Source organism: Theropithecus gelada, chromosome 4, assembly GCF_003255815.1.
Source record: "Theropithecus gelada isolate Dixy chromosome 4, Tgel_1.0, whole genome shotgun sequence".
In the NCBI taxonomy this organism is placed as follows: Eukaryota; Metazoa; Chordata; class Mammalia; order Primates; family Cercopithecidae; genus Theropithecus; species Theropithecus gelada.
In genome coordinates, this window is record NC_037671.1 from 20,129,285 (window position 1) to 20,201,373 (window position 72,089).

Below are 72,089 nucleotides of genomic sequence, written 5' to 3' on the forward strand. Positions count from 1 at the left end.
ATAGAAATGTTGCAAGAGGTACTGTGCAGGAGGTGTCCACAGACGACAATTTCACTGGAGTACCAGCAAAGGTAAGGAAGCCACCTTGACTATCTAGAGACCCCAACAGTGATTCCAGAGCCTACTGTGGAGGCCATGGCTGGAGAGAGTTGAACAACAGAAGAAGGGATAATGATGGTGTGAGGAGAGATGAGGAAGTGGAGCAGCAATGATGGATGCAAAGTGGGGTAACAATCTAGGAAACGTTGCAATGCAAGGCAGTACCTTAGAGATTCTGGACTCATTTCGTTTCATTGAAATAAAATTTCCTGGCAACAAATTATCCCAGTTTCTAAGGTCTTTTGTCTATGCTGAAATGCAATGAACCAAATCTTTTGCTTACTTAAATTTTCATGATGAGGTTGACCAGGGTGTGTTTGTAAATCCTTGGCACATTCATGAAGGCATATCCTGAGTCTTCCTCTTCCAGACACTGTTTACTCCATTGGCAGATAATAATATTGAAACATGTTTGGGAGGAGGCTCTGGGAAAACAGATGAAGAACAGCCCCTGCCCTCAAGGGGCTCACAGTCTAGGGAACAGTCAGACACTTACATGATCAATGGCAATACAGTGATCCTGAAAATAAGACAAAAGGTGACCAAAGAAAAAAAAAAAAAAAACACTGACAGAAAAGCCTGACTATTCAAGAAAGTTTTGGGGAAAGTGTCATGACTGACTTTTCCAAGACGAATAGGAGTCGGCCAGGTGGAGAAGGATAAAGGATGGACGTTCATGGCAGAGGAGACGGCTGGACAAAGATAGGGACGCATGAAAGAGCATGCTGGATTCAAGCACTTATAAAGTGAAGATCTGATCCTATGCTGAAGATCCTGTTTATTGCTCATTTTCTTTTATTCCCACTTAGGGATAGTTAGTAACAGATCAGTGGTAGATGATGGGGAGAAGAGTAGATTGGTAACATTTTACACATATTCCCTGCATTATAAAATACTCCCCTTCAGTTGAAAAACACAATGTAAAACTCTGGATCTATCTATAACTGTCTTCCAAATTGCTTTTTGTCTTCTGAGTCACTGCAGGGGTTTCGTGCACCTCCTTTGTACCCATGAAACCCAACCCCTTCCTAGGATGGCAATAGCGCCAGCTCCAAGTCTCTTATTTCCTGTCAGTGGCAAATTTCTCCCTAATCTGATTACTACTTTGTTATGAGACTCTATTTTCGTATTACCCTTTTTAGCATATAGAATTTTTAGTTTATTCTAAATGCTTCAGATAATCTTTATCCCTTTAAACACCCTTTAAATGCATTTTCAATGAATGTTACTCATTACCGTGAGATTCATTCCCCTCTGGTTCTTTTCAAAGGGCAGAGCACTGAGGAGATAACAGATTTTCACAAGTTATTAAAGACGGGTTAAGTCCACAGATTTCATTGTATTTTCTCGCAGAGTCTGGAGTAATATTTTATATTTATTTTGTTACATGTGACCTTATCATATAATCCCCCCACCTGCCACCACCACCAAAGGAACCTACTATGTGGGAGTTCCTGTGACAATATGTGGCTTGTGAGTTGCCTGAAAGAGATCAGAGAGTATCTTAGAAACAAAGTAGAATTTCTCTCTCTCTGATCACGATAACCAGAAATGGAAAAGAACACTGAACCAAAAATAGTAGCACCATTTACTCTGACAGAATAGGAAACTAGCAGCTTCTGCTTGTGAGTTTTAGGATCTCGAGCAAGCAACACCTCTGTGACTCCTTTTACTCATCTGTCAAACAGAAAGGATAATATAGATGCAAATGTATTTCCCTAAACAGAATCCAGAATTAGTACAATTTTCAGTCCAATTTGTGCAGCTCTGCATTTTACCAAAAGAAAGGATTAAAATAGTGAAGTAGTCCACCAGCCAAATGGTGAGCAGAGATTGCCACGGGCTTTAATAAAATTCTATTTATAGTCAGAATTCTGGAGCCATATTCACCACTGTTAGATAAAATAAATACCTGATTATCGTATACACTATTTACAGTACAGTTTTAATAGAACATTTTAACACAGAAATGAGCAATCTTTAAGAGTTAGATGTTATGTGGGAAGGTAGAAAAATCACATGCTTTGGAATCCAAAAATGTGGTTCCTATTCTCTGCTTGGTTTCTTTGTGAGTCTCACACCCACCATAGCCTAAGTCATTAGTTCCCAAACTGTCACATGCACATCCCTCTCTGCAAAAAGGAGCAAACAGGTCGCTTGCCCAGGAATTTGGGGGAGATCCTGGAACCACCTCTTGTCATCAGAATATCCCCCATTGAAAACATTCTGATTTACTGTAAAAATCTATTTGACCTTCGTGGTCTAATCCCTTTTATATGTATTCTTGGTTTTTAAGTAAAAATGTTGAAAATTCATCAGTCATCTAAAAATTTTAAATGTTGTTCAGAGCTGTCCCTCATGTAGCCTCCATTTCCTCACCTCCCTTCACTTTTAAAATTATTTCTGGCCAAGCACAATGGTTCACACCTGTAATCCCAGCACTTTGGAAGGCTGAAGAGGAGGATCACTTGAGGCTGAGTTCTAGGCTAGCCTGGGCAACATAGCAAGACTCCATCTCTACAAAAACATTAACAATTAGCCAAGTGTGGTGGTACACACCTATAATCCCAGCTACAAGAGAGTCTGAGCCCAGGAGTTTGAGTCTGCAGTGAGCTGTGATAGTACCACTGCACTCTAGTCTGGGCAACAGTGAGACCCTGCCTCAAAAAAAAAAAATATATATATATATATATATATATTTAAATTCATACTATATATACACATTTGTATTTTAAAAATCCATGCATATATTTTTAAAAATTCAAATATTACTACAAAGTATTTATTGAAAATATAGTCCCCTTTCTTACTCTCTAAGTCCAAGTCTGCTGACCAAGGGCAAATACTTTCCAGTTTTTTAGCTTTTTCTTTGGATACTTATGGTCATATTTTAAAATAATATTCTTGGACCTTATGGAACTGAACACACCTGATGGAACTGACCTTATGTAATCTTCTGCACATCGAATTTTTTGTTCAATGTTGTATGTGTAAGAGGCAGCCATGTGGTTCATTTACTTTAATTACATGTTGTGTTGTAGTGTACCATTTGGTTCAATAATTATACCACAACTGACATATCAATTCTCTTGAGATTGGTCACTTGAACTCTTTCTACGTTTTTACTATTATAAGCAATTTACTATGAACATTCTTATACATGTCTCCAAGAAATATAGGCAAGATTTTCTTTCCATCCTGAGATGTGAAATAGCAGGATCACCGATATACACATTATCAACTTGTGTGTTTCACTTTCTTAATAAAACAGAAACTCTTTCTTTAAAATTGTATTTTTAAATGTTTAATTACTATGGGTACATAATCATTGTATATAATTATGGGGTACACATGATATTTTGACTCAGGCATACAACATGTAAGGATCAAATCAGAGTAACTGGTATCTATCTCCTCAAACATTTTTCACTTCTTTGTGTTAGGAGCATTCCAATTTTACTCTTTTAGTTATTTTAAAATACACAGAAGTTATTATTATTATTATTTTGAGACAGGGTCTCACTCTGTCACCCAGGTTGGAATGCAGTAGCATCATCTTGGCTCACTGCAACCTCCATCTCCTGGGCTCAAGTGATCCTCCTGCCTCAGCTTCTCAAGTAGCTGGGACTACAGGCGCATGCCACCATGCCCAACTAATTCTTGCACTTTTTGTAGAGATGATGTTTCCCCATGTTGGCCAGGCTGGTCTTGAACTCCTGACCTCAAGGGATCCACCCACCTCAGCCTCCCAAAGTGCTGGGATTACAGGCATAAGTCATCGCACCCAGTCAAATTATTGTTAACTATAGTCACCCTATTGTGTTACTGAATAGAAACTAAAATTATTAATATAAAGCTAGGCAAATGTATGAGTCTTAGCTTTATAATTTGTCCTTTTCTTATGTATTCAGAAGTTTTTTCTTACTCTAAAATCATGAAAACATTCTTCCATTTATTTGTAAATAAGTCCTGAATCCACCTGTTATTTGTTTTTGAGTACTGTGCCTATATCCTCTTCAAACCCTCTCATCTGGCTCCCACTTCCACCACATAACTGAAAGTGCTCTTGGGAAGGTAACCAATGGCTTCCACGTTGCTTTATCCAATTCTCCTTTCCAGGCCTTATCCTAGATAATCACTTAGCAGCTTTTGACACAGACGACCCCTCCTCCTTTGTGAAAGATCTTCTGTTCTTGGTTTCCATGAAGCCACATTCTCCTAGTTTTTCTTTTACACATCGGGCAGCTCCTTCACCTTTGCATGTCTCCATTCCCTTCATGACTTCCCAGGTTTAAGCAGTTCTCCTGCCTCAGCCTCCCGAGTAGCTGGCCCTCTCTTCTCTTTCTATGCTATTTTTCCAGGCAATCTCATCTGAGGGCTTTATGCTGATGATCCTTAACATTGAATCTCTAGCTTATACGTTCCTCCTGAGCTCCAGCCTTATAACCCCTTATGGATGTCTCTTGGCATCCAAAATTATTATGCCCAAAACTGAACCCTTGATCTGCCTTTCCCAATTCCATAAATGTCACCCACATCCACCCTGACATACCAAATATCTGGTGAGGTCTTCCTTGACATCTCCCTCAACATCCAACACAACAGCAGGTCTTACTGAGTCTCACTAAAAGGCATCTGAAATCTGCACACCTCTCTCTCCTATGCTCGCTACCAAGCATTCATTATCACCCAATGACTCCTAATAATTCTCCCAGCTTTTTTTTTTTTTTAAGACGGAGTCTTCCTCTGTCACCCAGGCTGGAGTGCAGTGGCGCAATCTCAGCTCACTGCAAGATCTGCCTCCCGGGTTCACCCCATTCTCCTGCCTCAGCCTTCCGAGTAGCTGGGACTACAGGTGCCAGCCAATACACCAGGCTAATTTTTGTATTTTTTGTAGAGACGGGGTTTCACCGTGTTAGCCAGGATGGTCTCGATCTCCTGACCTTGTGATCCACCCGCCTCGGCCTCCCAAAGTGCTGGGATTACAGGCATGAGCCACCGCACCCGGCCAATTCTCCCTGCTTTAACTCTTGTTCCCTTCAATTTTTTTCCCAGATGAAAGCCAGAATGATCTCACAAAAATATAATTGGATCCATGTCAATCATCTATATAAAACCCTTCAAAACTTATTATTGCAGTTAGGATAAAAATCACAAATCCTTTATGTGGCCTAGAGGATACCTTGCATCAAATGACACCAGCCTCTTTATATATAATCCAGTATACCTTAAGGTCAACCTACAATACTCTTTCCCCATTTTTTTTGTTTGTGTCTCTCTTCCCTCAAGCTTCAGGTTAAGTGTCCTCCCCTTTGTTATATGATCTCATAGTTACTTGACTTTCCTTTATATCACCTAATATGATTTGTGATTAGATGTTTGTCTGATAGTTATTTTCTGTATCCCCACTAGATCCTGACTTCCTGGGGGCAAGAACCATGTCTGCATTATTATTATTTCTCCCATACACCCCGGGCCTAGCACAGTGCCTACCCACATTAGGAACCCAATAAGCCCTGTTAAACGCCAAAGGCACATAGAGAAGGCAACGCCCCTCTTCTCACTGAGAAGACTCACAATCTCGCAGAGTTCCTAGCACCTGAGACTCAGAGTCTTGGGGCTGCATTCCTGTTTCCAGGAAGATGATGTTGGGGAATTCACTCCTCATGACTTCATCTTCTTTTTCTTTTTTTTTTTTCTTTTGAGACAGAGTCTTGCTCTGTCACCCAGGCTGAAGTGCAGTGGTGAGATCTTGGTTCACTGCAGCCTCTGCCTCCTGGGTTCAAGCAATTCTCCTGCCTCAGCCTCCCAAGTAGCTGGGATTACAGGCACGCACCACCACGCCCTGCTAATTTTTGTATTTTTGTAGAGACGGAGTTTCACCCTGTTGACCAGGCTAGTCTTGAACTCCTGACCTCAGGTGATCCGCCCACCTCAGCCTCCCAAAGTGCTGGGATTGCAGGAGTGAGCCACCACCCCCTGCCTGGGCTTAATCTTCCTTATCCAGAACCTTCCCCTTTCCCTGCTCCTGTTGACACCCCCTGTCCCATAATTCCCACTACACTCCCTTTTGGGGCTAGGATTTCTTTCTAAGGGAGAAGACAGCAGAAGGGGATAAATTTTCCCCACAGAAGCCTGCCTAACTGTACAGGCTGTGTACACTGACTATTACTGTTACTTTAGATCGGAAATGTAATTAGTGTATTAGTACTTAATTGTATAGTAGTCTATTAGTAGTACAAAATCTATTCACCTAAGATTATTCTTGTAGGTGATTTGGACACAATAAAGTCAAGCTTATTACTATTTCAGCATCGCTGTGGTATTATTGCCCCCTGGTGGCTATGCTAATTACTTAGCCCTGACTGGGAGCTATTGCTCTTCAAATAACAGCCAGGATGTTCCCAGAGGACTGTGGTACTTGCTTCTCTCCAAACAAACCTAGAGACAATCCGGGCGCGGTGGCTCACACCTGTAATCCCATCACTTTGAGAGGCCAAGGCGGGGCGGATCACTTGAGGTCAGGGGTTCAAGACCAACCTTGCCAACATAATGAAACCCTGTCTCTACTCAAAATGCAACAATTAGCCGGGGCACACACCTGTAATCCCGGTTACTCAGGAGGCTGAGGCAAGGGAATCGCTTGAACCGGGAGGGGAAGGTTGTAGTGAGCCAAGATCGTGTCACTGTACTCCAACATGGGTGACAGAGTGAGGTTCTGTTTCAAGAAGAAGAAAACAAAAACTAGAGACAAAAGGGGCATGAGAACATTTTTTAAAATGAAATTCTCTATGTCAACCCCACCCACACCTTTGTCTTTAGGGTGACCCACTCCACTCCTTTACTCCCCTTCCCCTAGACTTTTCTGTCTCTTCTTAGGCATCATTCAGTCGGACAACATCTGGAATCATGAAACCATGTGGTCTCCAAGAACAACACCTGTAGTTCAACCCAATAGGCAGCAATTCCATGGCCTTAGACTTTCAGACAGCAAAAAAGTTTCAAATGTATAAAACATAGAAGCATTGCCAGCCATCAGCCAGAAGTTACCTATAATTACCGTGCACTCAGGAAGAGTCACTTGTGCACTTTGGTTTCATGTTTCCAAATGCACACTCACTCGAAATCAAACTTATCCACAAGACACAATTCAACCACTCACAATTGTACAGTCTGGTTCTAGCCTTTAAGATGAAATAGGAGAAAGGTGGATATGGGAAATTTTGTGTCTAATTGATAGAAAACACTTTGGACGAGTTGAAAAAATATGTATAGCAGTTTTTGCTGTATGTTCTTTCCAACAGAGAGAAGCATTTCCAAAAAGCCAGAGGTAGTTGCTTTTATCCATAATGGAAGCAATTCAGTTAAATGGTTGTTCACAAAGCATAACTTGCTATGGAACTCAGGCTTCCTTGCTTTCTGCATTCCCATTTTTTTCTCTCTAGCACTGATTTAAGAGTCCTACAGTAACTGGCTGTTATTCTTGATCCCTTCGTTACTAGCTGAGTAAGGCAAGTTACTCAACGATTTCTAAGCCTTGGGATCCTCCCTTTATATCCATAAAATGGGTGTAATACCACCTACCTCCTCTGTTGTAACGAACTTATGCCAGGCACATATTAAGCATTCAATAAGCAGTAGCTGTCATCATCACCATAATCATTCTTATAGTTAATTCAAGACTTTACGATTGATCTCAAGGAAGAAAATAAGCCAGTCAAAGCTCATTGTTTGCACCAGAGAACAGTATTTAGTCACTTCAAAGCGATTGTGAGCAACAATTGACAAATGATATCCTTCCCCTGCCCTTTTCTCTGTGGCAGGCAGAATTCCCAAGCGGCCCCTCAAACTCCAAGCCCTTTCACTTGGATAGGTGTAAACCCTGTGATTACTATGAAATGTCAGTCATGAACAAGTTACACTGCATGGCAAAAGGAAAACATTCTGCAGATATAATTAGGGTTCCACATCAGCTTTTTAGTTCATGAAAGGAGAGATGATCCTGGGTGGACCTGATCAAATTAGCTGAGTCCTTAATTTTTATTTTGAGAGTCCAGCTCTGTTGCCCAAGCTAGAATGCAGTGATATAATCTCAGCTCACTGCAACCTCCACCTCCCAGGTTAAAGGGTGCAAGCAATTCTCGTGCCTCAGCCTCCCACATAGTTGGTGTGTCCGGAATTGGCAGGTTCTCGGTCTCACTGACTTAAAACAATAAAGCTGGAACTACTTCCGGTGAGTGTTAACAGTTCTTCAAAGACAGTGTGTCCAGAGTTTCTTCCTTCTCGTGTATGTGTACTTGCTAACTGAAAAAGCGTCCTGGCTACCACTGTGAAACCCCATCTCTAACTTAAAATACAAAAATCAACCAGGCGTGGTAGTGGGTCCCTGTAATCCCAACTACTCGAGAAACTGAGGCAGAAGCAATGGCGTGAACCCCGGAGGTGGAGCTTCCGGTAAGCTGAGATTGCTGCACTGCACTCCAACCCGAGTGACCGATGGCGACTCTGCCTCAAACAAACAAACAAACAACAGACCTTTACAATGAGTGTTAAACAGCTCATAAATGCAGCACGTCTCGAGTTTCTCATATTTTCCCTGGTGGGTTCGTGGTTCACACTGGCCTCAGAAAAGAAACTGCAAACCTTCACGATGAGTGTTACAGCAATAACCCAACACTTTCACCACTGAGTTACAGCAAAAAGAAAACCAACAACACTCTGACAAGACAAAATAGTAGCTTACAGATTGCCACAGCTGACGCTGGCAGCCTGCTTTTATCCCCTTATCTGACCCCACCCACATCCTGCTGATTGGTCCATTTACCAGAGAGCTGATTGGTCCGTTTTGACAGCATGCTGATTGGTGCATTTACAATCCCTGAGCTAGACACACAGTGCTGATTGGTGCATTTTCAATCCTCTAGCTAGACATAAAAGTTCTCCAAGTCCCCACCAGATTAGCTAGATACAGAGTGCTGATTGGTGCATCCACAAACCGGGGGCTAGACAGAGAGTGCTGATTGATGCATTTTCAATCCTCTAGCTAGATATAAAAGTTCTCCAAGGCCCTACCACACTAAGGAGGCTAACTGCCTGCTCTTAGTGGACCACGCGGTAGGGCCACGGTTGGAGCTGCCTGCCAGTTCTGCGCAGCGTGCCCGCATTTTTCAGCTTTTGGGCGGTCGATGGGACTGGGCGCCGGAGAAGGGGGCAGTGCCCCTCGGGGAGGCTCGGGCCACGCGGGAGCCCACGGGAGGCAGCTGTAGGCCCGCGAGAATTCGAGCGCGGCGCTGGGGGGTTGGCAGTCCTGGAGAACTCAGCGCACCCTCGGCAGCTGCTGGCCCGGGTGCTAAGCCCTTCACTGCCCCGGGCCGGCGGCGCCGACAGGCCGCTCCCAGTGCGGGTCCCACCGAGCCCGCCCCCACCCGGAACTCCCGCCGGCTCGCGAGCGCGCTGCGCGGCCCCGGTTCCCGCCCGCGCCTTTCCTTCCACGCCTCTCTGCAAGCAGAGGGAGCCGGCTCCAGCAGCGGCCAGCCCAGAGAGGGGTTCGCACGGTGCAGTGGCGGTTGGAAGGGCTCCTCAAGCGCCGTTAGAGTGGACTCCGAGACCGAGAAGGCGCTGAGAGCGAGGGCTGTTAGAACGTTGTCACTTCTCACTGGGACTACAGGCACGCACCACCATGCCCAGCTAATTTTTTGTATTTTAATAGAGACAAATTCACCATGTTGCCCAGGCTGGTCTCAAACTCCTGAGCTCAGGCAATCTGCCTGCCTCAGCCTCCCAAAGTGCTAAGATTACAGGTGTGAGCCACTGCGCCTGGCCTGAGCCCTTTAAAGGAAACTGTAGAGGTTGGAGACAGGAGAAGCAGAGGCGCTCTCTCTTGCTGGCCTTGAAGAAGCAAGTTGCTGTGAGTTCCACAGCTGCAAGGAAATGAATGCTGCTCATAATCACATGAGCTTAGAATAGGATTTCAAGTCCCAGGTGAGACCTCAGCCAACACCTTGATTGCAGCTCATGAGTCCTGAACAGAAGACCCAACTAAGTCATGCCTGGACTCCTGACCATGAAACCGTGAGAAAATAAATATGTGTTGTTTTAAGCCACTGAATTTGTGGAAATTTGTTATGCAGGTATAGAAAACAAATACACTCCAATACCTTGAAAAATATTAACATGATATTCACTGGTGTTTAATTTCCCAAAATACTAGGAAAAGAGCCCAGATGTCAAGACTCTTAGCCCAGTATTTGATGCCTTCTTTGACTTGTAGGTTATTTATAGGAGAATATTTTTAGTTTCCAAATAGGAGCTTATCCAGAGATCATGTTGTTGGTTTTTTCATTATACTTTCAGTACGTTTCCATTTCTCCCCTCCTGGCCTCTGTGCTATCATTGTGATCCCATATTGTACATTTGCGTATGTCATGAACTCCACACTGTATTGTTGTTATTATTCTTTAAACAATGAATTATCTTTAAGCAATAAGAAAAACTCTCATTTACACATGTAGTTACCATTTCCAGTGCTTTTCATTCCTTTTTGTAAATCAATGGTTCCATTTGGTATCATCATCCTTCCACTTGAAGGACTTAATGTTTCTTATATATGGGTCTGCTGGTGATGAGTTATTTCAGCTTTTGTATGCCTAAAAACGTATTCATTTAGCCTTTGTTTTCAAGAGATATCTTCACAGGGTATAAAAGTATGGGCTGCCATATTTTTCTTTCAATATTTTACAATGCTTAGTACTTTAAAGTACCTTGGCACATAGCATGTTTTCTTTGTCTGCTTTTAAGATTTTTCTTTTTATCACTGGTTTTGAGAAATTTGATAAAGATGTTCCTTGATATAGTTTTTCCTTTTTTAATGTTTCTTATGTCACGTGTTCCTTGGGTATCTTCAGTTTATGGGTTTATCGTTTACACCAAATTTGGAATTTGATGGCCATTATTTTTTCAAAATTTTTTCTGTTCCCACCTCCTGCCCCCGCCTTCTCTTCTCTCCTTTGGGGACTCCAATTACATGTATATTCAGTTGTGTGACGTATTTCTTCAGTTCACTTACACTGTGTTCATTTTTGTTATTAGTCTTTTTTCTCTGTATGTTTGATTTTGGATAGTTTCTCTTGCTATGCCTTCAAATTCATTAATCTTTTCTTATGCAAAGTCTAACTGATCATTAATTCTACTCAGTGTATTTATTTAAATCTGTTTGTATCTCCAAAAGTTCAAAGTTTTGGTCTTTTTAATATCTTTCACGTTTCTACTTATTCATTATTTTCTCTAGCTCTTTGAACATAATGGAATACAGTAATAATGAACATATGGAATACAGTAATAATAAGTTTTAATGCCCTCATCTGCTAATTTGAACATCAGTTCTGGGTCGATTTTGATCAGTTTATTTTTCTCTTAATTGTGAGTCACATTTTCCTGCTTCTTTGCGTGCCTGCTAAGTTTTGTATTAGATGTCCGACATTATCAGTTTTACCTTATGGGTGCCACATAGTTTTGTGTTCCTATAAATATTCCTGAACATTGTTGTGAGAGGTAGTTCCAGTAATTGAGTCCTTGCTTTTGCAGTGTGTTAGGTGGGACCATAGCAATGTTTAGTGTAGGGCTAATTTTTCCCCACTAGCAAGGCCAAACCTGTCTTAGTACTCTAATCTATACCTTTTGAATGTTCTGGTCTGATTGGTAAGAACAAGCACCGTGAGAGCTCTGAGTATGATTGCCTCTAGGCCTTTCTGTAGTTATTTCCCCAGCCTCAGGTAGCTTTCTCATATGCATGTATTGACCAGTCCTCAGTGGAATACTCAAGGGGATCCTCTGCAACTCTCCAGAATTCTCCCTCTGTCTCCTATCAGCTACTTTGCCCTGCAAACTCGAGCTGCTTTTTCCTCCCTTGATTCTCAGCTCCTCCTCCCCAATTCAGGCAATCCACAGGGCTCCGCTGGGGTTTCCTCTCTCTGCACTACCATCTATAAATGCCTTCAAAGTAGTTAGCTGGGGTTAAGCGTACAGCTCACCCCCTTAGCTTTCCATCTCTCAAGGATCACTGTCCTTCATTGCCTGATGTCCAATGTCTTGAAAACCATTGTTTTACATAATTTGGGTTTTTTATTAATTTTTTTCCTTGAGAGAGTAAATCTAGTGTTTGTTACTCTATCTTGACTGGAAGCAGAAGTCTATCTGAACCATGTTGCATCAGAAGAAAGGGCAGGTGAGAGTCATTCTACTGAATTTTTAGAAGCTGTCTAGATATATGGTAATCATACAATTGAGATAGTTTTCTGTTTTACTCTCCATTTCTTTTTACATAATAGACTGAGAAAAGGGGACAGGTGAGATGCATCTATCTTTCTCTTGCAGGAATTTATAAATATTTTAAAACTTGTTTTCCTAACAGAATGAGAAATAAAAGAATTGTAAAATTATTGGTGAATTTAACTCAAAGCAAGTTAAAAGTCTAAGAAGATAACAAGCTGAATTTTTCCCTTTAGTAGTTTGAGGTGATACCACATCTGCTCTGAACAATTGAAAGTACAATCTTACTACATTATGTAGAATCCTTTGAAATTAAGATTCTCCCTGCTAGGCGAACATCCTTGCTAAGATCACTGCAAATATCTATCACTGTTGTCCGTTCTGCATTTATCTGGTAAATATTCAGTCTAATTAATAGTCAGTTGGGATTAACTCTAAAGGGGAACAAGAATAAATTCAGCAGGAAAGTTTTAGGCCCTCCCATTATGGCGAATTCTTCAATTACTCCTTTTAAGTTTTCAGAGACTGTGCTAAAAAGGACTGATGGTGCTGTTAGCTATAAAACCTGTCAGGGGAGAAGAATGTTCCCTGCTGCAGTGTTTCCTGAAGTTACATCAATGTCTGAGCAACATCCCCATCACTAAGAACACCACCTGTTTGTAAAGTAAACTATATTTGGAAAAAAAAAAATGAAGGCATTTTGTCATGCAATACGGTATCATCCTCTGCTGAGTGCCAGAGAAATTCTTCAAAGGGAATAAGAACTAGCAGAATCTGTACAAGCATGGTAGACTAGGGGCAACAGGAGCAACCCATATCCTAGGCTTGTACCTCGTTACATTATCCCCTTTTTGACTCTCTTGCACCTCATACAATCAGTATATTAACATGTGACCTCCTCAAGAACAAAAACTAGATGGTACTATTTAATACTTTTTTTGGGGTCCCACCCAGTCCTAACAGCAATGATGCTGGCATTGGCTACCTCTCTGACCTTGTCCCTACATCTTCCAAACCCCCTTGCAGCCACACTGGCCTTCATGCAGTCCCTCACGTGCCACATAAGCTTCTACCGCGGGGTGCTTTCACTTGCTGTTCCCACTGCTTGAAGCATTCAACCCACTGAGTCTGTAACAGTCATTTCTTCTCCACTTTTCCTGACACTCCAGCCTAAAATCACACCACCCCTCCAGTGCTTTCCATTCTTTTCCAGCCTTTATTTTCTGCCCAGCCCTTTTTACCACCTCACATGATATATATTCACTTTCGTGTTTATTCTATTGACCCTTAAACAATAAGGCACATGAAGGCAGGGGTTCTATTTTGATCTTCCTTGTCTCCCCAGCACCTGAGACAGCAGCTGGTGCACAGTAGGGGCTCCATAAATACTTGCTGAATGAATAAGCAAGCATATAGAACAAATTGTGAGCTAAACAAATGTGTGTGCATCATAAGGAAACGGGCTTGGTCAGATGGAAGTAGCGATGATGTTTGGTTATAAAGTTAAAATTTAACACAGCACGCAATTGGAGATGCTATTGGAGTTTGTTGGTATGGGGTCAGCTGAGATGTGGAGTAGCAATCTAGGAAGGCAATGAAGAAGAATTCATGGGAAAATTGAGGCTGGTTGAGTCTGAGACACTCCCTCAAGAAAGGCTTAGTACGAAGATCCTCAATCATGAGTCTTGCAAAACATTTCTCAGCAGGCTGATGTACAGTTGTCCCTCGATCTCCCCAGGTTCCAGGACCCTGCAGATACCAAAATCCATGGATGCTCAAGTCCCTTATATAAACCGACATATCATTGTATATAAACTACACACATCCTCCCATATGCCTTAAATCCTCTCTAGATTATTTACAATACCTAATACAATGTAAATGCTATGTAAGTACTTGTTATACTGTATTGTTTTTAATTAGCTTTATTTTTTAGTGTTAGATTCTTATTTTATACATTTTTAATCTGTGGTGGCTGAATCTGTGGATGTGAAACCTGCAGACACCAGATACCCTGATACCAAGGGCCGACTGTATACCCTGTGGAGTGTGAAACAGCATAACCTTTTTTTGACCAACACTCTTCCTTAATTTTAGCACCTGGAAGTGTGGTGGCAAGGTAGGTAACCACATTTAAAAACTGACCTGAGCAGTATCTGCACAGGACCATTTACAAAACTGAGCTAGAGTTTTCCACTGGCACATTCCCCTTCCAAGATGGCACTGACTTTGTTATTTTATTTTTTTAAGAATAAATGACATTTTCATATTCGCAGTGCATCAGTCTCGCCGGGGCTCCTCTACTCCCTTAATGGTTGTCATTATGAGGATTCCATCTGCCAACACACAGCTGAAAGGTGGGCCAACAGGAGGGCCCAGCTGAGCACATAATAGGTGCACAATACATGTTTTAGAAATTAAAAGTGGCAGAGCTACTTCTGCAAGCAATGACGCTGGTGCCACCTGGTGTGAGGATGAAGCCCCTTCAGGCAGAGGAAGGTTGAAGAATGGAATTTCTCTTTCCCAGTGGAGGCTAGTCCTCAGCACACTTATGCACCCTCATCTGTTTGAGAAAGGTGTCCCAAACCTTTCTCAATCTCTCTCTCTGTCTCTCTCTGTCTCTCTGTCTCTCTCTCTCTCTCTCTCTCTCTCTCTCTCTCTCTCAGTCTGTCTGTCTCTGTCTCTCTCCTCTCTGTCTCACCCCCCTCCCCCTGCCCCTTCCTCGCTTCCCCACCCTACTCCCACCCTACTAGGCTTGTACCTGAGTTTCACAGTACTTGCAGAGAGAATTGGTAGCAGCCTCCCTGTGAGATTATCCTGGTGAGACCCGCAGACTTTCTAGGGGAGAAGAGCTGTAATTTTCTTCCAAGTAATTTTGACTATCAGGCCCTTACTGCAGCTCGTTCTGAAAAAGAACAGAGAACAGGCAGCTCTCTGTGGCTGCTATAATTGCAGAGCCAAATGAGAGAAGACAGAGGGAAGGAGGGTGTGAGCAAAAGAAGCGAGAATCATGGGACTTACACAAACCCCATCCATGCTCAGGAGGGACCTTCCTGAGAGGGACAGTGAGGACAGCCACTGCAATGAGGGTAATGCTTGAGTCTAGTTGGTGATATATACCACACAGTACTTGCACACTTTTCTGATGTTATTTGTTGTTTTTTATTTTTATTTAGAGACAGGGTCTTACTCCATCGCCCAGGCTGAAGTACAGGCTACAGTGCAGTGGTGAGATCTCAGCTCACCGCAGCCTCCACCTCCCAGGGTCAGGTGATTCTCCCACCTCAGCCAACAAGATGGCTGGGACTACATACCACCATGCCCAGCTAATTTTTTTGTAGAGACAGAGTTTCGCCATGTTGCCTAGGCTGGTCTCGAACTCCTGGGCTCAGTTAATCTGTGTCAGCCTCCCAAAGTGCTGCCATGGCAGGCATGAGCCACCACACCCAGCCCGGATTTTCCTAAAGCTTTGTGGCTTGATACATCAGTTGAACTATGTTGGTCTAAAAATCAGATGTAGTCAAACTTGTGGTTTAAAAAAAAACAAAATTCTGTTTAAAACCAGATTATATGACAAAAAACTTTTTCTTCACTTGCAATAAGGCTAATTTGATAAGTTTGTGAATTTCAGCCAGAATTTATAATTTTATCTCTTTTACAATAAAAAATGCATCTACCCTAAATGTCAAATGTGTAAATCATCTCAATTGCCATATATTGCATAATTATTGCGAAGGAAGCACTTTTCAGACCTTTTTTTTTTCTAATTTAATTTTCCCAATAACCATAGAATATAGGTATTATTACTAGCTTCTTTCTTTTTCCTTTTTTTTTGATACAGAGTCTCACTCTGTTGCCTAGGCTGGAGTACAGTGGCACAATCTCGGCTCACTGCAGCTTCTGCCTCCCAGGTTCAAGCAATTCTGCCTCATTCTCCCAAGCAGCTGGGACTACAGGCCACGCCACCATGCCTGGCTGATTTTCATAGGGTAGAGACGGAGTTTCATCGTGTTGGCCAGGGTGGTCTCAAACTCCTGACCTCAGGTGATGTGCCCGCCTCAGCCTCCCAAAGTGCTGGAATTACAGCCATGAGCCACTGTGCCTAGCCTACTATCTCCTTTCTTAAAGAAGAGTAAACTAGGACTTAGGAAGGTGAAATAACGTCCCAAGGTCAAAGGTGAAACCAAGTCAGTCTCCCTCGGAAGCCCAAGTTCTTCTCTACGCTGCCCTCTGCAATGTGTCAGTTATCCTTGTGCATGTGAATAACCTGAGGTACTTGTTGAAAACAGATTCCGAGGCACCAGTCCTGCAGGTTCCGATCCAGCACGCTTGTTCTTGTTGCTGGGAATATGCATTGATGACAAGCAGCAGAGGCTATTCTAAAACAGATGCTGTAGTGCCTCGCTTGGAGAACCAGAGCTCCAGGAACTATTAAACATCCAGCACCTCCTAGTCCAGCCCCCAGAGATTAAATGGCTTCCTCAAGGCGGCTCCACGACAGAACAGGGCTGGGATCAGAAGGGACCCAGCCGGCCCAGCATTCTTTCCACCACATTCCAGTGGAGAAAAAAATCAGGTTTCTGAGAGACCTTTGTTCTTCCCCTCATTTTTTCAGTTCTTCAAGCAGCCAAACTCCCCTGGAGCGTCAAACAATATGTTCAAGGCCAGCACGGAAAACTCACACTACTAATTCGAAAAGTCTCAGTGCTTTGTGCCCACGTACTGCCAAAATTGGAAGCAGTGAAAATCATTTAAATATTACTTTTCTTTAATTGTGAGAATATCAGTGTGTGAAAATTGCCATGTGTAACCTTAAGAGTTGTTACAGCTTTCTAAAAAGCAAGCTTGCCTTTCCAACTGCCATTCAGCAAGTATTGTTTCTACTTTTACACATCCCCATTAAACTCAGCACAGTATTAGACCTATACAATATCTAAATGCAGTTCAGAACTGCTTCTTAACATAGATGTAAACGGAAGTCTTACAATTCTGAGATTATTACAGCTAAATTTACTCTTATGCTGCCATTCTCTGAGTTATTACCCTGAGATTGGTGTTTTACTCTCTGTATTTACCCAGTTTGTGTTGAATGAGCAAACATCAAGATTGTTGGCTTAATGCCAAGGTTCAACAAACAATTGTTCCCCTGTTTGTGAGCTTATTTATTTATTTATTTCTAGTTGTTCTCTGCAAGAATCTGTCAAACCAACTCTCTTAAAGGGATACCGAAAATATGCTTGGACTCTGTATTTGGGGGCAACACCATTCATTCATCACTGGTGTTATTGCAAGCATTGGCACATGAATTGCAAAAATCTTGATTATGCAAATGTGTTTTGTGTGTGTGTGTGTGTGTTTTTAATGATAATATTCCAATACAAATTTCCTTTAGCAATAGTAGTTTTCTTTATCACACAACTATTCATAGACAGATTTGTAAGCTTCCCAAATGTGCTTGGTAGAGTTACTGAGGCAACCTGCCCCAGCAGGTTCAGAAGCCAGAAACTTCAGAGACCCCTCATATCTGAGCAACACAATGTATGTATATGAGGGGTGAGGGGTGACTATTTTCAAGTAATGGAATGTTTGGGTTGAAATATCTGGCAAAGGGATGTGAAGGACCAGAACAGCATGAGATTTTAAAATTAGATATTAGGCTGGGCACGGTGGCTCATGCCTATAATCCCATTACTTTGGGAGGCCAAGGCAGGATCACCTGAGGTCAGGAGTTCAAGACCAGTCCGGTCAACATGGTGAAATCCTGTCTCTACTAAAAATACAAAAATTAGCTGGGTGTGGTGGCGGGCACCTGTAATCCCAGCTACTTGGGAGGCTGAGGCAGGAGAATCACTTGGATGCAGGAGGCGGAGGTTGCAGTGAGCCGAGATAGTGCTACTGCACTCCAGCCTGGGCAACGAGCAAAACTCCATCTCAAAATAGAATAAAATAAGTTTAATTTAAAAATAAAATTTGATCTTGAATTCAAGATGACACTGAAAATGCCACCTGTTTCCTACAAGCTGGTGCCCTCTTGTCTTTTTCCAGAAGCCACGGTGCTCCCTGCACTACATCTCAAATGCAAAACAGCAGGGCAACACAGTGAAGTTTCATTCCCACCCTATAGCCCTCCTGTTGAACAGAGTGCTTCAGCGAAGCATGGGAGGGCTTATCAGCTGAATGAAACCACTTAACATGTTTTACAGGCTTGGGAATTCTGTTATTTAATGAGATAAATTCCCTTGTGTGGCATTTATACGCTCAGAGTTTTTTGCCCTTCTGAAAGTAGCACAAACTCTTTCTGGCTGCTTGGGTTCCACGTAATGATTTAATAAGTTTGTGGGAGTTACTTTATCATTTTAAATCTTGGATCAGCAAATATGTTCCATAAGAGGCTGGATAATAAAGATTTTAGGCTTTGCAGGCCATATGATCTCTGCCATAACTACTCAACTGTGCCAGAAAAGTAGCCGTTAATGATAATATGTAAACAAATGGGAACCTCTGTGTTCCAATAAAACTTTATTTACAAACACTGACATTTGAATTTCATATAATTTTCAGAAATCACTAAATCGTACTCTCCATTTTTTTTCAGCCACTTAAAACACAAAATCCATTCTTAGCTCATGTGTCCTATAAACACAGAGTGGGCAAGATGTGGTCAGTGGGTTTTCTAGTCTTTGCTTTAGACTAATAGTGGGCTGATAAAGTAGAAATGCCAACATTAGCCACTGGCTGCCCTCATTTACCCGATCCTTAACAAGCACTCAAAGTATTAGCTATTATTGTAATAATTAGTCCATTGAGACATGTTTGGGAATGAAAATCAGCACATAATTTTTCTATTTATGGAAGAATGCCAGTAAACTCAGTAAATGTGGTATTGGGATTAGAACTGATTTTTCTGTGTGACTTTCCATTACTTAGAAAAGCTTGGAGTTGGAACTGAAATCAGAAAGCTTCCACTGTGGAATTTGAAGCCTCTGGGCTGCCTATGACTCACTCTGCCCTAATACACTATTGCTCAGAGGACCGCAGGGAGACATGGCTGCTCTCTGGTTTATCCTGCATCCCATGTGGGTTAACTTTCTACCAGAACAGAGAGAAAACCGACTCCTAGGTTTGGGTGATGGCAGGCGAGGATTTTCTTTTCTTCTTCACTCTGACCCACTAAATACAAAGATACTTTCTCTACCAGGGCAGAGAAATAAGCAGCTGCTGTAACATCCGGGCTCCTAGTTGTAATTTTATGCATAAAGATCTTCCTAGACTGAAAATTCCTTGATAAAATGAGGCCAGTGTTTCTTTTCTTCTATACTTGATTGTCTAATGGACTTTGTCTTGATTCTTCTCCTTCATTTTCCTCCTCACTTCTTTCTCCTGTCTTCCATTTTTCTTTTCTATTTTCTGTTTTTGCAGTAATGATTTAATATTCAGAGGTGTTCTACAGCCTCGCTATTTGAAATCTGGTTGTATTTATTACCTATGGTTTTTTTTAACATAGCCAGTTGAATTTTAAGTTTATATAATTTAATTTTAATAACAGCTATATTTAACAACTGGGGCCACATTTCCTGTTAATCAGTTCTCATCAGCCAGTAAAAACTGGCCCTAACAAGACCCCTAGAAAAAGGACCTTTTCACAATTTTTGATATGTTAACTTAAAAAACACACACAATATCTAGAAATGTGGAAAGGAGAGAAAATTTCATTTCTTATAAAGGATTACAGGCTGCAAGGTGGCCATCCTTCAGGCTGGGAAGCTTGCCTCTTGCAAAGACCAGAGACAGGCACTTCAAAGGAGGAGGGGTTGGGGTAACAGCTTTATCCTGAACAGGCTGGCTAAACATACATATTCAACAGGTTGTAGGAGGAGCTATGAATATTCATAAAGGTAGTTCGGATGCGTAGGTATTAAACAAACATGCATGTTAACATATCACCCCATGTTCACTTTGGGGTAATTTAACATTTGAATGTATTACATCCTATACATCAAAATGTCTTTTGAGGAAATGAAGCATGCAAGTATATAACCTCTGTCAACTGGCCAGAAACAGTCCATGGTGGTGGTCTTCTTATCAAAGGAGAAAGTTACTGAAATTGATCTCTTGTCCAATCAAAGCTGTAGTTAGGGCTGGTGTCCCACGAGGTCAGTTAGAGTCTGTGAGCTGGATAAGCTGTAATTGTTTCAATGTTACTTATTTCCGGTCAGTGCTTGTTTAGCTGCTAGAGAGAAAGAAAAACTTCATAGCAAGACTAGAACATAGTTTCTTCTTTAAATGTAGAGGTGTATGACTTAACCATTGCCTGGCATTGCCTTAGGTTCTGTTTATAATTTGGTGTTACTGCCACGAAAAGTCTGTTCTGTCAATCTTTTTTTTTTTTTTTTTTTGAGACAGAGCCTTACTCTGTCACCCAGGCTGTAGTGCAGTGGTGCCATCTCAGTTCATGGCACTCTCCACCTTCCGGGTTCAAGCAATTCTCCCTGCCTCCACCTCCCAAGTATCTGGGATTACAGGCACCCGCCACCACACCTGCTAATTTTTGTAATTTTAGTAGAGACGGTGTTTCGCCAGGTTGGTCTCGAACTCCTGACCTAAGGTGATCCACCTGCCTTGGCCTCCCAAAGTGCTGGGATTACAGATGTGAGCCACCGCCTGTTCTGTCAATCTTCTGGTCTCTATTTTAACATTAACGCGGATCAGTTGTTGTATCTAAACCAAGAGGCATGTCTGACCTCTCATTCTGTCATAACCAGGAACTTGGTTTTTAAGTTTTTCTGGGGTCCCCTTGGTTCAGAGGGGGTCTGTTCTGTTATGGTGGGCTTAGGATTTTATTTTAGTTTACACACTGTAGTCCTAGGATGCTGCAGACTACACCTGCACAACACACTTGGGTACCACCTACTCATTCTCAGCAAATCTCTGTTCACGGAGAGCCTTAAAAGAAAAACAAAACAAAAAAATTGTATGCAGTATTTTACCCTTACAGTTCTACAAACATCCATTTTGAACTTGCTGAAGAACATTTTATTGGTGTTCTTTGTGTTGGAATATTCTAATTGAGAATTTCCCCCAGTTTCCACTTGGGGCGTTACATGTGACTTATGACACCCATGAGTTAATACTGTCAGAGCTGTTCCCCCAACACCATTTTAGCTTTGTTTCAACTCTTCATTCAATAAATCTTCAATGTTTCTTGCTCCATAATTATAATACTTTGAGTTGAGTTTCATTTCCTCATCTTTCCTCTTCCTCAATTTTAGTAAAAGGAAAATTGACAGCAACATCCAGTAACAGTGAAATAAGTTCCTATCACAGAGCTGAGCATTAGTTTCCTTGGAAGGACCCAGGATTTTTACACCTCCAAGAATCCTCAGTTGTACTTTCCTGGTATTATGGAGACACAGAGAAACTGAGTCAGGCCACCTAGTTCCTCATTCTACCTTCATTAACTAGCTTCCCGTTGACCTTAGGAAAGTCACTCAATTTCTCTGAACCTAAAAAAAGAGTTGATAGGAGACCTCTAAGATTCCTTTTAGTTCTGTTTTAATTCTTTTTAAAAAAAATAAAAATAAAAATTAAGATTAAAAGAAAATATCCAGAAAAGACAAACTTGTTGCTCATTTGAGCAGTCTTCCTGGTCTGCCTTTTTTGACGGATAACACCTTCTTGATTTAATTCTCTGTTCGAATTATGCATAGCCATGCTCTTTCCATACAGCCTAACGGCTCATAAAATGCACCTGCCATTAAAATGATTTGCGTGACCCATTTGGTGACTGCTGAGCTGTTTATGGTCCTAACTATATCTGCTTTTCTTCATCGTGTGGGTTTCCATTTGTACGACCGTCTTTCTGAGGTCGCCTCGTGCCACTGCCTTCTGGTGCTGTCCGGCACGCCTCCACTCCGTCCTCCGGCCCTCAAGAGAGACTGGACACCTGCCTCGCATTCCACACGATCGCCTTCTACACAGTTCAGACAGTATCTAAAAACAAGGGTGTGGTCCAGGCACCAGGGGTAGGGGCATGTCACACACACACCGTGTTTTACAAAGAGGAAAAATAAGAGGTTCCCGCAAGATGCTTGCGACTCTGGTACTTTTCAAAGTAACGCAGCCAGGCAGCGGGCCTTCCCCTGGCCCCTCGCTCTGGTTAGGGCTGCCATTTGCATCCTAGCTGTGATTTAGACGCCTCCAACCTTCTAGTTTTCAGTTACCAGAGTCCCATCGCCGCCCAGGTCCCAGGTCTGCATGACGTAATTTATTGTGGCAACCATTCCTGGCAACTGCCCAGAAACCCAGTGCGTCCTGCCTGGGGTTTAAGCGCGGCAAGTGGGAGAGGCGCCTGGCGCCCGAGCGCAGGGGCAGGGGCGCAGGGCGCAGGAGCGCTGGACCACCGGCGCCTGAGCGCGGTAGGGAACGATCGCGGGGGCGCACAGCAGCCAAGCCAGTGGAGGAGGAGCGCGCGCGCGCGCAGCATGGGCTGCGGACCTTCCCAGCCTACTGAAGACCGGCGACGTGTCCCCGCGCCCGAGAAGGTTTGGAAAGAGGGAGTCAAGGTAATAAATAAATAAATAAACAGACAGACATAAAGCCTTTTGGCTGGGAGGTCTCGCGATTCCCACGCTTGGGGGCGACAAGAGTTGGCTGGAGCAGGGTGGGTCGAGGTCCACAGCTAGCCTAGTTAACAGGTGGGAGCCGGTGTTTAACTGCTGTCTTAACCAGGACTAGACAGATAGATGGATAAATATCAAAATATATCTATCTATATCGATAGAAAGTATAGATACAGATATATGGCTATAGGATCAATTTTGAGAGCCTTTGGAGTTTAAAGAGATTGCGAAGGCGGTCACACCCCAGGGTAGAGGCACGGAATAACGGGATGAGCAGTGCGTTCTGCACAGAGCGAGGGTTGACCGTGATTCTCGAGAGAAGGTTGGAGTCCCTAGGAGCTGCCATATATTATTGGCTTCTGGAAAATAGGCCCTTTGGTCGTTTCTTAAAGCTGGGAGAGATCTCAGAACCTATCTGGCTGTGTCCTCTCGATTCATAGATGAGGATCATGAGGCCCAGAGAGACAGGCGACTTGCCCAAGGCTGCACAGCTAATTTGGGGGCACAGCAAAGGTAGAATTTAGTTTTCAAGAGTTTCGTTCCAATACTCTTTTCCCTAATTCCTCAAAGTTGCATGCCCTGTAATTCTGGAGACATTATGGGGAATTTTTTCCAGAGCAAGACCTAAAGGGATGAGTTGGTTGAGGCAGAAATGAGGTCCATGATTTCTTTGCATCCTTACCACCCTCCAGATTCCACAGACAGCACTAGCAACCCTCAGAGGTCCCCTTCGCAGGGGATACACCCAAAGATAAGGCTACCATATAATTTGTCATCAAAATTATGCTTTTAAGAGTGAAAGGGAACCCTATTAATAAATTTTCCCAAAGACTCTGGCTGAAGCCCAGCAAACTGGGACTTATAGCTACCTTTCCAAAGGGTCATTTTTGGAGCTACTGTTCAAAGAGCACACACTTGGTCTCAGCAGGCACTGCGCAAGACACTATTAAGTGCCAGTTACAGCACCTACTTCATGTAGAGCACATCTGTTGGGTTCTTGGAGTACATTTTGAAACAAGCAAACCAGAATCTAGTGAAGGCTGACTCCAGACTTAGTACCTGGTGTCCTGGGGAAGGCCTGTGCCCAAATGGTCACCCATCTTAACATTGTTTTCTGCTTTCCATCCTGAAACTGCCACTGTCTGTGTATAGGGACCCATTACTTTTTCTTTTTTCTTTTTTTTTTTTTTTTTGAGACGGAGTCTTGCTCTGTCACCCAGGCTGGAGTGCAATGGCGCCATCTCAGCTCACTGCAACCTCCACCTCCCAGGTTCAAGCAATTCTCCTGCCTCAGCCTCCTAAGTAGCTGGGATGACAGGTGTGCGCCACCATGCCCGGCTAATTTTTGTATTTTTTATTACAGACAGAGTTTCTCCATGTTGGTCAGGCTGGTCTTGAACTCCTGAGCTCGTGATCCACCCGCCTCAGCCTCCCAAAGTGCTGAGGTTACACCTGTAACCCACCACACCCTGCTGAGACCCATTACCTTTTATGGGGTCTTTCTGCCTCTCCTGCCAGGATCCTAACAAGTTTCTCCTCCACACTGCCACCTATCTTGCCAAGGGAAAAATTTCCCTTGGTGTGCAAAACCCTTTAGTTTATAATCTATCCTATCCCTCTAATGTCATCCTCTTCTCTTCTCTTCTGCCAGTACCTGTCACTCATGGGCTCTTGGGTCTGCTAAACCAAATGAATCTCAGGGCTCAGTGCTTCCAGGCTTCTCACACCTCTATGCCTTTACCTGTGCCATTCCCTCTTCCTGGGATACCCTCCCTGTTACCCTCTCCTATTGGCCTGGTGAACTCATGATCACTTTGGACTAATATGTAGAAATACTTTTTTCTCCCATTTTCTACAAATACATTAATGTCACTTAAAAGTGCTAATCCATTGTTCTTGTCCCCTTTTTCATACAAAAATCTTTCTTTTATTTTTTATTTATTTTGCTGGCCTTGTTATTATGCCTTAAACATACAGTACAACTACTATTTACATAGCATTAACATTGTTTTAGGTATTTATGAATAAGCTACAGGTGATTTAAAGTATACGGAAGGATGTGCATGGATTATATGCAAATACTACACCATTTTCTATAAAGGACTTGAACATCCATGGGTTTTGGTATCCGAGGGAGGTCCTGGAACCAATCCCCCACTAATGCTGGGGATGACTGTACTTATTTTGTAGAGTTGTTGTGAGGGTTAAATAAACTCAATATACATAAAGTGCTCATACTAATGCTGACTCGGAATAAGTGCATGATATAAGTTGTTTCAATTATTATTATAAAATAAAATCCTGGTCGGATGCGGTGGCTCACGCTTGTAATCCCAGCACTTTGGGAGGCTGAGGCGGGTGGATCACCTGAGGTCAGGAGATTGAGACCAGCCTGACCAAGATGGAGAAACCCCGTCTCTACTAAAAATGCAAAATTAGCCAGGCGTGATGGCACATGCCTGTAATCCCACCTATTCGGGGGGCTGAGGCAGGAGAATAGCTGGAACCGGGGAGGCGGAGATTGCAGGGTGAGCTGAGATCATGGCACTGCACTCCAGCCTGGGCAACAAGAGCAAAACTCCATCTGAAAAGGAAAGGAAAGGAAGAGGAAGAGGAAGAGGAAGGGAAAGGGAAAGGGGAAGGGAAAGGGAAAGGAAGAGGGAAAGGAAAATAAACCTAAATCCTTACTTCGCATGCTGTCTTGGCCCATCCTGGAGCTGACTTCTGCTAACTCCTCTAGTCTTGTCTCTCCCCACACTCACACCGTAGACAAACCTTAGGACTTGTTCCCCAGGCCCATTCTGTCCCTAGCTCCATGACTTTGCACCTACTGTTTCCTCTCCTTCCAGACTTTTCCTTCTCCCTCTCCTGGGTCACATGATAAATGTGTACCCATTTTACAAGACACTCAAGGTCACTCCTCCTGAAGCTCTTCACGACCTCTCATCCCCAACCTCTGCCACCATGCTGGTAGGGTTGATCTTATACCTTCTACTATCATATTTCAAAGCATTTTATTGTATTTATTTGCTTCTGTATTTGCCTTTCATCCTGTGCAGTTACCTCCTTGAGGACAGGCACTGTTTTTTAATCGTTGTATCTCCAATTCTTACTACATTGCCTGATACTGATCAGGCACTAATGAATATTTCTTGAGGGAATGCATGTCCCTCCTGGTTCCAAGATTCCTTAATGTCTTCTTGTCTCTTAGTAGCATAACTAGACTAATGACAGTCTGCAAGGAGGAAATTCAATTTTAAAATAATCTGAAAATAGAATGAGAGTCAGTTCATGCATATACCTTCTTTCCTAGCCCCAAGCACTTGACTTTGGAAATCTGATCTGGGAAAGGTATGATTATCATTAATTAAACACTCTATAGCTATTGGAATGATAATAATTTCTTCCACAGCTTTCATAAATGCATAAGGCTTAGGGTGCAGTAGTTCAGCAGTGTCTTTAAAATGAAATGAACATGTTTGCTTGCATGAAATATTTATGTTTCTTAGTAACACCACTTTAAAATATTCTAAGTCAAATTTCTTGAAACCTATATATAGACTTCCCCTTCACTTTTACTTTAGTCTAAAGTGGTGAGAAGATACAGTAATAAAATAATGCATAATAATAAGAAAAAGCATGGAAAACTTCCTAGTTGGAGAAATGTTATTCATCTATAAGAATAACCCAAAATTCCTTGCCTGTTATAAGAGAGGAGAGGCTGGATTGGAAGAGCTGGTCTCCAAGGACCCTGCACAGTTTTTTCCAAATACGTGATAAGAAAATTCTAGTTGATTGTCAGTAAAGGGGAGTAAATTACTTCTTAAAATATAACTTTTTAAGCAATCATATTTCTGAATGTTCTTTGTATAGTTGCTATTTATAATTACATTTATTAGAGGTAAACTAGAAAAAAATCAAATTTTGAAGAAATTCTTCCTATATGTCTATAGACAAATATATTCACAAAATGCATCTGCCAACAATTTGACTTAAGAAGGTTTTAACTCCAGGGTGCCTTGACAAATTATTCCCTTCAAGCTGTTTGGTAAATATGTTTCCCAAAAGCTATAGAATAAATGTAGTACATCCATACCAAAAAACAAATAAACAAAAACACACAACAAACAAACAAACAAAAAACACCTGTCCATAGTTAAAGCAGTACCTTATTTGGAATGCTGATGATTTCTGTGCATAGTTGTTAGCTTATAATTCACAACTTTTTAATTCTACCTAAAATTGATTTTAAAAAATGTTATCCCCAAGATACTGAGGTATAAAATAAAGTTCATAAAATGTAGAAATACATTGAATCTGTACCCCCAAGGAAAAAATAGAGTATTCCACTCACCATCCCATCCCCTCCCCAAGTATCATTACCTGTATAATAATGCAGATACACTTCTTTTCTTTTTCTTCCTTCTTCCTTCTTTCTTCTTCTGAGACAGGGTCTCACTGTGTCACCCAAGTTGAAGTGCAGTGGTGCAATCACGGCTCTCTGTAGCCTCAGTCTCCCCTGGCTCAAGAGATCCTCTCACCTCAGCCTGCTGAGTAGCTAGGATTACAAGCATGAGCCACCACACCTGGCTAATTTTTGATGTTTTGTAGAGATGAGTTTCGCCATGTTGCCAAGGCTTAATGTAGGTATACTTCTTATTGGTGTGAAAATATAAATTCTTCATGTATGTGTAGAATACGAACACTGCTATATCCCTGAGAGACATAGATCTAATTAACTTATAAATATGTCTGGTCTTTAAACTATGTCTGTTCTCAAGTCTACACTCATTATGAAATTGGGTTAAAATTTCCAGAATGTGTTACACATGGGTAAGATATTTGAAAGACATTCTGAGTTTTCAAAAGAGAAGAACCTTAAATTTCTGCTCTGGAAACTGAAGACTGGTTTATGTTGTTTCGTGATAAAAGACTGTGTTTTGTCTGCTACAATTTAGGTTTTGGTCACCAGCAGAGCTCAAAGGCAGACTGTCTCTAAATAAGAACAGATGGGTAGAGATCCTTGCTAAGGCCTGGATTCCAAATCCAAGTAGTTATAGTAGCTTTGATAACACAATTGTGAGGTCACTGAGGTTGTGGTATTTAAGTCTATGCCAAGTTGTAATGTACAGAAAGTCTTTGTGAAAAGCCACCGTTTAGACTGAAAATACTCAGATTCGCTCTCAATTCCAGTGTAGGCATTTTGCTATTGTTGTTGTTGTTGTTACTATTGTTAAATCATTAAATTTTTCCATTTGGAAAAAGTCCAAGAGTCTTCCAAGAGTCTCCACTTGGAAATGTTAAATGACAAAACTAGACCCTGTTTGTAACTCAGTGCTTCTCTAGGATCAAAAAATGATGGATCTGCAAACCAAAATAAACTTGTGAAAATACTTGTCTTACTGTCACCGCAGATACTGGCTTTTAGTAGTTTATTTGGAAAGAAGGAAAACAGTGCTCAACATGACTTACATGATGTGCATCTTTACCTTTAGCATGAACTGTGAGCATCAGATAGGGTCTCCTTTCTTTTCTTTTCTTTTTTTTATTTTTCTCGAGATGGAGATGGAGTCTCGCTGTGGCCCAGACTGGAGTGCAGTGGTGCAATCTCAGCTCACCACAACCTCCGCCTCTCGAGTTCAAGTGATTCTCCTGCCTCAGCTTCCTGAGTGGCTGGGATTACAGGTGCCTACAGCCACACTCAGCTAATTTCTGTGTTTTTATTGGAGATGGGGTTTTGCCACGTTGGCCAGGCTAGTCTCGAACTCCTGACCTCAGGTGATCTGCCTGCCTCGGGCTCCCAATCCCCTTTTCTTTTGTTATATGTTTTATATACATATATAACACACATATATATAACATATGCACATATGTTACATGTAATATGTTGTATGTAAAGGCTCCTTTCTTGGTTCTGCTTACTCTACAGGGACAGGATGGGCAGTAACTGTCCATGAAGAAGGACAGATAGACGGAGACAGAGAAAAGCACATCATTGCTTTTAGGCTTTCTCCTTGTGCCAATTCCAATCTCATGTCCACTAAGTTTTCGATTACTTTCTTGTTTGTTTGGTTGGTTTTTCATTATTTCCTATGTAGCCCTGAGACACAGAAATAATTAACCCTCAACACAAGGAACTGATATTGGTTTAGCTGTGTAAACACAGTGATAAGGAGCTATGTAAGTCCCGCTACAAGCATGCAAGAATCCCTAACTGAATTATGAAAACCTGATCATGACAGACACCACTGCGATTTCTACTTAGCCTCTGAGGAACTTCAAACGTTAGAGTAATTCCAGAAAGTGGTTAAACATGCTTGTATATTTTTTTAAAATTTGTATGACTTTTACTGTGAAAGTACCAAAAGTTTCATGACAAGGCCTTATTTTTAATTCATTTTTACCAAAAGTTTCATGACAAGGCCTTATTTTTAATTCATTTTTCTTTTTTTTTTTTTTGAGATGGAGTCTTGCTCTGTCGCCCAAGCTGGAGTGCAGTGGTGCAATCTTGGCTCACTGCAGGCTCCACCTCCCAGGTTTACGCCATTCTCCTGCCTCAGCCTCCCGAGTAGCTGGGACTACAGGCACCTGCCACCTTGTCCGGCTAGGTTTTTTTTGTATTTTTTAGTAGAGCTGAGATCACACCACTGCACTCAAGTCTGGGTGATAGAACAAGACGCTGTCTCAAAAAAAAAAAAGAAAAAGAAAAAAAAAAGAAATTAAAAGAATCCTAGGAAGACATTACCGAGTGGAAGATGCATGTGTTCTTTGTGTTCTTATCGCTTCTGGAGACACTGAGGAGACTTCCTCTGGTATGTGTGTCTTAGATGGAGAAGACGTTGATAACATCCATTGAAATGAGAAGTGGGAAACTTGCATTGAAAGAGGGCTAGCACCTGGAGAGAGAAGACATGGTAGTCAAGGGAGATACGATAAAAGTCTTTCTGAACACATTGACATTTAAAATTTACTTACTCTAAAAATAAATGACAGTTCTTTAAATTGAATTAATTCAGCTTTGTGAAAAACTCATTACATTGTTCTTATTTTGCTGTGGAACTGTGAAAAATATAACATGGACCAGCATTTTGTCATCAATGATTTTTACTAAATCACCGAGAGACCATTTTTGTGCTTTGTTTTGACCTATTTACAAGCAATGGAACTGTGGTTTGAAGAAACAGACACCCTTGAAAGGAGAAGGTGGGATTATAAATTAGTGCAGTATTTATGGAGAACCTTCTGGAAACATATATTAATATAAAATGTGCATATCCTTAGACCCAACATATCCACATCCAGGAATTTATTCTCATGGAATGATTGGATGGGTTCATGGGTTCACAGTGATGTATATTCACATGTATTATTCCAACACAGTTTATATTATTGAAAAGTTAGAAACACCTACATGTCCTTCAGTAGGACTTGGCTAAATACATTGTGGCATAGTTACATAATGAGCTCCAATGCCATCGTCAGATAAGTAGCTACTCCTTATCACTAAATAGAATGAGGTAGGCCTATGTATGTTGATATAGGTAAATGTTTCTTACATATTGTTGAGCAGGTTACAGAAATATAATATCGTTTAATATATAATTCTTTTCATTTTATTTTTAAAACAGCTTTATTAAAATGTAATTCACATGATTCACCTCCTCTCTTAGTCTGTTTGTGCTGCTATAACAGAATACCGTGGACTGGGTAAATTATAAAAAATAGAAATTTCTTTTTATAGGAAGTCCAAGATCAAGGCAATGGAAGGTTTGATTGTCTGGTGAGGGCTGCCCTTCTGTGTCCTCACATGGCAGAAAAACAGAGCAAGTTAACTAAATCTGTGTGAAGCTTCTCTTTATAACACCTTAATCCCCTTAATGAGGGAGGATCCCACATGGCCTAATCAGCTCTTGAAGGTCCCACCTCTTAATATTATCACATTGGTAACACCTGAATTTGAAAGGGACACATTCAAACCATAGCATCCATTTAAAATGTACAATTAACAGCCATTACCACAATCTAATTTTAGAACATTTTGCCTTCCGCAAAGAAATGACTACCCATTAATAGTCAATCCTCATTCCCCCCGCACAGGCAATCAATAAATCTATTTTCTGTTTCTATAAATTTGCCTATTCTCAATATGAATGGCCTTTGTGATTGGCTTTTTTCACTTAGCATAATATTTCCAAGTGTCATCTATGTTGAAACATATGTCAGTGTTTAATTTCTTTTTCTTGCCGAATAATATTCCTTTGGATGACTGTACTGCATTTTATTTATACATTCATCAGCTGTTGGATACTTAAGTTGTTTCCACTTTTGGGGTATTATAAATAATAATTGTGAATATTTGTGTGCAAGTTTTTGCAAGAACAGATGTTTTTATTTTGCTTGGGTACATACTTAGGAGTGAAATTTCTGGGTCACATGGTAACTCTATGTTTCACTTTGTGAAGAGCTCTCAAAGTGTTTTCTAAAGTGCTGCACCATTTCACATTTGCCCAGCAATATATGAGGGTTCCAATTTCTCCACATCCTCACCAACACTTGTTATTATGTGTCATTTTCATTATAGTTATCCTAGGGGATATGAAGAGGTATCTCACTGTGGTTTTGATTTGCATTCCCCTACTGATTAATAATGTTGAACATCTTCTCGTGTGCTTATTGGCCAGTTCCAATGTATTTTTAAAGGTTATGTGAGCAAATACATCTGGGCAATGATATACTAAAATGTTAGTAGTGCTTCTCTCTAGAAGATATTATTACTTTCTACTGTGTTTCTCTATCAATCAAGGTTCTACCAGAGGGAAAGAACCAGTAGGATAGACAGATAGATAGACAGGTAGATAGGTAAATTGTAAGGAACTGGCTGATACAGTCATGAAGGCTGGCTAGGAAAATCAAAATCCATAGGATAGGGCAGGCAGTTGAAAAGAACAGGCTGGAGTTGAAGCTACATTTCACAGGCAGATTTCTTCTTCCTCAGGAAGACCTCAGTTCTACTCTTGAAGCCTTTCAATTGACTGGATGAGACCTACCCAGATTATCAAGGGTAATCCCCTTTACTTACAGTCAATTGATTACATATATTAACCACATCTACAAACTACATTTACAGTACCACTAAGATTTGTGTTTGACAGAATAACTGGCTACTATAGCCTAGCCCAGTTGACACATAAAACTAACCATTGCAATTCTCTTTTATACTATTTAATTATTTTTTACAATAAATCTAAGTCAGCATCACTTTTTTTTTTTTTGAGATGGGGTTTCCCCATCTCACCCAGGCTGGTCTCGAACTCCTGGGCTCCAGTGATCCTCCCTCCCCCACCTCCCAAAGTGCTGGGGTTACAGGCATGAGCCACCACATCCAGTCTGTATTACTTTTTTAATCAGCAAAAACAATATAGCTTCATTATTATAAATTGTTTTAATACCGTAGTACCTCTACTCTCACACTCAAGGCTGAACTTGTCTATCTTGGTATCCTCCAGAATGCTCAGCATAGTAGCTTTTACCTGGTAGATGCCTATGAGATACTATATTCATTTTCTATTGCTGCTATAGCCAATTCACACAAGTTTAGTGGCTTAAAACAGTAGTTGCCAACCTTTTTGACACCAGGGACCAGTTTTGTGGAAGACAGTTTTTCCATGGACTAGGGTTGGGGGGATAGTTTCAGGACGACTCAACGGCATTACATCTATTGTATATTTTATTTCTATTATTATTACATTGTAATATATAATGAAATAATTATACAACTCACCATAATGTAGAATTAGTGGGAGCCTTGAGCTTGTCTTCCTGCAACTAGACAGTCCCATCTGGGGGTAATGGAAAACAGTGACAGATTATAAGGCATTAGACTCTTTTTTTTTTTTGAGACAGAGTTTCACTCTTGTGGCCCAAACTGGAGTGCAGTGGTATAATCTCGGCTCACTGCAACCTCCGCCTCCTGGGTTCAAGCAATTCTCCTGCCTAAGCCTCCCTAGTAGCTCAGATTACAGGTGCCTGCCACCATGCCCTGGCTAATTTTTTTGTATTTTTAGTAGAGACAGGATTTCACCATGTTGGGCAGGCTGGTCTCAAACTCCTGACCTCAGGTGATCCGCCCGCCTCGGCCTCGCAAAGTGCTGGGATAACAGGCATGAGCCACCGCGCCCGGCCTCATTAGATTCTTAAAAGGAGTACGCAACCTAGATCCCTCACATGTGCAGTTCACAATAGGGTTTGTGCTCCTATGAGAATCTAATGCCACTGCTGATCTGACAGGAGGCAGAGCTCTGGGGTAATGTGAGTGATGAGGAGCAGCTGTAAATAAAGATGAAGCTTCGCTGGCTAGCCCACTACTCACCTCCTGCTCTGCAGTCCCGTTTCTAACAGGCCACGGACCAGTACAGGTATGTGGCCCGGGGGGCTGGGGACCCCTGATCTATGGCTTTCTGGGTACTATACAGCCCACCACAGATACTAGCTGGCTAAATAGTCACAAAGCAGACCCTGCAACATTGTTTTTATTTACCGAGAAATCTTGATTCTAACAAAGCTGTTCCCTTTTCACAGGCTGATGTCGGTGTGCCTCATAGTGGGGAAAACTGCAGCCCCCAGATGGAAGCTGCTCTGACCAAGAATACTGTGGACCCTGCAGAAGGCCTAGAACAAGTCCAGATGGGAAGCTTACCTGGAACCATTTCAGAAAATTCTCCATCTCCTAGTGAAAGAAACAGACGAGGAAATTCAGGTAACCTCCCTCTGCCCCCATTCATGTAGACCTTCACAAAATACTGTTTCTCTAAATACGTCTACAAGGTTTACTTGGTGGTCCTTTTATCATTGCTTTCTGGGCCATGAAGTATGTTAAATGGCAATGTTTTTATCTCTGAAACATTAGAATTTAGCCTTAGGCCTTCATTACGTGAGTCAATAATGCTAAGCATTAATCTTCTTGTCGATGAAGTAATTAAGACCATCTTTTAAAAATAAATGAATAAATAAACTAAGAGGCTTTATTGGGAGTTAAGGCCCGACTTTAGGAATGGGACTTGCACAGTTCCAAGGAATTTAAACTCCCACGATGATCATTTCTTTCCAAGGAAAGTTCTACGTTTACACAAATAAATAAAACCTACAATAAACTGTTTTCCCTGTCTTTCCGCATCCAAAGTATCAGCAAATATACAACAAAAGAATCTTTCAGAAATGTGAAAGAGGTAGTTATGACTGACTTGTGCTATTTAGAAACTATTTGTGGGTTTTCCTGTGTTGTGTTTTCAACATGAATTACCGCCTGGTGTCAATTTAAGTCATCTTATTTATATTTGGTCAGCCTTTGAAACATATTGAACTTCACAGCCCTCAAGGAAAAGTACTCTTTTTATTTCAGGGGGTAAGACTTTTGCTCCCCACCACTGTTGTTTCTTCTCTAGGTACAAGTTGGGATTGGAAAACAGATGGGTTCATACATGCGATTCTATTTCTTGAACCTTCCTGGCACACTCAGGTTATCACAGATTTTCTATTCGCCCTCCCCTTGCTGTTCTGATGTAGTCAGCGTGACCTCTTAGAATGACTAGGAGGTTGAGGAATGCAGCACAGGAACGGCCTCTCCCTGCCTTCTATGTGTTAGGTTGGCAAATACATCTTTTTTCTTTCCAATAATTTTGTTGATGCAACTTCCCTCTAGACAGCAACGTGAATGCTAACTATCAATGTTGGTCACAGACTGCAGAGTGTCAGGCACACAGGGACCTGGTGACCCAGGACAGTCAGTGCTGCCAGGTGTATGTACAATGTTAAAGATGGCATGAAGAGGGTGACAGGTAAGCAGAAAGGTGTTGAGAGAGAACAGCTAGGGAGGAAGTCAGCCACCAAAGCAGATGTTTCTAAAATGCAGCATCAAGGAGTCCTCAGGAAGCATCTTACCACAGAGTGAGTAGGACTTAGTACCCTGAACTTCCTATTTGTCCTCTGCCCAGTTTCCTCTCTCTGTCTCAGCCCTTGGCGTCCTCCTCGTTGTGTCTCTGCTCTTCAAATCTGCAGAGTATACTTCTCTTTTTGAGACAGAGTCTTGCTCTGTCACCCGGGCTGGAGTGCAGTGGTGCAATCTCAGCTCACTGCAACTTCCACCTCCCAGGTTCAAGCAGTACTCCTGCCTCAGCCTTCTGAGTAGCTGGGATTACAGGCATACGCCATCACGCCTGGCTAATTTTTGTATTTTTTAGTAGAGACGGGGTTTCACCATGTTGGCCAGGCTGGTCTCGAACTCCTGACCTCAAGTGATACACACGCCCCTCAGCCTCCCAAAGTGTTGGGATTACAGGCATGAGCCACTGCACCTGGCCCTGCAGAGTATATTTCTCAAGACCATCAAGTTTAACACTAACATTCCCCAAGTGTTTCCTTTTTTAAAATATTTATTTCGTATATTTTCAGAGTCAAGAAAAGGTACAAAAAACGAAGAACACCTATATTCTTTCACTGAGATTCCCCAAATGTTAACCTTCTGCCACATTGCATTATCGTATCCCCCTTATACAAGTAGATTTTTTTCTGTTAATAAGTTAGACATAATGGCACTTTGCTTTCACATACTCCGCTGCGTATTTCCTAAAAACGAGGACACTCTTTGCATAATCTCTGTACGAGGATCAAAATTGGAAAATTACCCTTCTTTTTTTTTTTTTTTAAGAGACAGAGTTTTGCTCTTGTTGCCCAGGCTGGAGGGCAATGACGCGATCTCAGCTCACTGCAACCTCCGCCTCCCAGGTTCAAGCGATTCTCCTGCCTCAGCCTCCCGAGTAGCTGAGATTACAGGCGCCCGCCACCATGCCTGGCTAATTTTTGTATTTTTAGTAGAGATGAGGTTTCATCAGATTGGTCAGTCTGGTCTCAAACTCCTGACCTCAGGTGGTCTGCCCGCTTCGGCCTCTCCGAGTGCTGGGATTACAGGCATGAGCCACCACGCCCAGCCAGGAAATTACCTCTGATGTAGTACTGTTATCTCATCTATAGATCATATTCAAATTTGGTCAATTGTCTCACAACTATTCTTTATAAATGAATTTCTGATGCAGGATCTATCTAATCCAGGATCACATTTTTAATTTAGTCATCTATGGTCTTTAGTCTTTTTTAATCTGAACAACTCCTCAGTTTTTCTTAGTCTTTTATGAACTTGATATATTTGAAAAGTATAAAACATTTATTTTGCAGAATGTTTATCAATTTGGGTTTGTTTGAGCTTTCCTCCTGATTGGATTTGGGTTACGCATTTTTTTTTTTTTTTTTTTTTTGGAGACAGAGTCTCGTTCTGTCACCCAGGCTGGAGTACAGCGGCGCAATCTCAGCTCACTGCAACCTCCGCCTCCCAGATTCAAGCAATTCTGTCTGCCTCAGCCTGTCAACTAGCTGGGATTACAGGTGCCCGCCACCACACTCAGGATTGTTGTTTGTTTGTTTGTTTGTTTTTAGTAGGGACGGAGTTTCACCATGTTAGCCAGGCTTATCTTGAACTCCTAACCTCAAGTGATCCACCTGCCTTGGCCTCCCAAAGTGCTGGGATTACAGGCATGAGCCAGGGTTACACAATTTTAGCAAGAATACCAAAAATGATATTGTGTCTTTCTTAATACATAAAATTAGGAGGTACATTATATCTATACTCAACTCGTTATGTTTATGGGGAGTTTTGTTTTGCAAAAGTCATTTTTAATCTAGTAACATTTATAAATGTTTAAAATTCAATTTGGATTTTGAGTCACAGTTAGAAAGCCTTTCCCTACACCAAGGTTAAAGATGAATTCACCCGTGTTTTCTTGTATAATTTCACTTTTTACACTTATGCTTATGAAGAGTTTCCAGTGACATCAGAAAATGCTTATATAAATATTAGCTAGATAAGAAATGAAACTGTATGTTCAGTATGATGTCGAACTTATAAAAATAAAATTTTGTATATTAACAATGGTAATCTCTGGGTGGTGAAAGCATAGGCATTTTTTTAAATCTTTTACTAGTTTCTGTATTTTCTAAGTTTACTACAGTAACTATTACTTTTATAATCAAAAGAAGCACAACATGGTTTTTAAACAATCTCCAATATTCTCCAATGTCCCAAGAAAGCATGAAAATTGTTGAAATGACTGACATATTCCAGGAATCTCTGTATAAGTTAGCTGCTGTAAATATCAAGCCAAATTCTTTAGAGAACTCCAAAAACAATGGATCGCAATGGTTACAATGATTTTATTATGTTAGCGACAGATGTCAAACATGACATTCCTGTTAGAAACATCCTGGGAGAGAAATGAACCACTGACAGTGGAGCTGCTTACATGACGTATTTGGGAGAACATTGGGACAGTTGAGAGAGTGAAGGTTGGAGCCAAGCAGACTTAGATTTAGCCCTGTGTAACACACATGCTACCTGTGTCACCATGGTAAGTTAATTAGCTTCTCTCACATCAGTGTTTATTTCTAAAATAGGGATAATAATAGCACTCTGAGTTGATGTTTACATTTGATGTCATACAGTGTGTCAAGTACTTAGTATAGTGCAGGTGCCTAAGTGCTCAGTAAATGATCATTATTATTATTTTGACCCTTCCAAACAAGGCCACCTTCTAACCAAAAAAATCATTCCAATTCCTTGAAGGGGATTCACTTCTGACCTTTTCATTGAAATCTTCTCCATTGTTTCAAGTTTCTAGTTGACCTCCCCGTCTGACATGTTTTACTACCCCATGCCAAAATCTGTACAGAGCACTTTAAAATCAGAAGCAGCTCTATTTCAAACACTTGCAAGAGTAGAAAAAACAGCACTAGACAGATATTGACAGGAGGAAAACTGTTGGAGTTACTTGCAGTGGCCAATCCTAGAAATCTCTTATACCAGAGAGGTTAATATGCTGAAGTGAGAGACATCTGATTAGTGTGTGTGAGTGTGTGTGTGTGTGTGTGTGTGTGTTTTCTATCTTCCCAGCACAAATTCATGAAAGGTCTCACTGCTAACCACTGAGATTAGAAATTTTCGCCGGGCAAGGTGGCTCATGCCTGTAATCCCAGCTCTTCAGGCGGCTGAGGTGGGCAGACCACCTGAGGTCAGGAGTTTGAGACCAGCCTGTCCAACATGGTGAAATCCCATCTCTACTAAAAATACAAAAATTAGGCATGGTGGCACACACCTGTAGTCCCAGCTACTTGGGAGGCTGAGGCAAGAGAATCGCTTGAACCCAGGAGGAGGAGGTTGCAGTGAGCTGAGATCTCGCCATTGCACTCCAGCCTGAGTGATAAGAGTGAAACTTAATCTCAAAAAGAAAAAAAAGAAAGAATTTTTTATGGGAAGATGCCATCCACTAAATGGAATGGACTTGGTTACATCAGGACTTCCTGATGATGACAGCATAGAAGATAGCTCACTTCTCAGGACTTCCTATTGCACTGTTACAGACAGGAAAAGCAACAGGCCAGCGCCGTTTGTTTTATAATGTGATGGCATAACCGTGGCTGCTTATTTGCTTGTTTATGTAATTGGATGATTTGTGATGGGGGAGCCTCTCTCATTAGTGCAGCTTATAAAGACTCCCCCATAAACTGTTTCAGTGCTTATATTTAGAATCATGAATAAAAATTTAGCTGATATCACTCTAACTCCAATTCTGATTTGGTTCAAAGACTCTTTTCAAAAAGGCACACTTTTACTTATGTAGACTTAGCAGATGGCGTAATTATAAACTTAGGGTTGCAGAACTAGAAGTCTCTTGGCAACATCACGCTGTTTATCCTTTGTATACAAAGCATGGAAACCAAACCACAACTCAAAGAATCACCAAAAGAATATCTGATTCTTAGCTGTGGTTTAGCTTCATAATTACTCGAGCAAACCAACGTCGTCGTACCCAAGTGTGTAAGTGTTGTTACCACAAAAAGGCAGTCCACAGCAGCACACAGAAAGGCTTTTTGTTATCTTAATATGTGGTCTGCTAAGTAAACAGTATATTATGTTGATGTGTATCCTCTGCAAGAATATGAAGAATCTGAACTTTGAAGGATTACAAAGACTTATAATAGAAATATATTAAGTGTTGAAGCTAAGATGTAATTAAGCAGCATGGTTTGTAAGGCATCCATTTAGCATTTGATTGAAAAAACCTTGATTCTTAAATTTTGCTTTCTTTTTTCTTTTCCTCTTTTTTGGAAGATCTAGTAACCAATGGATTAATCAATAAACCCCAACCCCTAGACAGTCGAGAGCGACAGAAGTCATCAGATATCCTGGAGGAACTAATTGTTCAAGGAATTATACAAAGCCACAGCAAAGTATTTAGAAATGGAGAATCATATGATGTCACGGCAAGTAATTTTGTAATTAACATTAGCTTATAGTTAAAATTAGCAATAGAATATGATGGATCATGAGTCATTATTTCCAGCATATGCAAGTTACAATACAGATAACAGCATTTATTTAAGTCCCTTAAATTCCCCCCACACCTCCACACACCATCTCATATGGTTTGGTTCTGTGCTTCCACTCAAATCTCACCTTGAATTGTAATCCTCAGGTGTCAAGGGTGGAACCAGGTGGAGGTAATTGAATCATGCAGGTGGTTTCCCTTATGCTGTTCTCATGATAGTGAGTGAGTCTCACGAAATCTGATGGTTTTATAAGTGTCTGGCATTTCCCCTGCTTGAATGCATTCTCTCTCCTACCACCTTGTGAAAAGGTTCCTTCCACCATGATTGTAAGTTTCCTGAGGCCTTCCCAGCCATGTAAAACTGTGAATCAATTAAACCTCTTTTCTTTATAAAGTTATTATAAATAAACGTAATTTATAAAGAAAAATACCCAGTCTCAGGTATTTCCTTATAGCAATGTGAGAACAGACTAATACACCATCCTTCTCTGTGGACTCAGGAATTGCTCCAATTATTAATGATTAATTGATCCAGTAAAATGTATATTGGGTTTTACTAAATTTGAGAAACAATAGGCCCTACTGAATAACATACTTTCATTCTTTCAAATGTTTTTCTTGAGCACTACCTATGTAATAGGCATTGTGCAGGGCATTAGAAATGTAAAACTGAATCTGATTTATTCAGTAAGAAAATAGGCCCGACAAGTGTTTGAGGTGATGGCTAATTACCCTGACTTGATCATTACGCATGTATCAAAACATCATACTGTACCCCATAAATATATACAATTCCATGTCCATTAAAAATAAAGTAAAACTTTAAAAGAGAAAATAAATAGGCCTAAATGCCAAAGCTAAAACAAATACGGCTGTACATTTATCCATATGCACACCCCAAAATCAAACATGAAGAATTAAATAGAATTCTAGAAATTGCTGTACTATTATTTTTCTTTGTTAATTTATCCTGATTAATCTGTCATAGTTTTTCCTCAGCATGAATAATATTTTTACTCTGATTTTAACTAGCTTAGCTAAAGTCTAGAGTTCTAAATTTTTTTTTTTTTTTTTTTTTTTTTGAGATGGAGTCTTGCTTTGTCACCCAGGCTAGAGTACAGTGGTGCGATCTTGGCTCACTGCAACCTCTGCCTACTGGGTTCAAGCGAGTCTTCTTCCTCAGCCTCCCCGGAAACTGGGATTACAGGTGCCCGCCACCATGCCTGACTAATTTTTGTATTTTTAGTAGAGATGGGGTTTCGCCATCTTGGCCAGGCTGGTCTCGAACTCCTGACATTATGATTCACCCGCCTCGGCCTCCCAAAGTGCTGGGATTACAGGTGTGAGCCATTGCGCCCTGCTCTGACTGAGTTCTAAATTTTTAAATAAATTCTGTGGAAACCTGTGAAGAAGATAGCAGACTTAGTTGTTGCTGTTATTTTGTTTTGTTTTCTTGTTTGTTTGGGTTTTTTTTTTTTAAGCCAATGCTCCCAGGCACTCCGAGTAGTCCTTAAAGTACAGGCAGAAGAGAAAAAGTGAAAAAAAAATAATAATAATAATAACAGTGAAAAGAAGCCAGAGAGAAAAAAGAAAAGAAAAGAAGCCAGAGAAAAAAATGAATGAAAAAGTAAAGAAAGAAAAGGAAATGGTGGAAATAGAGATCAGAAATTACCCAAAGGCTACTTAATGGTTGCCTATTCCTGTGTTGTAGGGCAAACAGTCCATTAGGAATTAAAAACTCATTATTTAAATCAAATTTGCCACCTAGACTGAGTTACTTAGTGTTTGAATAAAGTTAATTTCCTTCTTTGTGTATGGGGAATGTTGAGAACTCATGAATAAAAGCCAAAGTGGCATTTTCTTTTGAAAAAGGAAAATAAATCCTGCAGAAAGTATTTGGGAGAAAGGAAAGGAGATTGCCAAACCTTGTGAATAACATTATCAGGCTGCCAATAATAAGAGGATGTCGGGGGGTAGGGGGAGGGCGGAAAGGAAGGTAAAAATGGATTATATAATGGAAAAGATAATGCCAACATAATGACAATTTACATTTGCACAACGCTATCATGATACAAGGCATTTTAGAGTGCCTTATCTTATTTGAAAGTACTAGAAGAAGGATGGGTTTTTAATATCAAAGGGGAGAGGAAAGATTTTTTTCTAGCTGTAGGTCAGTCTGTAGGGGTCAGAAAAAAAGAAAGTGTGTCAAAAGATAAAGGAAAGCAAGTTTGAGAGGGGGCAGATAGATTGTGGAAACATTCAGTAGCTAAACAATGTCTTCTTAAGGAAAATGCTACAGACACTTCCATGTCTACATACATACGCCAGTAGGAATCACATTAAAACGTTCTCCGTGATTCAATTGCCAGAGATGAATGAGTTCTGACTTAGACTTCGCAAGGGAGCCTGCAAGGTTAATTACTATAAACTACCTTGTGAAAGAGATGCACCTTTAAAAAAATAATAACTATGGGCTGGACTTTTAATAGCATCATTAAGTGAACCAAAGATGAAGACTATTTTTCATATTATATAGGCATAGAATGGTTGTTGGGAATGTTCTCAAAAGGATTTAAATGTAACAGCTTTCAGGAATGGCACAATTTTGTTTTTTTGGCTTTGGTATTAGGCCAAGATATCCCAGCATAAGCCAGTCTTGCAACAGACCAGGCAGTAACACACAGCTCTCTTGTTCTATCGCCTAATCCAGTGGTCCTTAACCTGCCGGTACATTGGAGTCACCTGGGGATATTTCAGACATCCCAGTGTCTAGGTACCACTTCCTACCACACAGCCTGGGCGCGTGGCCCTGCTTTCACACTTCTGAAAGCTTCCAGGCGATTCCCATGGGCAGCCCAGGTTGAGAACTACTGCCCTGAAGTTTCACCAAAACTCTACACAATGCTCCCAAATTCATTACCAAAGCTGGAAAGGGTTAAAGCATTTGAAATCATTCTTGATTCCCTATTCATTGTGAAAGAGAATTCTGAAATATTCCTGAAAATATACCATTTCAGGAATAGGAACTAAGATTATACTCAGGAAGCCTAAGGAAATAAAAGAGATGCAGTTTCTGTGTCACAGATAAAACTTCTTTCAATTCAGGGGTAACTGAGAACATATGTGTGTCAGACACCAGGTGTCTTGCATATTTTGGGAAGAGTTATGAGGCCAATGTAAAAAGATGAGAATGAATATTGAAGGACTGAGAGGGGAACTGTATTAAGAATGGAAATATTATTAGATAATATTCATCATTAATAATATTAATACTTTGAATATCTAATATTTAATAAGTTTTTCAAACCCAGACTGATAAAACTGGCTAAAAACAAAACAAGAATTCAAGGGAAACAAAAAAGGGATAGTCAATAAAAAGATATTATGTCAGCAGTTACTACAATGTGGTGAATCTTAACAGACATGTAAATATTATTTCTTCATTGCTCTAGGGGAAAACATTCTTTTAAATAAAATATTATGGGAAAATTGAATAAATGCGAATATACTTTGAGTCTCATGCTCTACCAACTGAACTAGCCAAGCAGCCAAGGAGAATAATTTAAAAATAAGACTTCTTATGTGGAACAATAGTGTATTTAAATACGAGGGCATTTCAGACTTAGATCTGGCTGCTTCTTAGCCAGGTCATTATCTTTCATTGAGTTATTTAGAGTGAAATTGAATAAAGGATGTTGAAAATTGAGGGTTCACCTTCATGAAGGTCCCTCTTCCGAAGCAGGGGCATCCCCCATAAGCTAGTCTCTCCCTAGAGGTAAGGAGAGGATCTGTGTCCACCACAGAGCCCCCTTTGTCTTTTTTCTTAATTTTATTTGTAAGCTTGCTAGTGAACACCACAGTAATTTCATAGTACTCTCTGGATAGCCATCTTTCTTTTTTTTTTTTTTTTTTTTTGAGACGGAGTCTCGCTCTGTCACCCAGGCTGGAGTGCAGTGGCCGGATCTCAGCTCACTGCAAGCTCCGCCTCCCAGGTTCACGCCCTTCTCCGGCCTCAGCCTCCCAAGTAGCTGGGACTACAGGCGCCCGCCACCTCGCCCGGCTAGTTTTTTTGTATTTAATAGAGACGGGGTTTCACCGTGTTAGCCAGGATGGTCTCGATCTCCTGACCTCGTGATCCGTCCGTCTCGGCCTCCCAAAGTGCTGGGATTACAGGCTTGAGCCACCGCGCCCGGCCTGGATAGCCATCTTTCAAGAATGGTTATGCTAGAATATTTTATGTTTACTTAAGAGTTAAAATCAGGCTGGGCTAGGTGGCTCATGCCTGTAATCCCAGCACTTTGGGAGACCAAGACAGGCAGATGGCTTGAGCCCAGGAGTTTGAGATCACCTGGGCAACATGGTAAAAACCCATCTCTTAAAAAAAAAAAAAAAAATTAGCTGGGCGTGGTGGTATGCACCTGTAGTTCCAGCTACTTAGGAGGCTGAGGCTGGAGGATCACTTGAGCCTGGAAGGTCAAGGCTGCAATGAGCCTTGATTGTACCACTGCACTCCAGCCTGGGTGAAAGAGCGAGACCCTGTCAAACAAAAAACCCAATTAAAAAAAAAAAGGGGGGGGTTAAATGTGCTAGGCTCACATTTGTAATCCTAGTGCTTTAGGAGGCTAAGCTGGGAGTGTCCCTTGAGTCCAGGTGTTCAAGACCAGTCTGGGCAACAGGGTAAGATGCCATTTCTAAAAAAAAAAAAAAAAAAAAAAAAATTAAGAGTGAAAATGATATGTAAGAAATATAAGATTAAGAAGCTAAGTATCAGATTGTTGAGTGAATCTCTCAGTGTATTTTTAAACATTCTAATGAGACTTAAGTGACTATATTGTAAACAAACATTGGTTTTATGTACACCTGTCAATATGTGTATGGATTGCTATAGACCTCCGTAGAGAAATGTGATTGGCTCTCATTTATCCACATAGGTATTATTGAGTTCGTCTTTTATCCCAAATTCATTTCTCCCTGCCACTTAGCACATCATGGGTCTCCCTACCTGAGGCCCTGTGAATTCACTACTGACCTCTGTGTCTGGTAACGTTTATTCCCTTCTCTGTGCAACTTCTGTACTTGGGAACCTGAAGTGTAGTTGGAGGGTTTGTTCACATTGCATAAGAGTCTCTAACATTATTTGTTGAACCTCACAGAGAGTTTTTAAGGAGGAGGAAGTTGACTGAGTTAGGACTCAGTAACACCAGCTAATGATCAGAGTGACCTTCCCCAGGAGGCCTAACAGTGACAAAACAAGAATGAAGGATCTTTTGCAGGACTGGCCTGTTCTATCCACAAGACTCCCTTAAGGGAACAAAATGAAGACAGGTTCATCCGTAGGTCAATAGTTAATTAAGAAAGCTCTGAGGAATGCACAGTGTATGTAAGAAGCAAAATATACAAGTTAGTAGCTAGAAACAGGACTCTAATCTAATTGTAGCATTTTGAACTTGGCAGTCCTCTAAAAGTATTCTTTAAGAAAATAATTGAACTGGTAACTTCTGTAGGTTGATTTTGTTGTGGCCAATTTGTTGTTGTTTCCACTGGTAACACCTCTCTAAGCATAAGGTGATCATTGTTATTTTTTTTTTTTTTTAAAGAGACAGGGTCTGACTACATTGTCCAGGCTGGTCTTGAATTCCTGAACTCAAGCAATCCGCCTGCCTCAGCCTCCTAAAGTGCTGGGATTATAGTGTGAGCCACTGCGCCCAGCCCATTGTTAACATTTTTAAGTGCCAACATTTGATAAATTCTGACTTCATAAAATTCAATTGTAAAGGATACAGATATCTTTCTAGATGATTTTTATTTTTTTACCTAAAATGTGGAACTCAAGAAAGAACATGGCTTGCACAGGTAGGATTAACTTCCTCTATGGGGAGGATCATTGTAGGATTAAGCCACGGGAAGAGGTGACCAAAACGGAAAAATTCAAGTTCTCTCAGAACTCCTGATCTCAGAATTTTAGTCAAGGTTCAGGCTCGTATGTATAGCCTAATCTGGCATTTCTTTAGTGGATCTTGGATTACTACTTAATTTTCTTTTAGCCTTCTACGCATGAATATCCCTAAAAAATCATTTTCTTGCTGATTTCACAGTATCTCTAGTTCAGCCACCAAAGCAAGTATTTCCCTCTTTTCAGCGGGTGGTTTTTGCCAGCAGGAAACTCAAGAGCCAATTGTCATAAAAATAATACAAAATGATGATGGGAGAGGGAACTTGCTTTGACAAACATTCCACGGTTTTCAAGTAGTGAAAAACTTTGCACCGCATAAACCATCCGATGGGTCTAAAGGAGCCAAAACGTCAATACGTGTTTTTTCTTTAGAAGACTTTCTAAGAATCATAGATTTTAGAGCTGAAAGAAAGCTTAATAGGCCTCCACCCCCTTGCTGCTTCACAGTTGAGAAAATTGAGTCCAAAGAGAAGAGCTGCCTGGGTCTCCACTACGCGCTGGGCGTTCCTGCTGCCCTGATGGTCTCCCCCCGGGCTGCAGGCTCTGCTTCCTCCCCTCTGTGCTTCGGTCCCTGTCCGCTTTGTCCTGGTTATGAGTTTGTGTTCTGCCTTTGGAAAAAGTCACTGCTTTGACTGAATGAAAAGTAGCTATCATTTGCAGAGTGGCTACTTTATCCTTTTCTTTCTTTTTTAAAACCAATCCCAAAATATGTATTATTAAACTTATTTTACAAATGAGGAAACCATAGATTGCAGAGTTTATGGAACCATAGAGAATCAATGCACATGCTGGGCGTGGTGGCTCACGCCTGTAATCCCAGCACTTTGGGTGGCTGAGGCAGGTGGAACATCTGAGGTCAGGAGTTCAAGACCAGCCTGGCCAACATGGTGAAACCCAGTCTCTACTAAAAATACAAAAATTAACCAGGCATGGTGGCACACACCTGTAACCGCAGCTACTTGGAAGGCTAAGGCAGGAGAATCGCTTGAACCTGGGAGGCGGAGGTTGCAGTGAGCCAAGATCGTGTCAATGTACTCCAGCCTGGGTGACAGGGTGAGACTCGGTCTCAAAAAAAAAAACCAAACAAAAAAAGTCATTCAATAGTCCAGCCAGGATTCAAACCCAGGGCTGACTAAGTCTCGGTCTGGTACCTTGTTTTACTCTGCGCTAAACTGCCTCTCTTTGTTTTATTTTGTCGGTACCTACAGCATTATAGTCTGGAAAAACAGTCTTTTAGAAATTACAATGAATATTAATAGCTCCTTTGTCTTTAAAAAAAGTCTTTAGAGAAATTATCTAGAACAATATTCAGTTCATTTTGTAATGCAGCCTTGGAGTTAACCACCCCCCACCCAGTTGTAATAAATCTATATTTATATAGAAAGATGTCCGTATTAAGTTAATTGAAGAAAGTGAATTGCAGAGCAGTGTGTATAGTATAACTCCATTTAGGTTTTGTTTAACATTACAGATATCCTTAACATATCTATATGTGTATATATATGTGTGCGGAGCAGATATCTGAGAAGACACACACTAAACTCTTTACAAAGATTCGTGCTAAGGACTGGGACTGGGGGCCAGGTGGTTAAATAGAGGATAAGGAGATGATTTATGTATCAGTTATATTTTTTATAATCCATCTATATTATCTTAAAACCAATTTTTAAAACAAAAACATATACATTGAAACTTTCTTCATAAATAGTTTATGACAATTTTACTTATTTTGGAACTAGAAATTATAATTAGAAAGTCATTATTACCACTTTGCACTGTTAAAAGGGTAGTTGATCGTATGAAGTGAGATTTTTTTCCCTTGCTGTCATGAAAATGTTTGTCAAGTTCCTCCAGCAAAGCCCAGCACAGAGTTGTTGTTCAGTAATCGTTAATTATCTCTTTCTGCCACAAAACCAGAAGCAGTGAGAACTAATCTCTACCCCAGATGAAAGTAACTTGTAGTTTGTGGAATATTATAAAATCATCAGGTTGAACTCTTCACCTTGAACTACAAATTCACCCCCATTCTCCACTGCTTTTCATCTTATCTTCATTCTCAAGACTTTTTCCTTCTAAGGGGTCATCTTCTATGCAGTCTAAGAACACCTGCATTCGTAGGGCCTTTTTGTAATAGCCTGGTGCTTGTAAGGCATCGAATAGATCTTATCATTATAATTCTGTTGTTACCAACTTTCACATTGTTGTTTTTTAAATCTGCCCCTGAAAAGTTAGATTTTTAGAATTGACTTTATTCATTCATTCATTCATTTATTTATTTATTCATTTTGAGACAGGGTGTCACTCTGTTGCCAAGCCTGGAGTGCAGTGGCGTGATCTTGGCTCACTGCAACCTCCAGCTCCTGGGCTCAAGCAATCCTCCACCCTCAGCCTCCCAAGTAGCTGGGACTGCAGGCACACACCACCACACCTGGCTAATTTTTTGTATTTTTGTAGAGACGAGGTTTCACTATGTTGCCCAGGCTGGCCTGGAACTCCTGGGCTCGAGCAGGCTTCCCACCTCAGCCTCCCAAAGTGCTGGGATTACAGGCATGAGCCACTGCACCCAGCCTAGAATGTACATTTTATATTGTTTATTCTCTTTTGCCGTTCTCCTCTGCCAGTGAATATGATTGTTTCTTCATGTAAAAACAAAACGTTTTTATTCCAGTTGACCACGACTGAGAAGCCATTGAGAAAGCCACCTGCCAGACTGAAAAAACTCACGATCAAAAAGCAAGTGAAGGATTTCACAATGAAGGACATCAAGGAGAAGATGGAGGCTGCCGAGGAGCGCAGGAAGGTACTGAGCTCTCAGATGCTCTAGGCTTGAGGAGTTCGCTGTCTGCTAAAATGATCTCATGCCAGACCTCTCCTATCAGCAATTTTAAGACAAATTGCATGGATCTATAATCAGTATTTTTTTTTATTATTTTACTAATTTTTTTAAGAGACAAAGTCTCACTGTGTTGCCCAGACTGGAGTACAGTGGCATGCTTGGAGCTCACTGCCACCCTGAACTTTTAGGCTCAAGTGGTCCCCCTGTCTCAGCCTCCTGAGTAGCTAGGACTACAGGCCCATACCACTACATAAGGCTGATTTAAAAAAAAAAAAAAAAAATTTGTTTAGAGATGGGGTCTCGTTATGTAGCCCAGTCTAGTCTTAAACTCCTGGCCTCAAATGATCCTCCTGCCTTGGTCTCCCAAAGCGTTGGGATCACAGACATGAGCCACTGTGCCTGGCCTATAGCTAGGATTTTAATGATCTTTATGCTTTTTATTATATGTTATATGTTAAGTGGTTTTTTCTTAAAAATTTCCTTTCTGTTGTAAAGGAATAAATCAGGTTGGGTGAAAATTACAGTTGCATCCATATAGCCTAAGTAAGCAACATCCAATTCTTGGAATTAAATGAAGTATGGAGCATTCTTCATATGGAAAAAGAGAAACTTCAATAGAGGCTGGGGGCAGGAGGAGAAGCAGGGTTGGGGTGTGGTGTTAAACTGAGAGAAACCGCTGCAGAGCATCAGGCTGCATTACTCCTACTGCATTTTCACCAAGGGCCCCCATAGCCCTCCACATGCTCTTGGCCAGACCCAGCCTTCACAGCTGGGTCTGACAGCCTTTGTTTCCCAGCTCTCTAATTGGCCTATCAGAGAGCAAGGACCAGACTCCAAGCTCCATGAGGGCAGGCCCCATGTCTGCCTTCTTCAACAAGAGTTTCTCAACAAATGTTTGTTATATGACTGAATAATGACATAGAGAAGCCATGAATGTTCAATACAAGCAACATCAATCACAACTTGTAGAAAGTTATTCAGGCTCTTTTTCATTCTTTAATACTGCATTTCAGACCAAAGAAGAAGAAATAAGAAAAAGGTTACGGAGTGACCGACTTTTGCCTTCAGCCAATCATTCAGATTCAGCTGAACTAGGTGGGGCTGAGGTTGCATTTGCCAAAGGACTTCAAAGGGTGAGATCTGCTGGATTTGAACCATCTGACCTGCAGGGAGGAAAACCATTGAAGAGGAAAAAGAGTAAAAGTGATGCAACCTTGATTGATAGAAACGAAAGTGATGAAAGTTTTGGGGTCGTGGAGTCAGACATGTCCTACAACCAAGAAGATGACATAGTCTACTAAGCCATTTTTTGTGAATTTCATAAGAAAGCATCCATTCTCCCCATTTGTGACATTTGTAGTATGTCTCATATTCTTTCACTGACCTCATTCCACTGGGATTTCTGCCTTGGGCTTAAGGATGATTATGTGGGTTGCACAGGCTGAAGATCAGTTGAGTAAATTAAGTAGCTATGCTAGCTTTAAAAAAATGAGCGAGGAGGAGACTTGACCAGCATAGATATTTGGCACTCTCCTTTGTGTGGCTTCAAACATTATGGAGATGTCTTTAATTTATAAGTGCCTTCAGCTTACATGAATAAGTTCGTGCCAAATGAAATCCTTCCTGTTTACTCCTGCCTTGTGGCGGGGTCCATCTTCTGCTGGTCCTTTAAGACAAATTGCATGGATTTGTATTAAGTATTTTAATGGTTTGTATGTTTTTTATGCTGTATGTCTATGGTTTTATAAATTTTTTTCTCCATGTTGTGAAGGAATAAAGCAACGTCTTGAAGTTGGTTGAATTACAGTTTTATCCATATAGTTTACTTTAGCAATATCTAATCTCAGAATTATATAAAGAATGGAGTTTTCTTCTTGTGCAAACAGAAGAACTTCAGTTGAGGCTAGGGGTGGAAGGAAGGAAGTTGTGAGGGTGGGGATAGACTGGGAGTCAGCCTGCTACCAGTCCCTGTCTTCCCTGCAGACATGCTGAGCTGAGAAGCTGCTGGTTCTCATCTTATTGTCAATATACCTTGGTTCTTCCCTTCCTTACCACTCACATTCAATCAATTATCAGGTCTTATGATTCTAGATGCCCCCCCCCTTTTTTTTTTTTTTTTTTTTGTGGAGATAGGATCTCACTTTGTCACCCAGGCTGGAGTACAGTGACATGATCTTGGCTCACTGCAGCCTTGACCTCCTGGAGCTCAAGCGATCCTCAAGCCTCAGACCTCCAAGTAGCTAGGACTACAGGCACACATCACCACACCTGGCTAAGTTTTTGTAGAGACAGGGTTTCATCATGTTGCCCAGGCTGGTCTCAAACTGCTGAGCTCAAATGATCCACCCACCTCACTTGCTTGCAAACACATATCAAAAGTCAGTGAGTGGCAAGTGACAATGAAGTTGCATCTGGTGACAGGCTATAGAGTGGCAAGTGAGTCAATGTACTTCAATTGTACAGCTGCATCTGGTGGCCTTGAAAGTATGTTTGAGGCAACGTCAAATCTCCGTATGTTCTGAATTAAAGTCCAGGTGGAATATCCTGACATTGCCACAAAAGCACTGAAAAACCTGCTTCCATTTCCAGCATCCTATCTTTGTGCAGCAGGGTTTTCTGCAGTGACAGCAAACAAAATGAGATTATGGAGTAGACTGGACATAAGCAACACATTTCAGATGTCACTGTCTCCCATCACCCTAGATGGGACCATCTAGTTGCAGGGAAACAAGCTCAGGCTCCCGCTGATTCCACATTACGGTGAGTTGTATAATTATCTCATTACATATGACAATGTAATAAGAATAGAAATAAAGTGCACAATAAATGTAATGCACTTGAATCATCTTGAAACTATCCACACCCCCTCCCCCACGTTCATGGGAAACTTGTTTTCCACGAAACCAGTCCCTGGTGCCAAAAGGTTGGGGACCTCTGTTGTATATGTTCCTATAGCCTGTAGGACTTCAGACACCTACAGCCAGTGAGGTATGATGGTGGTGGTAGAAGGGGGTAGAGGGGCTTCTTCAAAACTCATTGCAGAGCCAAAAGCTTTAGAGTCAGTCTACTTCTTACAGTGTGACCCTGAGGCATTCAGGCTCTCTGTATCTCGATTACCTTACATGTTAATTTGGGATAGCCACAGTCACAGAGTTGAATCAAATGAAATAATGTGTTTAAAGATACTGTGTACCTGCTTGCCTGGTTCAGCAGACTGAGTTGTCCCACCCCTTCTATGCAGATATCTTGATTCAGGGGTGCCCTGTCCACTCCATGCCCAGACAGCTCTCCAGGCATTCGTAGCACCCACTCACCTGGAACAGCAGCCTGAATCACCCCACCCTTCCTGTGCAGAGATCTTGGTGCAGAGGGGCCCTCTCTACTCCCAGGCAGATCTTCAGGCATCTGGAGCACCTAATCTGCATTAGGAATTTGAGCCAACTCCCATCCCTGTGCAGAAAACTTGGGACTGAAGAGGTTTCCCAGCTCCACACCTAGGCACAACTCTGGATGCTTGGTGGCCACCCACTAGATTATCCCTCAGAGCTTGTGCTTGTGTCTGCCACTGGGGAACGTGCAGGCAAACCTGCCTGGTCTGGCCCCACCCATCATGGCCCCTGCCCCTGCCCCCTCCAGGGTTGCATAGGGGAGCTCAGACCACTGCAAATTCCACAAATCACCTCATTGCCTAAGGCAAGAGAGAGCTTCTGCAACAAACAAAGATCAAGTATATACACAACCATATTGGCCACAGCTGGCTCCTACCTACAAGCGCCATCTAAGGGCTTGTAGGTCAAACTGCACAGCCCAATATAAAACCTGCTGAAATAAATGCATAGGGCTATAGAAGCAAAGCCAAAAGACCCTACACTGTTGGGGTACAGTACAGTACCCCAGTAACAGGAACTGTACGGGGAGAAGGGGGAAAGGAAATGGAAAGAAAAAAAAAAATATATATATATATATATATATATATATATTGTAGGAAAAGAAAGAAAAATAAAAAACCCTATCTTCAGGAAAATAATAACAAAAATTAGAAGTGCCAGTATCTCTAGATGAGAAGGAACCAGCACAAGGATTCTGCACCATGAAAAATCTGAATATAGTGACAAACAAAAGGATTGCACTAGCTCTCCAGCAATGGTTTCTAACTAAAATGGAAACTCAGAAATGACAGATAAAGAATTCAAAGCATGGACTGCAAGGAAGCTCAATGAGATACAGGACAAGATCAAAAAGCAGTACCAAGAAACTTCTAAAGCAATCCAGAAAATAAAGGAAGTGATAAACATCTTAAAAAGAAATCAATCAGAGCTTCTGAAATTGAAAAACTCAAGGAATTTCAAATACAACTGAAAGCTTTATCAATAAACTGAATAAAGCAGAAGAAAGCATTTCAGAGCTTAAAGGTTGGTCTTTCAAATCAACCCAGTCAGACTAAAATAAAGAAAAAATAATTTTTAAAAATGAACAAAGTCTTTGAGAAATATGGGATTATGTAAAATGGCAAAACCTATTAATTACTGGTATTCCTGAGAGAAAAAAAGAAAAAAAAATCCTGGAAAACATATTTGAGAGAATAATTCAAGAAATTTTCTCTAATCTTGCTAGATAGGTAAACATCCAGATACGAGAAATCCAGAGAACACCTGCATGATACTATACAAAATGATCAACAAGGCATATAGTCACCAGATTGTCAACATTAAAAAAAAAAAAAAAAAAAAAAACTTAAAAGCAGCTAGAGAAAAATCCCAGATCATGTACAAAGGGAACCCCATGAGGCTAATAGCAGACTTCTCAACAGAAATATTACAAGCCAGGAGAAATTGGGGGCCTATTTTCAGAATTCTGAAAGAAAAGAAAATCCAAACAAGAATTCCATATCCTGCCAAACTAAGCTTCGTAAGCATAGGAGAAATAAAATCTTTTCCAGATGGGCAAGCACTAAGGGAACCTGTTACCACTAGACCAGCCTTACAAGAGATTTGTACTGGAATTCTAAACATGGAAATAAAAGAACAATACCTGCTACCACAAAAAGGCACTTAAGTTGACACAGACCTTATAACTACACAATAGAAACTGGAAAGCAACCAGCTAACAACTTCATGATAGAATCCAAACCTCACATAACAATATTAACCTTAAATGTAAGTGGTTTAAATGCTCCATTTAAAAGGCACAGAGAAGCAAACTGGATAAAATAACAAGGCACAAGACCTGTCTATCTGCTGTCTCAAGAGACCCATCTCATACATAATGACACCCACAGGCTCAAAGTAAAGAGTTGGAGAAAGATCTACCACAAAAACAGAAAATTAAAAAAAGAGCAGGGATCACTATTCTTACATCAGATAAAATAGACTTTAAACCAACAATAGTAAAAAAAGACATAGAAGGACATTACATAATGACATAGGGTTTAATTCAATAAGAAGTCTTAACTATCCTAAATGCATAAGCATCTAACATTGGAGCATCCAGATTTATAAAGCAAGTACTTCTAGACCTATGAAAAGAGTTAGACAGCCACACAATAATAGTAGGGGATTTCAACACCCCACTGACAGCATTAGACACATTATTGAGGCAAAACACTAACAAAGAAATTCTGGACTTACATTCAATGCTTAATCAATTGGACCTAATAGATACCTACAGAATGAACACATTACCCATCAACCACAGAATAGACATTCTTCTCATCTGCACATAGAACATACTCCACGATTGACCACATGATCAATCATAAAGCAAGTCTCAATACGTTTAAAAAAATTGAAATTATACCAACCATACTCTTGGACTACAGTGGAATAAAAATATAAATAGATATCAAGAGTACCTCTCAAAATCACAGAATTACATGGAAATTAAACAACTTGCTCCTGAATTTCTTTTGGGTAAACAAAAAAATTAATGCAGAAATCAAGAAATTCTTTGAAATAAATGAAAACAGAGACACAACATACATCTGTGGGATTGCAGCAAAAGCAGTGTTAAGAGGAAAATTTAAAGCATTAAATGCCTACCTCAAAAAGTTAGAAATATCTCAAAAATGATCTCATGTCACACCTAGTGGAACTAGAGAAACGAGAACCAACTAACCCCAAAGCTAGCAGAAGAAAAGAAATAACTAAATCAGAATGGAACTGAACAAAATTGAGACCCAAAAATTCATACAAAGAATCAATGCAACCAAAAGTTAATATTCTGAAACAATAAGCAAGATCAATATATGGATAGCTACATTAACAAAGAAGAAAAGATCCAAATAAGCAAACTCAGAAACAACAAAGGTGGCATTACAACTGATCCCACAGAAATACAAAAGATCCCCAGAGACTATTATGAACAACTCTATGCCCACAAACTAGAAAATCTAGAGGAAATGGATAAATTCCTGGAAACACACAATCTCCTAAAATTGAATCAGGAAAAAATTGAAACCTTGAACAGACCAATATCTAGTTCCAAAATGGAATCAATAATAATAATAGAAAAAAACTACCAACCAAATAAAGCACCAGACTAGATGGATTCACAGTGGAATTCTCCACATGTACAAAGAAGAGCTGGTACCAATTCCACTGAAACTATTCCAAAAAATTAGGAGGAGGGACTCCTTCCTAATTCATTCTACAAAGCCAACAATTAAAAAAGAAAACTACAGGCCAATATTCCTGATGAACATAGACACGAAAATCCTCAACAAAATACTAGAAAACCAAATCCAATAGCACATCAAAAAGTTAATTCATCATGATCAAGTAGGCTTCATTCCTAGGATGCAAGATTGGTTCAACATATGCAAATCAATAACTGTTATTCACCACGTTAATAGAATTAAAAACAAAAACTATATGATCATCTCAACAGATATGGACAAAGCTTTTCATAAAATCTAACATCTCTTCATGATAAAAACCCTCAAGAAACTAAGCATCAAAGGAACATGCCTCCAATTAATAAGAGCCATCTATGACAAACCCACAGTGAACATCATGCTGAATGGGCAACAACTGGAAGCATTTCCCCCTGAGAACCGTAACAAGACAAGGATGCCCACTCTCACCACTCCTATCCAATATAGTACTGAAACTGTGAGCCAGAGCAAGCAGGCAAGAGAAGGAAATAAAAGGCATCTAAATAGAAAAAAGAAAAAAAAGAAAAAAAAGTCAAACCATCTCTCTTCGCAGATGATAAGATTCTACACTTAGAAAAGCCTAAAAAGATTCCACCAAGAGGCTACTGGAACTAATAAATGACTTCAGTAAGGTTTCAGGATGCAAAATCAATGTATAAAAATCAGTGGCATTTCTATACACCAACAACATTCATACCGAGAGCCACATTAAGAACACAATCCCATTTACAATTGCCACACACAAAAACAAAATACCTTTTTGTTTCCACAAGGAGAACTATAAAACACTGCTGAAAGAAATTATAGATGACACAAACAAAAGGAAAAACATTCCATGCTCATGGATTGGAAGAATCAATATTGTTAAAAGAGCCATACTGCCCAAAGCAATTTACAGATTCAACCCTATTCCTATCACAACTACCAACTAGAAAAAAGTGTCCTAAAATCCATAAAACTAGAAACAAACTATTCTAAAATTCATATGAAATCAAAAAAGAGCCTGAATAGCCAAAGCAATCCCAAGCAAGAACAAAGCAGGAGGCATCACATTACCCGACTTCAAACTATACTATGAGGCTACAATAAACAGAACAGCATGGTACTGATAGAAAAACAGAGACATAGACCAATAGAACAGAATACAGAACCCAGAAATAAAGCTGCAGACTTACAACCATCTGATCTTTGACAAAGTTGACAAAAATAACAAATGAGGAAAAGGACTCCCTATTTAATAAATAGTGTTGGGATAGCTGGCTATTCATACGCAGAATGAAACTGGACTCCTACCTTTCACCATCGACAAAAATTAACTCAAAATGGATCAAAGAGTTAAAGATAAGACTTCAAACTATGTCAGGCGCGGTGGCTCAAGCCTGTAATCCCAGCACTTTGGGAGGCCGAGACGGGCAGATCACAAGGTCAGGAGATCGAGACCATCCTGGCTAACATGGTGAAACCCCGTCTCTACTAAAAATATGAAAAACTAGCCGGGCGAGGTGGCAGGCGCCTGTAGTCCCAGCTACTCGGGAGGCTGAGGCAGGAGAATGGCGTAAACCTGGGAGGCAGAGCTTGCAGTGAGCTGAGATCCGGCCACTGCACTCCAGCCTGGGCGACACAGCGAGACTCCGTCTCAAAAAAAAAAAAACAACAAAAAAAAAAGACTTCAAACTATAAGAATCCTAGAAGAAAACCTAGGAAACACGTTAGACATCAGCCTTGGGAAAAAATTTATGACAAAATCCTCAAAAGCAATAGCAACAAAAACAAAAATTGACAAGTGGGAGCTAATTAAAGTAAAGAACTTCTACACAGAAAAATAACTATCATCAAAGTAAACAGACAACTTACAAATTGAGAGAAAATATTTGCAAACTACGCATCTGACAAAAGTCTAATCTCCAGAACCTATAAGGAATTTAAACAATAGAACAAGCAAAAAACAAATAACCCCATTAAAAATGGGCAAAATACATGAGCAGACACTTCTCAAATGAAGACACACAAGTGGTTAACATGAAAAAAAAATGCTCCACATCACTGATCATCTGAGAAATGCAAATCCTAACCACAATGAGATACCATCTCACACTAGGCAGAATAGCTACTATCAAAAAGTCAAAAACCAACAGATGCTGGCAAGGTTTGTGCAGAAAAGGGAATGTTTATACACTTGGTGGAATGCAAATTAGTTCAGCCATTATGGAAAACAGTTTGGAGATTCTTCAAAGAACTGAAAACAGAACTATCATTTGACCCAGCAATCTCATCACTGAGTGTATGTCCAAAAGAAACAAATCTTTCTACCAAAATGACTCATGGCCTCGTATGTTCATTGCAGCACTCTTCACAACAGAAAAGACATAGAGTCAACCCAGGTGCCCATCAATGGTGGACTGGATAAAGAAAATATGGTACATATATACCATGGAATACTATGTAGCCATAAAAAAGAATGAAATCATGTCCTTTGTAGCAACATGGAGGGAACTGGAGGTCATTATCCTAAGTGAGTTAACACAGGAACAGAACACCAAATACCACATGCTCTCACTTATAAGTGGGAGCTAAACACTGGGTACTCATGGACATAAAGATGGCGATAGAAACTAAGGACTACTAGATGGGGAAAGAAGGGAAGGAAGCAAGGGTTGAAAAACTAACTATTGGGTACTGTGCTCAGTACCTGGGTGATGCAATCACTCACAGGCCAAACCTCAGCGTCATGCAATATACCCTTGTAACAAACCTGTGCATGTGCTCCTAAATCCAAAATAAAAGTTGAAAAAATAAGTAAAATTTAAAATTTAAAATAAATCTATCTCAGATTTAAAACACAAATAAATAATAAAATGCACCATGTAAACTAGAATATGCCACTATTTTACAGCATATAAGTTATCTAAAATTCTGTGTAAGCAACATGATGTTTTCCACCCATTCTGAGACTTTTCTATGGAAGTGTTCATATGGTGGCATGTGTCAATCTTATAAAATATTAGAGTAGCTAAAATGATTGTCCAAGGACAATTTTAAAAAGATTTGGGTATCATTCGTATCTCTGCAAATAATAAAATTTAAATGACCACAAAATATGTTCAACCCAAATTTATAGTACTTCCAAATTAAATTCCCAAATTTGACAAATACTGAAATAATATTTTCTCTTATAATCTTATGCTCTTGCCTGTTATTTATAATGGCTCAGATGACATGTTCATTGCATTAAAATCTATATGGTAGGCCAGGTGCAGTGGCTCACACCTGTAATTCCAGCACTTTGGGAGGCCAAGGCAGGCGGATCATGATGTCAGGAGATCGAGACCATCCTGGCTAACACAGTGAAACCCTATCTCTACTAAAGATACAAAAAATTAGCTGGGCCTGGTGGCACACACCTGTAGTCCCAGCTACTCGGGAGGCTGAGGCAGGAGAATCACTTGAACCTGGAAGGTGGAGGTTGCACCGAGCCAAGATTAGGCCGCTGCACTCCAGCCCGGGCGATAGAGCAAGACTCTGGCAAAAAAAGAAAAAACACCTATAGGGTATAAATGTGAACATTATCATTATCGTTGATATCATGACTTGAAAACCTCTCTACATATATAGAGTTACATATGCAAAAGACAAACACATCCTAAATGATAATCTGTATATTTTCACTAAGAAAATATATTTTCTTATGTGTATATTTTCACTAAGAAAATACACAGATTATAATGTACTGTATATCATCATTTATATGATACCATTTATATAATTATATCACTAGGAAAGTATACATATTATCATTTATGATAATTTATAAAATAGAAATTACCTTGTATTACTTTGTATATTTACTTAGTGATATCATTTTCACAGAATGGGAAGAGTGATTATTAGACTGCAGAGTGCCTAGATTCCAGAAACTTCTCTAAAGTTCCAAGTGCATTACTACTCACAAAAACCATCTTAGGGTTTGGAGATAAGGAAACAGAGATCAGAGACCCTGAGCAGCTTCCCACCCTCACAGAGCCGTTACCATCAACCAGGGAGGGAGTTTGTATTTGAATACTACTCTGCCTTCAAAATGCTATCAATTCCGTTACTTCAATATTTTTAAAAAACTTCAAATGTATATGTGGCTTTTTCCCTGATCATCTTTCTTTTCTTTCTTCTTAAAGGATGTTCTGTACTGATGAGTAATCTAAAAGAAAGATTGAGGTATCTAAAATAGAGCTTCTGGGATAATGTCAATTTTATGTATCAAAATAATGTTGGTTTTCTAATGCTTAAAAGCTAAATATTTGAACAGCCACCAGGGTATTTCAACTAAAATCAAACCACAACCTTCTGGGAGTTATAAGGCAGGGAACACATGATTAGGTAAATCTTTATAATCATCTGAATTGGTAGCAACTGAAAAATGCCTGTATAGTTTTCCTTGTGAAAGGGGACCTTGCTGTGTCTAACAGAACGTACTTTGATAGTTAGCAATTCTTTAATTCTAGGTGGGAAAAAATAGTTATGGAGAACTCATATTTAAGGTAATATATTTAAAATAATATTTGAGGTGTATTTTTAAATATTTCACATATATTTGAAATAACTCACATTGTGAGATACTTGGTTTGCAAAAGTAATTTTGTAATCACAGGGATAAAATCAGATTTATCACAGTGTTGCTATAGTGACTACCAGAAATGTATGACTGTGCCTATTTCTGTGTTCATTATTTCATTATCAGGAAATAGCTAGTATTTGAAGAATTGATACAGTAAGTACTACATTCTAAAGATGTGTAATGCTCAATTGTGTCAGTGTATACATCACTTTTGCATCCACATAATCTGTATAAACAAAACCTTCATGTAGGGCAGAGTGGAGCCTATATCTCAGACAGCGCCGTAAGGGCATTATTGTAAAAGAAACTGTGAAAGATGACAGTTACATTCTCTTTGTGTCACTTGTATCTGCTTTTTAAAAATAACAGCTGCCTCTTTGTTTTGGTTTTGTTTTCTTGAGACGGAGTCTCGCTCTGTCGCCAGGCTGGAGTGCAGTGGCGCAATCTCGGCTCACTGCAAGATCCGCCTCCCGGGTTCAAGGGATTCTCCTGCTTCAACCTCCGGAGTAGCAGACTACAGGCACGCACCACCATGCCCGGCTGATTTTTTGTATTTTTAGTAGGGACGGGGTTTCATTATGTTGAACAGGATGGTCTCGATCTCCTGACCTCGTGATCCGCCAGCCTTGGTCTCCCAAAGTGCTGGGATTACAAGCATGAGCCACCATGCCCTGCCAGTTTTTAAAAAATTACATGAGTAATATGTAATAGGAAATATTTAAAACTATAAGAAGAAAACAACACCAAGAATCAACGCTTTCTCCTCCCCTTAAAATAACTGCAGCAACATTTTTTTATTTCAATAGTTTTTGGGGAACAGGTGGTATTTGGTTGCATGGATAAGCTCTTTAGTGGCAATTTCTTAGGTTTTGGTGCACCCACCACCCAAGCAGTGTACACTGCACCCAATATGTACTCTTTCATTCTTCACCCCCACCTCCCACCCTTTCCCCTGAGTCCCAAAGTCCGTTGTGTCATTCTTATACCTTTGTGTCCTCATGACTTAGCTCCCACTTGTGAGTGAGAACATATGATGGTTAGTTATCCATTCCTGAGTTACTTCACTTAGAATAATGGTCTCCAACACCACCCACATGGCTGCAAATACCATTGTTTTGTTTCTTTTTATGGCTGAATATATATATATATATATATATATATATATCACATTTTCTTTATCCATTTATTGATTGATGGACATTTGGGCTGATTCCATATTTTTGCAATTGTGAATTGCTATAAACTCAAGTATTGTTTTTGTATAATGACTTCTTTTCCTCTGGGTAGATACCTAGTAGTGGGATTGCTGGATCCAATGGTAGTCCAATGGTAGATCTACTTTTAGTTCTTTTTTTTTTTTTTTTTTTTTTGGCAGAGTCTCGCTCTATCACCCAGGCTGGAGTGCAGTGGCATGATCTCGGCTCACTGCAAGCTCTGCCTCCCAGGTTCACGCCATTCTCCTGCCTCAGTCTCCCGAGTAGCTGAGACTACAGGCGCCTGCCACCATGCCCGGCTAATTTTTTGTATTTTTAGTAGAGATGGGATTTCACCATGTTAGCCAGGATGGTCTCGATCTCCTGATCTTGTGATCCACCCGCCTCAGCCTCCCAAAGTGCTAGGATTACAGGCATGAGCCACCGCGCCCAGCCTACTTTTAGTTCTTTAGGGAATCTCCACATTGTTTTCCGTAATGGTTGTACTAGTTTACAGTCCCACCAGCAGTCTAAAAGTGTCCCCTTTTTGCCACATCCACACCAACATCTATTATTTTTACATTTTTTGATTATGTCCGTTCTTGCAAGAGTAAGGTGGTGTCACATTGTGGTTTTGATTTGCATTTCCATGATAATTAGTGATATTGAATATTTTTTCATATGTTGTTTGACCATTTGTATATCTTCTTTTGAGAATTGTCTATATATTCATGTCCTTAGCCCACTTTTTTTTTTTTTTTTTAGCTAAGATGGAATCTCGCCCTGTCACCCAGGCTGGAGTGCAATGGCGTGATCTTGGCTCACTGCAACCTCCACCTCCCCAGTTCAAGTGATTCTCCTGCTTCAACCTCCCGAGTAGCTCGGATTACAGGCACACACCACCATGCCTGGCTAATTTTTTGTGTCTTTAGTAGATGCAGGGTTTCACCATGTTGGCCAGGCTGGTCTCCAACTCCTGACCTTGTGATCCACCTGCCTCGACCTCCTAAAATGCTGGGATTACAGGCATGAGCCACCACGCATGACCCTTAGCCCGCTTTTCGATGAGATTGTTTGGTTTTTTTCCTTGCTGATTTGTTTCAGTTCCTTGTAGATTCTGGATATTAGTTTTTCATTGGATGCATACTTTGCAAAGATTATCTCCTACTCTGTGGGTTTTCTGTTTACTCTGCGGATTATTTCTTTTGCTGTGCAGAAGCTTTTTAGTTTAATTAAGTCTCGCCTATTTATCTTTGTTTTTGTTGCATTTGCTTTTAGGTTCTTGGTCATGAAGTCTTTGCCTAAGCCAATGTCCAGGAGGGTTTTTCTGATGTTATCCTCTAGAACTGTTATGGTTTCAGGTCTTAGATTTAAGTCTTTGATCCATCTTGAGTTGATTTTTGTATAAGGTGAGAGATGAGGATCCAGTTTCATTCTTCTTCATTCGTGTTGGACTAGTCCTTTTATCATATAATGATAAGGGGCATTATCATATAATGTCCCTCTTTGTCTTTTTTAATGTTGCTTTAAAGTCTGTTTTGTCTGAAATAAAAATAGCTACTCCTGCTCCTTCTTTGGTGTCCATTTGCATGGAATATCTTTTTCCTCCCCTTTACCTTAAGTTTATGTGAGTTCTTATGTGTTAGGTGAGTCTCTTGAAGACAACAGATATTTGGTTGGTGAATTCTTGTCCATTCTGCTACTGTGTTTTTTAAGCAGAGCATTTAGGCATTTCCATTCAACATTAATATTGAGATGTGAGGTATTATTCTATTCATCATTCTAGTTGTTGCCTGAATATCTTGTTTTTGTTTTTTTTTTTTCATTGTGTTACTGTTTTATAGGTACTGTGAGATTTATGCTTTAAGGAGGTTCTATTTTGGTATATTGCAAGGATTTGTTTCAAGATTTAGAGCTCTTTTTAACAGATCTTGTAGTTCTGGCTAGGTAGTGGCAAATTCTCTCAGCATTTGTTTGTCTGAAAAAGACTGTATCTTTCCTTCATTTGTGAAGCTTAGTTTCACTGGATAAAAAATTCTTGGCTGATAATTATTTGGTTTAAGGAGGCTAAAGATTGGACCCCCATCCCTTCTGACTTGTAGGGTTTCTGCTGAGAAATCTGCTGTTAATCTGATAGGTTTTCCTTTATAAGTTACCTGATGATTTTGCCTCACAGCTCTTAAGATTCTTTCCTTGATCTTGACTTTAGAAAACCTGATGACTATGTACCAAGGCGATGATCTTTTTGCAACTAATTTCTCAGGTGTCCTTTGAGCTTCTTGTATTTGGATGTCTAAATCTCTAGCAAGGCCAGGGAAATTTTCATTGATTATTCCTTCAAATATGTTTTCCAAACTTTTAGATTTCCCTTCCTCAGGAACACCAATTATTCTTAGATTTGGTCATCTAACATAATCCCAACCTTCTTGGAGGCTTTCTTCTTTTTTTTTATTGTATTTTCTTTGTCTTTATTGGATTGGGTTAATTTGAAAACCTTGTCTTCAGGCTCTGAAATTCTGTCTTCTGCTTGTTTGATTCTGTTCTTGAGACTTTCTAGTGTATTTTGCATTTCTTTAACTGTGTCCTTCATTTCTAGAAGTTGTGATTGTTTATTATTTATGCTATCTATTTCTCTAGAAATTTGTTCATCCATATCCTCTAACTTTTTAAAATTTCTTTAAGTCTGTATTCACCTTTCTCTGGTGCCTCCTTGAATAGCTTAATAATCGACCTTCTGAATTCTTTTTCTGGCAATTCAGAGATTTCTTCTTGGTTTGGATCCATTGCTGATGAGCTAGTGTGATCTTTGGGGATGTTAAAGAATCTCGTTTTGTCATATTACCAGAATTGTTTCTCTGGTTCCTTCTCATTTAGGTAGACTATGTCAGAGGGAAGATCTAGGCCTCAAGGACTGTTGTTCAGATTCTTTTGTCCCACAGGGTGCTCCCTTAATGTGATGTTTTCCCTCCTTCTTCTAGGGATGGGGCTTCCTGAGAGCCAAACTGCAGTGATTGTTATTTCCTTTCTGGGTCTAGCTACCCAGCCGAGCTACCAGGCTCCAGGCTGTTATTAGGGAGCATCTGTAAAGAGTCCTGTATTGTGATCTGTCTTTAGGTCTCAGCCGTGAGTACCAGCACCTGCTCCAGTGGAGGTAGCATGGAAGTAAAGTGGATTCTGTGAGGGTCCTTGGTTGTAGTTTTGTTTAGTGTGCTGGCTTAGTGTTGGTTGACCTCCAGTCAAGAGGTGGCACTTTTAAGAGAGCATCAGTTGCAGTAGTGTAGGGAGGATAAAGCTTGCCCTAAAGTTGCCTGGATATGTATTGGGATTTCTCAGGTGGTGGGTGGGGCCACAGAGCCCCCAAGAGATTATGACCTCTGTCTTCGGCTACAAGGGTGGGTAGAGAAAGACCATCAGATTGGGGCAGGGCTAGGCATGTCTGAGCTCAGATGCTTCTTGGGCTGCTGTGGGGGTTGGGGTTGTGGTTCTAAGGCTGATGGAGTTGTTTCCAGTGGGATTATGGCTGCCTCTACTGCATCATGCAGGTCTCCAGGGGAGTAGGGAAAAGCTGTTAGTGACAGGCCTTACCCAGCTTCCATGCAGCCAGCAAGGCCATTCTAACTCCAACTGTGTCCCCTCAACAGCACCAAGTTTATACCCAGGCAGCCAGTGAGCAGGCCTGAGATCTTGCCCCAGGCTACAAGCGTCCCCACTGAGAAAGCAAGCAGAGTTTTCAGGTTTCACACCTCCACACCTGCAATGGCTTCTGTGCTCCCATCTGCACTCCCAGATTGCCTGCTCCCCACCGATTCTGTCCGGGAAACTTTGTGTTTGGTCAAAATTGTTACAAAATTTAACTGGAAGTTTCCTTCTCCCTGTGGTCTTTCCCCAGTTCCACTGGCAGCCCTACCCAAGGACCCCCGTGAGACAAAGTCAGAAATGGCTTCCCTGGGGACCAAGAGTGCCCACAAGGCTCTTCCCACTGCTTCTTCTACCCCTATATTTCCCTTGGCTCTCTAAATTCATCTCAGCTCCGGGTAATGTAAAATCCTTCTCCCATGATACGGTCCTTCAGGTTCCCCAGTGAGGATGTACATTTGGGGGCAGACATTTCCCCTTTCACACTTTGGACACTCACAGTTTTTCAGGCACAGTATGGAGCCTGCTTCCTTGGCAGGCTGCTTCCTTCCAAGGGTCTGTGGATTCTCTCGGGTTTCCTGGTATGTTCCTATGGTAGTTCTTGAAGCAAAAATTCACAGTGTGAGTCTCCACACACTGCTGTCTCTGTCCAAGTGGGAGCTGCAATTTAGTCTTGCCTCCTATCTGCCATTTTTCTTGATCTTGCCACATTGTGTTATAGGTACTTCAGTACTTTCTCCTTGCGAAAATAGACATCCTACATAAGCTGCTTGGTATCTTGCTTTTTTCACTAGAGAATACAATATCTTCCCACATAAATAGATCTGCTTCCACAGTACCATTCTTAATGCTATGGTCTCTCCTATTATGGTCTCTCTTAATATTGATTAATCTCTCCTACTGTGTTTCTAAGGCTTCCCATAGTTAAGGACAGTCAAAAACCTGTGCTTCCGTTTCTGTTTTGAAAATGGGTGAAAAGTAAAATAATTTGGACACTTCCACCCTCAAAGCAGAAGAGAGCAGAAGCTGCTATTCTCACTTTCCCCAATTACCCCTTTCCATTGTTTTTGTTCTTGATCAGGGCTCTTCGCTCAAAGACTATGAATGTAAACAAACACTGAAGCTTGATGCAACCAGTTTTGCAAATTCACCTCCAGACTCTTCTCCTGTTTAGGAAGTTGAATTCATCTCATGACAATTTTAGTTCAGCACACTGAGACTTCAAGTATGCTTGATTTTTAAAAGTCCATGTAATAAAGAGAAAAAAAAAACGAGTGTTATTTACATATATCCGAGTTGGCTTTTCATTGATAGGAATCAGGACTAACCACATTTTCAAAATGTTATTGGCAGAGAAGTGTTTGTAGATAAGGGTCTGAAACTTTTTCTCTTGTCATTTAGAAACAAGAAGTAAGTCATAAAAATCAAATGACTGGCTATTTTTAAGCACAAAATGAAATCATCCTAAACATCCAGGTCATGACAGCAGTAACTCAATTCCTAGTAATTTCCAGTAATTAATACATAAACTTTCTCTCTATATTAATGCATTTCAATCCCTAAGCCAGACACAACATATCATGGAACAATGTATATGACAACAATTTATGCTTTTTCTTGCTTAATTTAAAATAAACAGCAATGCTCACTTGTTGAATGAGAGAAAGACTATACAGAGGTTATCACTTAACTGACCTCCACTTACCAGCTTGCTTGATTGGCCTATGCCAGTGGATCTCTTTTTTTTTTTCTCAGTTTTTAAGTTCAAGGGTAGGTACATGTGCAGGTTTGTTACATAGGTAAGCTTGTGTCATGGAGCTTTGTTGGGCAGATTATTTCATCACCCAGGTATTAAGCCTATTACTTGTTAGTTATTTTTCTGGATCCTCTACCTTTTCCCACTCTCTGCCTCCAGTAGGCCCCAGTGTCTGTTGTTCCCCTCTATGTGTCCATGTGTTCTCATCATTTGGCTCCCACTTATAAGTGAGAACATGCAGTATTTGGTTTTCTCTTCATGCATTAGTTTTCTAAGGATAATGACGTTCAGTTATATCCATGTTCCTGCAAAGGACATGATCTCATTCCTTTTTATGGCTGCATAGTATTCCATGGTGTATATGTACCACATTTTTTAAATCCAGTCTATCATTGATGGGCATTTGGGTCGAGTCCATGTCTTTGCTATTGTGAATAGTGATACAATGAATATAGGTGTGCATGTGTCTTTACAATAGAATGATTTATATTCCTTCAAGTATAGCCCAGTAATGGGATTGCTGGGTCAAACGGTTTCTAGGTCCTTGGAATCACCACACCATCTTCCACAATGGTGGAACTAATTATACTTCCACCAACAGTGTAAAAGTGTTTCTTTTTCTCCAAAATTTCACTAGCATCTGTTTTTTATTTGTTTGTTTGTTTGTTTTTACTTTTTAATAATAGTCATTCTGACTGGTGTGAGATGGTATTTCATGTTAGTTTAGATTTGCATTTTCTAGTGATCAGTGATGAGGTTTTTTTCATATGATTGTTGACCACATGTATGTCTTCTTTTGAAAACTGTCTGTTCATGTATTTTGCCCACTTTTTAATGGGGTTGTTTGTGTTCTTCTTATAAAGTTGTTTGTGTCCTTATAGATGCTGGATATTAGACCTTTGTCAGATGCATAGTTTGCAAAAATTTTCTTCCATTCTATAGGTTGCCTGTTTACTCTGTTGCTAGTTTCTCTTGCTGTGCAGAAGCTGTTTGGTTTAATTAGGTCCCATTTGTTAATTTTTGCTTTTGCAGCAATTACTTTGGCATCTTCATCATTAAATTTTTGCCCATGCCTGTGTCCAGAATGGTATTACCTAGGTTATCTTACAGGGTTTTTATAGTTTTGGGTTTTTTACTTTTAAGTCTTTAATCCGTGTTGAGTTAATTTTTGTATATGGTGTAAGGAAGAGGTCTAGTTGTAATCTTTTGCATATGTGGCCTATTCCAATTGATCTCAAAATGTGATTCCTAACCAGCTGCATCAGCATCACCTGGGAACTTGCTATAAATGCAAGTTCTCAGGCCCCACCCCAGATTATCTGTATCAGAGCATGGAGCCCAGCAATCTGGATTTTAACCAGGCCTCCAGGTGATTTTTATTTTTTGAGTTAGGGTCTCACTCTTTTGCCCAGACTGGAGTGAAGTGGCAAAATCTTGGCTCACTGCAACCTCTGCCTTCTGGACTCAAGCAATCCTGCCACCTCAGCCTCCCGAGTAGCTGGGACCACAGGTGCATGCCACCACACCTGACTAATTTTTTGTATTTTTGGTAGAGATGGGGTTTCACTATGTTGCCCAGGGGTTCTTGAACTCCTGAGCTCAAGTGATCCACCTGCCTCAGCCTCCCAAAGTGCTGGGATTACAGGCATGAGCCACCGCACTTCGCCCCTCCCGGTGATTTTGAGGCATGGCCGAGTTTGCTCTATGCTTGCCATTTAGTCTGTAAACACACTGAGCAATGCCCACAATAAGATGCACATTCCAGACTAGGAGACAACTTTCCAGCATGCCTGAGTATACCCTGTACACAAGGGTCAAGTTGAATACCTACCAAGAACCACTTATGACTATTCTAAGGCCTATTAATGCTATTTTTACCAGCTGTTATATTTAATTTTGAATAGCTTCTTTCAAAATGGAGTTAGAAAAGGAATAGGCAAATTTGCCAAAAAATATTCAAAGGATGATTCTGCACTCACGTCATAGTGTAAATTTCCAAACTTCATCCTCTAATTTAAGAGGACTAAAATTATAACTATAGATAATACATTATGGATATGGTTTATATCAAATAAGAATTGTAATCATGCATTGATGTCACATCAAAGTATTTTCAAAGGAAAGCATATATAAATGTTTTAAGTTAAAATATTTAAGATGTATGTGCATTTTTTCTTAAGACTCCTTAATCGACTCTTATTAGGAAAAGCCAAAGTGCTTTTCCTACGCTCATACACTCAATACAGCACAGAACACTTCAACCCTGGTCACCAAAATGGGTGGTGCTTTCCCTCCACCAACAGTCAAGCAGTTCTCTAGCAGACACCAGCTGGGTGTTCTCTAATCCAATTCAATTATGACACAATCTACCTGGAGAAAGCGTCAGATCCCACAGGCTAAGGGCTCAGTCCCACAAGACTGCCTCCCACTTCAGCTGCCAATCACAAGCAATAGGTTGTTAAGTACTACCAAACTTCTGGCTATAAATCAGGGAATCCCACAGCCCCTTCTCAGGTTCAATTAATTTGCTAGAGTGGCTCAGAAAATCAAGGGAAACACCTTCCTCACATTTATCCATTTGTTATAAAGGATATTACAAAGGCTACAGATGAATAGCCAGGTGCAAGGGATGCACAGGGCAAGGTGTGAAAGAAAGGTCCCAAGGGCAGGAGCTTCTGTCCCTGTGGAGTTGGGGAGGGCCACGCTCCGAGCATGGAGATGTGTTTGCCAACCCAGAAGCTCTCTGAACCCTATAGTTGAGGGATTTTTATGGCACTGTCCTCACACAGGCATGACAGATTATTAATTCCATTTCCAGCCCTTTTCCCCTCTCCAGAGAATGAGAGACGGTGCTGAAAGCTCCAAGCTTCTAATCCTGGCTTGGTCTATCTGGTGATCAGCCCCCAGCCAGGAGCCCATCAAGAGTCACCTCGTTAGAACAAAAGACTGCTATCACCCAGGAAATCTCAAGAGAAGGAAGAGCACCGTGTCAGAAACTGGGACAGAGACCAAACATTAGAACAAAAGATTTTCCTAGCACCCCATCACTCAGGAAATTACAAGGCTTGTAGGAGCTGTGTGCCCAGGACTGGGGACAGAGATCAACATGTATACAGCTTACTATTTCACAACTATTTGTATTAACTAATAACTTCTCAAACCCAATTGCAGCTATTGTATTTTAAGGAAACTTTATAACACAATCTTTAATGTGTTGATCAAAATTTTAAAAATACATATATATAAAATATTTTTTTACATTTTATTATATATATATATTTTTTGAGACGGAGTCTGGCTCTGTCGCCCAGGCTGGAGTGCGGTGGAGCGATCTCGGCTCACTGCAAACTCCGCCTCCCGGGTTCACGCCATTCTCCTGCCTCAGCCTCCTGAGTAGCTGGGACTACAGGCGCCCGCCACCACGCCCTGCTAATTTTTTGTATTTTTAGTAGAGACGGGGTTTCACCATGTTAGCCAGGATGGTCTCAATCTCCTGACCTCATGATCCACCCACCTCGGCCTCCCAAAGTGTTGGGATTACAGGCTTGAGTAACCACAGGAGGCCAAAAATATTTTTATTGAATAATCCATTCTTGGCCAGGCATGGTGGCTCATACCCGTAATCCCAGCACTTTGGGGGGCCGAGGCAGATGGATCACTCGAGGTCAGGAGTTCAAGACCAGCCAGGCTAACATGACGAAACCCCATCTCTACTAAAAATACAAAAATTAGCCTGGCACGGTGGCACGCACCTATAGTCCCAGCTACTCAGGAGGTTGAGACACAAGAATCGCTTGAACCCGGTAGGTGGAAGTTGCAGTGAGTTGAGATAGTGCCACTGCACTCCAGCCTGGTCAACAGAGTGAGACTCTGTGTCAAAAAAAAAAAAAAAAATCCATTCTTTTTCAAGTGCCTTTCAAAATTGGTAATAATATTTTTAAAACCACTTCAGGGGTTTGCAATTCTAAAAAAGTTAGAAGATATTACTATTATTTATTTAGCTGATCCCTGTTGTTGGAAGTTTATTTATTTTTAATTTATTAGTATTAGGAGTTATTGTAAATAATTCTACTGTCCACATAAATAGGCTGGTTTATTAAGTCAGTCTTAAATTTAATCTCATAAGTTAAATAAAATGAAAAATTCCATTTTGGATCTTGTATGTAACATTACAAGGAAGTTGGCAAATGCCAGGGAATTGCCACTTCCACAGAAATATTGTGACAACCAGCGACTGCTTAATTAGCTCAGACAACTTGGAACCATTTGTTTTAATGTTCCAAGGAGGGTCTGTTTAGTCCTTGGTCCCTCCAAGCTTGGGAAAATCTGTGCAGCCTGAATGCTGGAAATTTACAAACAAACAAAAGAAACAAACAGGTAATCCTAGTTGCAGCTGATATAGAGATATTCATTTTGACTTGTGTTCTCAGTCCAAGGTGAACAATTGCTGGTCTGCAAACAGTTGCTAGAAAAACTAACATCTCCAGCACAAAACAATGTACAGCAAAGGAAAAAAGTAATGTTCTTGGAAGATGGCCTTAGACTATTGGCTTGGTTAAATATTACATTACAATTGTTGGTAATTTCATTTCATTCAGTCTCATAAAAACCTGCTATTTCAGGTATGATATAGGAGCATTGTGGGTTCTGCATGGCCAGCACCCCTGGTCCCCTCAGACAACAGTGAGGACAGTAGGGAGAGGAAGAAAAGCTTGGGCTGTCAATGAGGGACACCAGGACCCTTGAGATGCCTCCTGAAATCTAACAATCAACCAACTTGAGCCCTTCCAGAGCTGGCTGCCAATTAACTGTTTTCCCCTATCCCCACATCATCTCAACAAGATCAGTGAATGTTTTCAATACATTTTTGTCGTCTTCTTTCCATGGTCTGAAGTCAAAGTTTGGGAATGATTTTAGTTACCATTTCTTCACTCCAGTTCCTAGTTTTTCTGAGATAATTTAGTATTTTTGTTTTCATATTGTTAAATTACCCATAAAGTATGCCCTTTTATTTCTAGAGTCTATATTTGCACTTATATTACAGATTCATTGACAGTCTACCCTTAGTCATTTAGGTAGATAGATAGATATGAATAGATGATGAATAGAAATATCTCAAGTTTCACTGCTAATGCTCATTTCTTCTCATCTTCTTACGCTATCATAATGTTTGCTTGGATTTGCTTGTAGTTTGGTTAGAGTATTTGCTCAAGAAAATCCCTCATTTGGGAACACTTAGGTTTATAATCTCTGAATTCTTATATACTCTCAAATTTCTTTCATTACCACAGGAGATGCGATATCTTGGCTGGGTATAGAATTGTGGCTCTCAGTTCTTATCTCTCAGAAGTCTACAGATTCAATTCTACTAGCTTCTATCTTTGCATGTGATGGAATGTAACAATGCCAGTCAGAATCTTTTTCTTTGAGAAGTGATTCGTTCTTTTTGCCTTAAGATTTTATGATTTTCTCTTTATTTTTTGAATTCAGGAATTCTGTTGGGATTTGCCTGGATATGAGTCTTTTCTCATCAATATGGCCTGGAAATCCGTATACTGTTTCTGTCTACAGGCCACCAATATCGATTCAACTTTTCTTTTATTATTTTTTAAAGGACTTCCTCTTTTCCTTCAGAAGCTTTATTATAGAATTAGACTTTCAGGCCTATTCTCCAAGTTTCATCATCTCTCTTAATATACTTTTTTTCCCCTCAGGTCACTGGGATATTTTTTGGACTTGCTCTTCCTGGCAACTAAGTTGTTTCGTGACAGTACATTTCTCTTCTACTTATTGACATTGCTTAATTGGAATGACTTATTGACATTGCTTAATTGGAAAATTACGCTTTTTAACTTCGGAAATTCTTTTCTGTGCTGCCAGTGACCCTCCTTATTTGATCTTTTTTTTTCCTCACTAAATTGTTGTCTGTCTCCTCCAGCAGCTTCATTCTATTGATTATATATTCTGTTAGTTATAAGTCATCATCCTGCCTTTGACTGCTGAATGTCATTAGGTGGGATTTGTTGTTGCTGCTGGATG

General features: G+C 40.5%; 1 protein-coding gene across 1 annotated transcript; it reads left to right on the top strand.

Moving 5' to 3' along the window:
- The first annotated feature begins 22,847 nt into the window (after positions 1–22,847).
- Positions 22,848–49,989, top strand: STMND1 (stathmin domain containing 1). Its single transcript, XM_025384128.1, has 5 exons — positions 22,848–22,928; positions 33,564–33,741; positions 39,199–39,350; positions 48,037–48,168; positions 49,218–49,989. The coding sequence occupies exons 1-5, from the start codon at positions 22,848–22,850 to the stop codon at positions 49,503–49,505; spliced, it is 831 nt and encodes a 276-aa protein (XP_025239913.1). The 3' UTR covers positions 49,506–49,989.
- Positions 49,990–72,089: the final 22,100 nt, after the last annotated feature.

Excerpts from the sequence above, each read along its gene's own strand:
- STMND1 (XM_025384128.1), top strand. The coding sequence starts at position 22,848 with ATGGGCTGCGGACCTTCCCAGCCTACTGAAGACCGGCGACGTGTCCCC. Across the intron at positions 22,929-33,563 it reads TTTGGAAAGAGGGAGTCAAG|GCTGATGTCGGTGTGCCTCA; the intron begins GTAATAAATAAA and ends CCCTTTTCACAG. Across the intron at positions 39,351-48,036 it reads GAGAATCATATGATGTCACG|TTGACCACGACTGAGAAGCC; the intron begins GCAAGTAATTTT and ends TTTTTATTCCAG.